At 55.2% G+C, this 58782-nt stretch overlaps 1 protein-coding gene across 1 annotated transcript; it reads right to left on the reverse strand.

The window, feature by feature from the left end:
• Positions 1-1783: 1783 nt before the first annotated feature.
• Positions 1784-29880, reverse strand: SBK1 (SH3 domain binding kinase 1). The gene is made up of 4 exons (XM_021086434.2): positions 29028-29880; positions 7689-7921; positions 5529-5731; positions 1784-4804 (listed from the first exon to the last, which is right to left on the reverse strand). The coding sequence occupies exons 2-4, from the start codon at positions 7912-7914 to the stop codon at positions 3983-3985; spliced, it is 1251 nt and encodes a 416-aa protein (XP_020942093.1). The 5' UTR covers positions 7915-7921; positions 29028-29880; the 3' UTR covers positions 1784-3982.
• Positions 29881-58782: the final 28902 nt, after the last annotated feature.

A 58782-nucleotide genomic window follows, 5' to 3' on the forward strand; every position in this document is an offset into this window, starting at 1 on the left:
CCATGTGCTGAGGGTGCGCCGTTCAAAATCTATTTATTTATTTATTACTTTTTAGGGCAGCACTCAAGGCATATGGAGGTTCCCAGGCTAGGGGTCAAATCAGAGCTACAGCTGCGGGAGCTGCCGGCCTACACCACAGCTCCTGGCAACGCTGGATCCTCAACCCACCAAGTGAGGCCAGGAATTGAACTCACAACCTCATGGTTCCTAGTTGGATTCGTTTCCCACTGTGCCACAACGGGAACTGCCAAAATTTAAAAAAAGAAATATTTGCTCAATGAATGCTGAATCTTTTTTTTTTTTTTTTTTTTTGTCTTTGTTGTTGTTATTGTTGCTATTTCTTGGGCCGCTCCCACGGCATAAGGAGGTTCCCAGGCTAGGGGTTGAATTAGAGCTGTAGCCACCGGCCTAGGCCAGAGCCACAGCAATGCGGGAGCCGCGTCTGCGACCTATACCACAGCTCACATACCACAGCTCACAGCTGCGGCCTATACCACAGCTCACATACCACAGCTCACAGCAACGCCGGATCGTTAACCCACTGAGCAAGGGCAGGGACCGAACCCGCAACCTCATGGTTCCTAGTCGGATTCGTTAACCACTGCGCCACGACGGGAACTCCATGAATGCTGAATCTTGAAACACCCTACAGCTGGCCCCAACTCCCTTGCTGTAGGACGTCCGTTAGCCTGTTGCCCAGGTCTGCAGCCACAGCCGATCCGCTGCTTCCCGCCCCCTGTGCCAGACGCCCAGACAACTCCAAACGTTCTGGTCTCCATCTTCGGGGAGCTCCTGATGCCTCTAAACTTGATCAGCTTCCCAGTTACGTAATTTCCCAGCACCCAGCCTTCCATGTGGATAATGCCTGCTCCAGCCTTAGGCTGCTGGCTGCTGGCTGCTGGAGGACCGGGGCCCCATCTGGCCCGTTTCCGGGCACATCCCCAGTCCCGAGGAGGAAGCCAGGTGCACAGAAGGTGCTCGGTAAACATTTGCCGAGCGGCAGCAGTGGCTGGATGACTTGCCTACTCTGTTCCTCTGAGGTTTTCGCCTCTTATTTCCTGCCCTGTCTGAAGGGCTCCACACGGGAGCTGGTCCCCAGCCCCAGGAACAACTCCCTGCCTCTTTCCCCTGGGTTTTTGTTCTCTTGATGCTCAGGTCTTGGCCTGAGCCTTGAGGGGTCGCAGGAGGCCTGGAGTAGCTGCGCTTGGACTCTGCAGACCCCACCTTAAGCCGTCTGTCAAATCCTCCATTTCCAGAGCGATTCTTCCTACCCAGTATCTGAGACAAGACACCCACCCAGTGGTAATTTTTCTAAACTTTTGTTTATTTTATAGCAATTGTCATGATTAGAGAAGTAAACACATTTAAAAACCTTCTCAGGGCCAAAGGGTGCCAGAGTATTTACAAACACGTGGTGGGGGACGGTGGAAATACATGAGGGTCCGGGCTCTGGGGCTGGAATTCCACCCAGGCCCCGAACCAGGCTGGGATGCTGACGCCAGGACTGTCCCGCCAGCCACGGTGTGGGTCAGGGAGCCCTGGCAGCCTGAGGGCTCTGCCCTGGGGGGCCTGGTGGGAGACCCTCTGGATAACCTGTGGCCCTGCCTCCCCCTCTCAGCGGCTCCCCACACCCCACAGGCCAGCTCAGAGGGGCCTCTGGGAAGCACCAAAGGACAGGGGGCACAGGGGTGGGACACAGACACGCGCGTACATACACACCTTCACAGAGGAACTGCAAGGGTTTTTTTGTTTTTTTTTTTGTCTAAGTCTTCATGTCTACAGGTTTTTTTTTTTTTTTCTGCTATTTATTTTCTCTTTTTGACAGTGACATAAACTGAGGTAAACATCTGTGACCAACACCTTCCCTATGGGGCAAAGGGTCCCAACCCGACCAGCAGAGGCAGTGGCGGCAGGAGCAGCAAGGCCCCCTGACGGCGACGACGAGAGTGCAGACTTGGTTCCAGCCTGTCTCTCCATCGGGCTGTCGCTGCCCCCTCTTTGCACCTCTGAAAACAGGGACTGGGCTACATAACTACGATCCCTTCCCAACTCTAACATCCTAGATACTACGACGAGGGAGAGACTCCCCAAACAGGATCTTCACAGAGAAAGAGAGAGAGAGAAAGAGAGAGAGAGAGGGCGCACACGAGGGGCGTCTAATTGGAACCTCGCTTCCTTGTTATTGCAGGAGAGACAGGATGTCGAGAGGCCTAAGGCAAAAGGAGAGGTGGCGGCTGGGAGAGGTGCCCGGATGGGCTCCAGGTGGGCCGGGGGCAGTGATGGGGGGGGGGCCTTCTCTGAGACTTGGCCCTTGGTGGGGGGGGGGTTGCTACTTACCTGGCATGTGGAGGGCCCCAGTGCCCGCTGGGAGGTGGGTCATCAGAGGGGCGGGCACACCGAGGAGGAGGAGGGGAGTGGCCAGGCCCTGGGGCAACTGCACACTGTTTGTAAACTGGACCCGGGCAGGGCAGGGGGACCTATAGCCCTTTTGCGCGGTGGGAACAAGGGTGAACGGAGAGGTGGGGGCTCCAGGCCAAAGGGGCTCCTCTGGTCAGCCTGGCCCATCAGGGAGTCCCCTCAAATGGCCTAGAACCCCCGGAGGGACCCTGGATCATGTGGCCCGGGACAGTGGGTGGGGCACTGCAGAGGGAGCAGCCTCGCCCATGCTGAGGTTATTGCAGGGGTCCCAGGCCTCCAAGGAGGGCAGGGGTCGTGAGGGGAGCGCTGGGTGAGGTTGGGTTCCTCCGGGTCTGTTTTGCTGCTGCCTAGGGCTTGAACCAACCTGCAGGTGCCTCCTTGCCAGGTTCCCTGAGGGGTGTGCTGAAGCGCAGGCCTGGACGCCCTGTGGCAGCTGCTGGGTGAGAATCCTGGGGCGGAGTTACCGAGGTGTCGGGATGCAGCCACTGAATACACAAGGTGCACCCGCAAGTGCACACCTGCTCATGCACACATTTATCCCCCTCCCACTGCCCCCTGTTCTCACACCCACACTCCAGTACCAGAAACTTGGGAGACGGTGGGGATGAGGTCAGCCCCAGGCTGACCACTGGAGCCTAGCAGAAACCTGGGAGAAATTTCTGGCCCACATCACCGCGCCAGCTGCCAAAAGCCCAGGCCGCTGAGTCTGAGCTGGGGCCGTGAGGACTGAGGATCTGAGAGGTGCCCGCGGCCTGGGAACGTGTGGCCGGCAGGCGGTGCTGGGCCCAGCCCTGGCCTCTGCGAGTTCACTTCCCTGGCTTAGGGCTGCAGGGGCAGCCGAGGCCCCTGTCCTGGGAGCCCTTCAGTTGTCCTGATGTCCCTGTTGGGGAGCGGAGGGCTGCCAGAGCTCCGCCTCTCTGGCTGTGTGCTCTCAGCAGGCTGCCCTCCAGGCTGTGTCAGGGTCCTCATCAGGGGACTGGGTGGTGGCGGAGTCACTGGATTCTAGGGACTGTGTCTGCACACACACGCAGACATTTGCTACATTTTGCAGGGGGCGCGGTCCCTCCCCTCCTTCTCCCAGGAAGGGGGCAGGTCGCAGCCGAGCAACCCCCAGCCCTCAGCTCGTGGCCCTCCTCCCAGCCAGTGCCCAGGGGCCCTAAGCCCCTTCTCTGCCCCAACACTTCAGTCTCCTTTTGTGCCCAGGGTGGGGGGTTGGGGAGGGGAGGGGAGGGCAGGACCTGGGGTGGGACTGTGGGACGTCTGCCAGGGGGTGCAAAGGGCCAGGAGCAACTAGTCAGGGGTCCAGGGTTCAGGGAGGTGTGGGGGAGTCGGCCCGCAAGCTCCCTTGCTTCTGGTGGCAGGGGGCCTCTGAATCCTCGGGTCTGTGGGGCTTGGCTCCTTTGGGTGGCGATCTCACCAGCCCGCGGCTGGCCGGGCGCCTGCCTCGTCTACTGCTACCCACTCCTGCCCGCCGCGGGGGGCTGGCCGGTTTGGCCCGGGGCGGCTCCCCGCGCCCCGGTCTGGCTGCTGCTCGGCGCCCGGGCCCGAGGGCGGCGGGGGCGGCTCAGACGCAGATCTCGATGGCCGTGGCCAGCACCACCTGCCCTTTGCTCTTGTCCGGGCGGCCGTCGGTCCTGCCGGGGGGCCCCGGGGGGGCCAGGCCGGGCTCGGGCACCGGCACGGGCACCGGCACGGGCACGGGCCCGACGGCGGGGGGCGCGGGCCGGGAGCCGCTGCCGCTCTCGGTCAGCACCGTCCGCTTGAGCGGCCCGGGCGCCTCGAGGCGCAGCGGCCCGGCGGCCGGCGGCCGGTCCCCGGCGGGCTTGCGCGCGCGGTGCGAGGGCCGGCGCCGCAGCTCGGACGTGAGCTCATGCTTGAGGAAGCGGAAGACCTCCTTGGCCGGCCCGCGGCGCTCGGGCTCGAGGGCCAGGAGCCGCTGGAACATGCGCAGCGCCGGCTCGGTGAAGCGGCGCCACTGCGACGGCAGCCCCGGCAGGCGGCCCCGCTGCCAGCGCACGAACTCCTCGAAGAAGGCGTCGGCGCCCGAGGCCGCCTCCCACGGGAAGTTGCCGGTGAGCACGCAGAAGATGAGCACGCCGAAGGCCCACACGTCCACGCCCGTGTCCACCGCGAAGCCGTCGGCGCGGCCCGCCTGGCACACCTCGGGCGCCGTGTACGGGATGGTGCCGCTGACCCGCTTCACGCGGCAGCCCACGCGGCGCGTCATGCCGAAGTCGGCCAGCTTCACGCGGCGGCACTCGCGGTCGAAGAGCAGCACGTTCTCGGGCTTGATGTCGCGGTGCACCAGCTGCCGCCCGTGCATGAAGTCCAGCGCCAGGCCCAGCTGCTGCACGCAGCGCTTCACCGTGTCCTCCGGGAGCCCCACCTGCGGCCGGCGGGCCGGGGAGAGCCGCTCAGGCGCGCCGGCCCCAACCCCAGTCCCCTCCTCCACAACTCCCTCCCGGCTCCCTTGTCTGGCTCGCCCACCCCACCGGGGCCAGCCGCCCTCCCGCATCCCGCCTGCGCATCCCCAGCTCCCTCCCTGGCCCCTGGCGCATCCTTTCCCCCAGTAACTGAGAGCCAGGGGCTGTGCCAAGCTCCCTGTCCCCGCACTGTCTCCTCACTCCTCAGCGGCCGCTATATGCCCATTTCCCTTACACTGAGGCCCTGCGAGGCCTTGTCACTATGCAGTGAGCCGCAGAGCAGATGTAAACCCTGCAAAGCCAGAGGCCTGGGATCCCGGGGGCACCCTCCCCACTCCGGGGCACCTCCTCTGGGAAGCCTCTGGTGGCCCTACCATCTCCCCTCCTGGGCCCCCACCCTCTCCTATGCAGCCTCGGAGGAGGGGGCTTTTGGATGTTGTCCCATCACCCTGGCTGCTCCTCATCTCGGGGTGTCACAGGAGCATTGGTCAAGTGTCTATTTCCCCCACCAGGGCCAGGGCAGGACTTCCTGTCTTGTTCGCTGTGTATTCCCAGCCCTCCCAGCAGTGACTGACATACAGTAGGTGCTCAATAAATGATGACAGGAGTGGTCTTGACACCTCCCTGACTCTCCCACTCTGGGGACCCAGAAGACCGTCTCCCCTCCCCTAGTCACCACCCAGGTACCTGAGGAGGGATGATGTCAAACAGGTCCCCCGCAGGTGCGTACTCCTGGGCAAAGACGTAGCAGTCCTCAGTCTCAAACACCACGTCGAAGACCTTGATAATGAAGGGGCTGGAGGAGAGGCTGTTGGTGATGCTCACCTCCCGCAGGAAGTTCTTCAGCTTGGTTTTGCTCTTGTTCACAAATTTCAGCGCCATCTTCGTGCCTGGTGGGGTGCCAGTTGACAGGGGTGAAGACAGTGACAGGGCACTCCCCCTGCGTCCCTGCACCTCACACACCCGGGCCTGTCTGCACAGCCTGTCCCAGCCACAGGGCACGACGGGGCCCTTGCAGGCATGGCTGTCCTTATCTCATGACTGGAAACCGAGGCCCAGAGAGGGGAAGGAACTCATCAAAGCCATGCAACAAGTCAGGGTCAGCCTGGGTCTTCCTGGCCTGGCCTGCAGCCCACGATAAGGAGCGCTGAGGGCTGGGCGGGGAGGGCCTGCAGCGTCCCCACCCTCTCATTTTCCTTTTTTTTTTTTTTTTTGGCCAAGCCCGTGACATGCAGAAATCCCCTGGCCAGGGATCCAACCCAGGGCCTCGGTAGTAACAATGCCTCGGCAGCTACAGCTGCCGGCCTACACCACAGTCACGGCAATGCCAGACCCAAGCCGCGTCTGTGACCTACGCCGCAGCTTGTGGCAACACTGGATCCTTAACCCACTGAGTGGGGGCAGGGATCAAACTTGCATTCTTATGGATACTAGTCGGCTTCATTACGTCTGAGCCACAATGGGAACTCCAGAAGCCAGGTTCTTGACCTGCTGAGCCTCAACGGGAACTCCCACCCTCTCATTTTCTTCCAGACAGACTGTGTGCTTATTTATCTTGTCTGTCTCCCTCAACTAGAAGGCAGCTCCCTTTATCTTGTCGGCTGCTGATCTCCAGCGCCCATGGCAGAGTCTGGTGCACAGTAGGTGCTTGACAAATGTTTGTTAAATTGATGAATAAATAAGAAGGTACTGGACCCAGAGATGTGAGGGCCTGCACACATCTGTATCCACCTGGGTGCAGAGCTGTGGGATATGTGTGTGTGTCCACAGGGCACTTCCATGTCACAGGCCCTGCTTCCTGCACTTTATGTTCATAACTCACTCCTCATAACGACCTTATGAGCTGGGCACTAACGCTACCCTAATTTACAAAGGACACCTAGGCACAGAGAGGTTGACTCATTTGCCCAAGGTCACTCAGCAAGCAAGTGACAAAGCTCAGGTGACCCTAAGTCCAGTGCTTCTCCTACTGCCCCCTGCCCCAGGTTAGGTTAGACCCCTAACCCTAATCCTAACCCTCAGTTCCTGCCCCGCCCCCCCGCCGACTGGCTGAGTGGGCTCTGCAGTGAGCCTACACTGTGGGGGAGGCGTCAAGTTCAGAGGTTAGGGGAGGTCCTGGAGCTGACTGCAGTGGTCTCATCCTAGCTCACACCCTCTGGAGCTGCATGACCTTGGCTGAGTGACTGAATCTCTCTGGGTCTCAGTGTCCTCAGTGCCCCAAGAAATGGAGATGGCCACACTGACCTCACAGGGGCATCTCCACCCCATTTTTTTTTCTTTTTTGGCCACCCCGAGGCATACAGAGTTCTGGGGCCAGGGATCCGATCTGAGCCATAGTTGCCACCTAAGCCACAGCTGTGGCAATGCTGGATCCTTAACCCACTGTGTGGGGCTGGGGATCGAACCTGTGTCCCAGTGCTCCCAAGATGCTGCTGATCCCATTGAGCCAGAGCGGGAACTCCTCCCACCCCATTTTAAGCACAGTGCCCTGTTCCGGGAGGACCCCCCTCTCAACTTGGCCCACCTCCCCCACAGCTCTCACCCATCTCCTGGTGATTCCCCAGACACCACTGCCAGCCCTGACCTCTCCCCTGACTCCAGAAGTCCTTGGGCACATCCCTTTGCCTGTCCCAAAGGTACCTCACAGCTGGCCCCAAAGCAGCCTACCCTCTAGACTGGGCACTCAGCCCAGAGATCCCTCCCTTGTCCCATCTGCCTGGTCCCCTCCTCCTAGGGCCCCTTCAGGCCATATTCTGTCCCCCTGGGCCACTGACTCCGCCTCCCTGCTGGTCTCCTGGCCCCTAGAGAGCCTCCTGTCTTGGATCTGGCCACCCTGCACACACTCACCTGTGCCCTTGTAGGCTACCAGGTCGACCTTCCCATAGGTGCCCTTGCCCAGCTCCCGGACGAGTTCGTAGTGCTTGGTGACGTCACTTGCGGCCAGTGTGCGGAGGGTCAGGGCCTGCATGTCTTCAGTGAGGAGGGGCACGCCTGCACCCAGCCCAGGGGCGGTCCCCGGCCCACAGCAGGGCAGGGAGTGGGGCGGCTCGGGCTCCGGGACGCCCACGCTCATCTTCTCCCTGGTGTGTGGTGGGGTGGCATGGAGTGCGACATCAGGCCAGACCCCGTCCCCCCCACCCCTCTGCCCGCCCACCCCCTCCAGGACTCCCTGATTCCCAGGGCTGGGGCCAAGGCCAGGCCTCAGATGACCACGAGGGGGCGACAAGCTTCCTTGCTGCATCACCTTTCCCCCAGAGCTTCGGGGCGGCCTGAGGCAGCACTCCCCAGAGACACAGTCCCTGCCCCCCAGCGCCCCACTTGGGTCCTGCTGGCTTGTCTCATGCTGTCATTCAGACACAGTGTCAGGGAAGGCCCACGTGCCTATGTTGCACAAAGACACGCCGTATTATACAGAGTTCACAGGCGCGCTCCCATTCACACCTATGGATCAGCACCTTCAGAGCCCTGGGACACAGCCCGGGAGGCGGGACAGACTCCCACCCTCACAGGACTTCTAGCGGGGACATGGACAATACACCGTGCACACATGAATGATGTATTATGATAAAAGGTGATATGGGCTGTACAGAAAATACGGCGGGGGAGGGGAAGGTGCGGTCTCGGGGCTCAACTATCAACCTCAGGCAGGAATGTGAGAAAACTCCGGCTGGGCGGGCGCTGCAGGTGTGGCCACACCCCCGCCACAGGCTTGTAACCCCTCCGCCAACCACAGAGGGCCGCGCAACCCGGCTCAGGCACCCATGGGCTGTAGTCCCAGCCCATCCCCCTCCACAAGGCAGAACCCGTTCCGGGAAGACCCAGCCCTCCCCGCCCCCACCCTCCACATTCCCGGCCTGATCCCGTCAGGGTCCACTCGCCTTGGGGTGGGCTTCCTGGATCTGGCCCCGCCCCGGAGAACTAAGTTTGTCCCCAGATGGTGTTGGAGGGGCAGAGAGCTGCGACGGGGAATTCAGGGCTGGGTGACAGCGACCGCCCATCAGGGCCTGCACTTCTTGTCTGTCTAAAGGGGGGAGGCTCAGACCGGGGAGCTGAGCCTCCAGGAGCAGGTGACCCTGTCGGTGTGCGCCAGCAGGAGAGGCCAGCGCTGAGACCCTCTAGGCTGACCCTCGGGAACCTGCCTCCTGGAGTGGCTCCTCTGCCCTCACTTCCTTCTCCCTCCAGGCCCACGAGGACCACCCAGCGCTCTCAGCAGCCACAGCCTGCCCCTCAACTCCACCCCTGCAGGAGAACCCATGGCCCTGAGGCCAGGCATAGACTTGGAGCCAGACCCCAGCTCGGTGACTCACTAGCTGGATGTCCTCGGCTAAGTTCCTTCATCTTTGTACCTCGGTTTCCCCATCTTACAAAGAGGATATAAGGGGACGTTTCCGTGGTGGCACAGCAGAAACGAATCTGACTGGCATCCATGGGGATGCCGGTTTGATCCCCGGCCTTGCTCAGTGGGTCGGAGATCCAGCATTTGCAGCTGGATCCGGTGTGGCTGTGGCTCTGGCGTAGGCCAGCAGCTGTAGCTCTGATTCGACCCCTAGCCTGGCAAAGTCCATAAGCCGCGGGTGCAGCCCTCCAAAAAAAGCCTATAACGGTATCTTTTCTCTAAGATTCACAGGCTCCAAGTGCTTGGTGCCTGCGCACAGGACCTGCATTCTCCCGGGCTGAGCCCTCCCCGTGAGCGGACTGGCGTCTTGACCCCGGCCCGGTCGCTCCCCTTCCAGGCCCAAACCCCCTGCTCCTCCTCGCCTTCCCCTTCCCTCTCGGCACGACCCAGCCTCCCACTTCACGCGGCGAGGAGGAACATCAGGAGGGAACTTCCTGGCCTCCCACCCAGCCCCAAACGGAGCTCCATCTGCACGTCCTCCCGGCTGGCTGGGGGGCTGGGGGGCAGGGAGCCGTCCTCCTCGCCTCCGATTTGGCTCCCGCCCCCCCTGCTTCCTCAGGATCCTGCTCCCCCATTCGCCCCCCCCCTCCATTCATGAACAAGCGGAAATCCCACACGCCGCTGATGCCTCTGGCGCATTTCAACACCCGGCTTCCTCTGCCACCCTCCGTGTGTTGAATCCAACCCCACCAGGTCGATGCAGTCCCCGCTCCGGGCTGGAGAGCACCGGGCCCTTCCTGGGCTACAGTGGGCTGACCTTCTCCACCACAGGCTTCTCTTGTGGTTTCAGGGCTGGGAAGGCTCTGCTCTCTCAACCCCTGTCAAGTATCCACCCACTGCTTGGGTGGCAAGGCTCCTGAGCCATCGGCTCTGATGCAGCCAGGAGAGGTCAGGCCGGGCCGGGGAGGGTGTGGGGGCTACCTTGAGCCTTTGCCTTGAACTCTCCATCCTGCTCACCAGGAAGAGCCCGCTGGGCTGCTCTGCTGACCTACTTTTCCTGCTGTGTGTGGACTCCCCAAGGGTGGCTGAGGCGGGCGGGCCACGTGTATGTGGGCACATGTGCGCGCACGTGTGGCTGCGCTCCTGCTTTGGGCTTTGGGCCCCGTCAGGTCACGTCAGGCTGTTCTCTGCATCCCCGGGAGCTTGACTAGCAGCTGCAAGTTGCTAGAAGCCCTTCTTCCCTCCTCCCTCCCACAGGGACTGCTGGGTGCCTGGCCCGTCTCTGCAGTTTTGGCCTCAGAGTTGCCCTGGGCAGACCTGGGGCTGGGGCGGGGGGCACCTCTGCTCCCTCAGCCCGAGGCTGGGCCCATGCTCTGACCGCTGCCTGGCACTGCCTCTCTACCGCTGCGACGCCCCCTCTCCAGTGCCCTCCCCCATCCCTGCTGCCCGCCTTCGCCGCCCCTTCTCCTGTATCTCATTAGCCTCAGGTCCCACTCCTCCAGGAAGCCTTCCCTGCTGCCCCAGGTGCCAAATCCTATCTCCGAGGGGCATCAGGATTGAGACAGGGGCCTGTGTCTCTTTCAGCGCCCCCATGGAACATTGTGGATGGTCTCAGCTGTGTCCGTACCCGTCCCCATCAAGGGGCCAAGAGGACCCGGAGGGCTGGCGCTTCATCAAAATCAACTCTTCCTCCTCCCTTCCTTTGGTTGCAAGGGTCCAGTTTGGGGGTCCTCCACATTGGCCCCCATTCCTTCAACCTCCCTCTCCCCGTTCTCTGCAAGGTGGCCGCAGGAGACCAAGAATTAACCCGCACACTGCCCCTGCTGCTGCGTCATCCCCCCAGGTACACACCGCCTCTGACCCAGTTACGATGCACGATGCACGTGACTTAAAGGCGCAGTGGAGAGCGAAGGAAACAGCACGGGCCTTGGGGCTCAGCGGGCTTGGCCTTGATCCTAACGTGCACCACTTTTTAGCTGGGTGACCTTGAGCAAGTCGCATCACCTCTCTGGGCCTCAGCTTCCACATCCATGAGATGAAGAAAATAATACTGGGAGTTCCCATTGTGGCGCAGCGGAAAGGAATCCCTCTAGCATCCGCGAGGATGTGGGTTGAATCCCTGGCCTCGCCCAGTGGGTCAGGGATCTGGCGATGCCGTGAGTGGTGGTGTGGGTCACAGACACGGCTCAGATCCCGCATGGCTGTGGCTGTCGTGTAGGCCGGCAGCGGTTGCTCCGATTCGACCCCTAGCCTGGGAACTTTCATACGCCATGGGTGTGGCCCTAAAAAAGCAAAAGCAAAAAAAAAAAAGAAAGAAAGAAAATAATACAAATAACAATAACAGCAATAATAACGGCGGCAGGGGTTAACACTGAATATTACTCACTACATCTCAGGCCCTGTTCTGAGGATGAACTTACCTCACGGTCACAATTCCGTAGGGTAAGTGTCATTACTGTCCCCATTGTAGGGGTGAAGAGAATAAGGCACAGAGACTAAATAACTCGCCCCAGGTCATCTAGCTAGGGCTGGCCTTGGCTCCTAAGTGGGCGCTTTTAACCACTATTTTCCCCCCAAGCCAGAGGTGGAAACACAGTATCCAGATCCCTCAGGGTCCGAGTGGGGAAACTGAGGCCTAGGAGAGGGCAGAGCCTCAGCCAGGGAGGCGTGTGTACGCTCAGGGCGCCTGCGCGGAGCCAGGTGCGTCATGTGTATTAACTCGCTTAGTCCCGTAACAACAGCGCCGGCTCCTTTTTTCAGGGGGGGACTTGAGCCCAGGGAGTGAAATGAGACGTGGCGGCCTCACTGGGGGTTGTAGGCATTAAAGATTTTGTTGTTTGGTTTGGTTTTCTTTTCTTTTTAGGGCCACACCCGCAGCACATGGGGGTTCCCAGGTTAGGGGTTGAATTGGATCTGCAGCTGCCAGACGTCAACCGCAGTCACAGCAAGGCAGGATCGGAGCCGCATCTGAGATCTACACCACAGCTCATGGCACCGCCAGACCCTTAACCCACTGAGCGAGGCCAGGGATTGAACCCGTGTCCTCAAGGATACCAGTCGGGTTTGTTTCCACTGCACCACAACGGGAAGTCCCTAAAGTATTTCACCTTCCTCATCATCCCTGCCCCCACCTGGAGGTGCAGACATGGACTTGAGGCCGTGAACGTCCCAGCCCAGGCAGTGCAGCGGAGGCCTCTGGCTGACCTCTGTTCCCCCAGGGAGTGGGTTCTGCATCTGTGCACATCCGAGCTGACTGCGCTGTCCCAGGGGACCCCACGTGACCTGCACCTCAAGTACATGTTCTCACTGGCCCCGAGGGAGGCCCCCGATTCCCCATCTGTAGTGCCAAAGGCAGGAGGGTGTAACCCCAGCTTCAGGACAATGGTTGGGGCTCTGACCACACAGGCTCTGGCTCTGCGGGCTGGGTCTGCCGCTGCCGGGGGAGGGGGGCCACGGAGGTGGGGGGGCGGGGTTTCCTGAGCGAGAAGCAAGACTGAACCACCTACCACTTCCTGCTGGCGGGCAGCTCGAGCCAGGTGCCACTTTCATGAAAACAACGCCCAAAGTGTAACCTAACTCAGGCCTTTGGGTGGGACCCCCTTCTCTGCTACACACACACACACACACACACGTGCCAGCCAGGAAATTTTTCACTCACTGGGTCCTCCTAAGCACCCTGAGAAGGGGGCAAGATGACTTCCATTTTTAAAAATCAGCTTAATTGGAAGTCCCATTGTGGCTCGGCAGAAATGAATCTGACCAGCATCCGTGAGGACTTGGGTTCAATCCCTGGCCTCGCTCAGTAGGTTAAGGATCTGGTGTTGCCGTGACCTGTGCTGTAGGTCCAGACCTGGCTCCGATCCCATGTTGCTGTGGCTGTGGTGTAGGCCGGCAGCTACAGCTCTGATTTGATCCTTAGCCTGGGAACCTCAATATGCTGTGGGTGCGTCCCTACAAAGAAAAAAAAAAAAAAAAAAAAAAAAAGCCCCAGCCTAGAAGTAACACCTCATTTCTGTACACAGGCCGCTGGGGAAAACCAGTCTCGGGTGGCCACACCAGGTGACCACACCTGGATGCAAGGGAGCTTCCAGCCACCTTCCTAAACAGCTCTGTTTTATAGAAGAGAGAACAGAGAATTTATGAGCCAATGGCTATCTCTACCATAAACAGAGGAGGTTGTCAACCTCTCAGGCCTCTGCTCTTCATCCACAAAGTTGATAGCACCATTTGACTGTGGCCACAGTTGCACAGCTCTATACATTCACTAAATCATTGACCCGTACACTTGTTATGGGGGAGTTTGGTGATATGCAAGTTTTACCTCAATGGAGCTGATTTTGTGTGTGTGTGGGTGTGGGTACGCTTTTTAGGGCCGCACCCACGGCATATGGAGGTTCCCAGGCTATGGGTGGAATCGGAGCTGTAGCCACTAGGCTACACCACAGCCAGAGCAACATGGGATCCAAGGTGGGTCTGCAACCTACACCACAGCTCACAGCAACGCGGGATCCTTGACCCACTGAGCAAGGTAGGGATCAAACCTGCCTCCTCATGGATGCTAGTCAGATTCATTTCTGCTGAGCCATGACGGGAACCCCTAGGCTGGGGCTTTTAAGAGTGGTTAAAGTTTCTCTCTCTTCTTCTGTAAGCTAGCTTGATGCAGAGGACTCCAAGCCTCTGAAAGACGGTGGTGGAGTGATAAGACAGGGGAAGCCTGGGTCGTCTGGAGGTGGGAGGCCTCCTGCTGATGAGGGCTACCTGCTCTGTGCTCTGTGAGCCAGACGTCATCTTCTGTCTTCTTGGGTGGCTGAGACACAGGAGGCTTATTTGTCACAGCAGCTAATGCTGCCCCAATTCCAGGGTTATGGAGCGAGTAAGCAAAAGAGCTAAGACTTGAACCTCAATGTGTCTACTGGCCTGGAAGGTGGCCAGAGAAAGTAACCTTGATGGTGAGAACACTGGCAAACAAGTGATGAGAATCTAGGTACAGCAGTGGGTAGAGGGCGACCAGTCTGTAAAGAGAACGGAGCCTGCTCTTAACCTGTCTTGCAGGAGACATGTTTACTGGGCGTCTATCGTATGCCGGTGGTGGGCTAACCCTGGGTTAAGTAACTTAACAATCACAAGCCTGGGAGGTGGGGGCTACTATTATTATCCCATTTCACAGAAAGGGATCCTGAGGCACAGATGGGCCAAGTAACTTGCCCCAGAACTAAGAATTAGCAGAGCAGGTTCTGAACTCAGTCCATCAGGCTTTAGATCCCACGCTCTTACGCCTTGTGTCCTGCGAGGCCCCCAAAGGCAGATTCAGGCAGACGGCAGCTCGAAAATGAGGCAGTTCTCACTGTCTGACAGCCTCACAGCCGCGAGGAAGTGCGTTCTCTGACGCTGGGAGCAGAGAAGCAGATACTAGAAGCCCATCTGTTGGGGGGAATCAGAGGGGGCTGAGGCTGGACCGAGCCAGCCAGGCCTTTCTTACTCTCATTTGGGGATTCTAAGAGTCTCTGTCTCCAGGCCCAGGTCCCCTCCTTCAGGTCACTGCACCCAGGCTATGCCCTTAGCATGGGCAAACCCCAAGGGTAGTCTTAAGAAAGCCCTAGCCTGGAAGGATGACATTAAACAGTGACCATGCCTGGGTGGGTCACCTCTCTGGGTCTACGCTATTGTTAGAAGTCCCTGTGAGAGAGCAGCTGTGGGGTGGGACCGCGGGTGCTGAGTGGGGACAGGGAGCCCCTCTGGCCTCTCTCACCTGCTTCACTTTGCTTCTGTGTCAAGAGAGGGGCTGGAGATTCAGTCCCGGAGCCTGTGCGGCTGAGCCAGCTCTCCATACCCCACATGCTCCTTGCCTGCCTCCAGGTTTCTCCCGTCTAGTCCTCCCCCTCAGTGTGGCCTGAGAAACTGTCCCAAGACCAGAGTTGACCCGATCCTTGCCTTGCTCCTGTGTTTTCTGCGGCTTCTGGCATCAGCCTGTGGGGTTTTCTCCTGCCCAGCATCACTTTCGCTGTCTTTGGGGAATGGTCCCTCTCTCTGTCCAGTGGTTCAGTAGGGCTGACTCCACCCTGGCCAAACACGGGCCTGACCCAGGGCCGGCCAGCCAGGGATCCATCCCATCCACCAGGTCACCGCCACTGGTTCGGAGATGAATGATGAATGTGTGACCAAGGGTGAGCTACTGAGACCTCACCTTAGGACTCGCGCTGAAAAAGATAACTTCTGACCCCTGGGCTGCAAAGCTGGAGGACACAGGCCTGGCGCTGCTGGGGGCCAGCGAGGCTACCTTGAGGGGAGGGTTTGGCTGAGAGGGAAGCAGCAAAGAGTCAGGCAGAGCTGAAAGATGGAGAGATTTCTCCAGACCCCAGGCACCTGGTTCCAGACATGCCTAAAGCCAATCATACTCTTGAATGTTTGTTTCATGAATCAAAACATTTCCTTTTCTTTCTTTTTTCTTTTCTTTTAGGGCCGCATGTGCAGCCTATGGAAGTTCCCAGGCTAGGAGTCGAATCGGAGCTGCAGGTGCGGGTCTATGCCACAGCCAGAGCAATGCAGGATTGAAGCCGAGTCTGCGACCTACACCCCAGCTTGCAGCCACACCAGAGTGAGGGTTAACCCACTGAGTGAGGCCAAGCATCGAACCCACATCCTCATGGATACCAGTTGGGTTCTAACCTGCCGAGCCATGATGGGAACTCCAATACATTTCCTTTTCGGCTTAAACCAGTTAGAGTTGAATTTATGTAACTCAGAGCCTACAGATTCCAGACAGGCATATCTACTTGAGCCCAGGCACTGCGCTGGGCGCTGGCACAGGGGGGAGTAGGTCAGACAGAGGGTAGGAGCCTACAAATCAAGGAGGCAAATAAAATAAGGCCTCAGATAAGCACGAAGCCAGAAAGGCTATGATCAGCGCTCCAACATTTCCAAGAAGAACGCTGGCGGTGGGAATCCGGATGCCTTCCTGGAGGCGGTGACACATGAATGGGCCTTGAAGAGGATTAACAATCTAGCAAGAAACCTGCGCGATCCTTGAAAGCAAGCCCCATGCTTTCATCTTCCTAGCCTTTAGCCAGGGGTGACAAATGCCGGGTGAATAATTCATTTAGGTGTCTGGGAAGCTGTAACTCTGTATCTTAGCTTTCCAGGATATGACCCGGCAGGCACATAGCTATTTCCCCAGGGACCTGTGTGCGATATCACGGGCCCTGTTTTACAGGTGCAGAGACTGAGGGCCAGGAGAGAACGGTGATGAAAACCAAATCAAAATTTTGCTCAAAATCACAGAGAAAGTCAGGGGCAGAGCTGGGCTCGAAGCCAGGCTGTCTGTAAGGCAAAGTACTGCCTTCCTCCTACAGCCCCAGCCCCAACACAGCAGAGATGGGAGTGGCTGTGAGGGACACGGGTCACGTGAACAGAGAGGCTGGCGCGCGATGTGGAGAGGGCTGATGACGACGGAGAGGAAAGCTATAGCACAGTTAACAGCCGTCATGTGCCAAGTCCCTCATGTAAATTAACTCGTCTCATCCTCACAGCATCCGATGAACCGGGGACTGCTAGTCACTCCAATTTACAGACAGGGAAACTGACACAGGGAGCGGTCATGTCACTTGATCAAGATCATCCATCGGGAAGTGGGGGAGCCAGGATTCAAATCCAGGCTGGATCTCAGCAGTGCCCGAAGTGTAACCACTATGCTTATGGGCTCTAAAACAATCATTTCAATGATCATTGATTTTCTCAACTGCCAATGCTGTACCTTACAATGACCATTCAATCTCGACAGCAACCCGATTGTACTCATAAGGATATCGAGCTCACAGGGGTTAAGCAATTTGCCCAAGGTCACTCAGCTGGCAAGACGCAGAGCCAGGCACTGAACCTTGAATGTCTCCTGCTGTATCTTTTCCCTACTCTTGGTATCTGGTTTGCAGTCCAGGCATCCCTCCAGCACCACCGTTCAGCACCAGAGGTGTGGACAGCACCCGGGCCAGCTGAGCACTAAGTGCAAAGCTGGGTGGGGGCGGAGGAAGCTGGGGCAGCAGGTTGGAGGGGCTGCTGACAAGCCACACCCAGGTCCCCAGAGCTGAAAAGGTGTGTATAGGTATATGCACTGCCTTGATTTAACCAGATCCTCATGGAGAGATATTGGGTGTGTTCAACATGTTGCTGCTACAATGAGTAGCCCTGAACCTAAGTCAAGTTGCTGTGTGCAGCTGTGGCCATATGATCCGTTCTAGAAACGGGTGGCCAGGTTAAAGGCTGAGTGCATCTGAAATTTCTGTAGCACGCTCGATGTCCCCCAGAGGGCTGTGTCCCTGGCCTCTTCCTGTTTTTGCTGCTTCTTTTTTGACCTCCCCATGGCAATATGGAGTTCCCGGGCCAGGGATCAGATCTGAGTGGCAGCTGCGGCAACACCAGATCTTTAACCTCCTGTGCCGGGCTGGGGATTGAGCCTGCATCCCAGAGCTCCCAAGACTTTGTTTAGTGTGTTACTTTAAAGTGGAGGAAGACCAGAACAGGTCCCTCATTGGCTTGTATTTGCATAAAGTAGCTGTGGAATCAACCAGACCTGGAGTAGATGCTGGAGCTCCCTCCTCAGCTCTCACCGCACTGGTCTCCCTCACGGGCCCTCAGCTACGGCAGTAACTTCCTAACTGCCCCCCACACCCCTCAATCTCCTCTTGACACAGCAGCCAGGGAGCCCATCAAATCCCAGTCAGGAAAGTTCCCCTGTGGCACCGTGAGTTAAGGATCTGGTATTGCCACAGCTGTGGCGCAGGCTGCAACTGTGGCGTGGGTTCCATCCTGGCCTGGGGAACTTCCTTGTGGCACAAGTGCGGGGGGAAAAAAAAAACCCCAATCAGATCACATGACACCTCACATCCCAGCTCAACATTCTCCACTGACTCCCATCTCGTTCCAAAGCCCTTACAGCAGCCCTCACTTCACCCCTCTGACCCGTCTCCTCCTCCCTCTGCTCCAGACCTGCTGGTCTTCCCGCTGTTCCGCGAACACGCCAGCTCCCTGCCTGGTGGCTGTTCCCTCTGCCCCCAGAGATCCACATGGCTCATTTCCTCCAAGTTCTGCTCAAACGGCAGCTTCTCAGCTAGGGCCCTCCGACTGTGCTCCCTTTTCTCTGCTTTAGTTTGTCCCCAGTCGAGCGGATCACGGTCCAGCATAACGTCAACCGTCTCTGTTCCCCGCTAGAACTTAGGCATCGGGAGGGCAGCGACTTTGTTCATGGCTGTTGTCCCAGCAGCTGGCACAGTGCCTGGCACACAGTAGGCACTTAATAAATAGCTGGTTAACAAATCAGTGAACAAATGACTGTCTGAAGAACTAAGTTCTCCAAGCAAAGCGGGAACTAAGCGAATGGGGGGCAGGGTGAGAATTGAACGTTGCACTTGGTACCATCCTGTAGGCTCTGGGGAGTCCAAGGAGCCCAGCATGGCTGGCAGTCTAGACAATGCCAGGGGAGAGTGCAAGGGAAGGTCGTGCCCACTCCCTCAGGGTGGGCATCCCCCAAGAGGGGCCTGGGGAGAAGGAGTGGCCCAGCTTAGTGGCCTTGAATTCCCACGTGGAGCTGGCCTGTGCCCAGGAAGGTGGGGGCAGCTGGGAGCCTCCCTGACACCCGCCCCCCGAGGGAAGCCCTCCTGCTGCGCCCCCAAGGCCAGTGCCCCAGTCTGGTTCTCTGCCACTAAATACCTTCTCTGAAGGGTGTCCCTGACCCCTGTCCCTGATCCTGAAGCCACTGAGCGAGGCCAGGGATCATGTTTTTCACCCCAGGACAGCAGTCTGTTCACAGGTGGCCTCTCCTATTTGCTGCCAGGGCATGGGGAGGGGAGGCAGGGGGTGGGTAGGTGTCCAGAGCTGGGCCCTCTGGCCCCAGAAAGAAGCCTGTGTGAGATGCCTGGGAAAGCTCTGGCCTCGGCTGCTGGTCCCCCCAGGAGCCCCATCCTGCCCCCACTTCTCTAGTTTTCCAAACTACAAAATGAGCTATTTCATATCCCTTCACGGGTCACCAAGTCTCAGTACTGTGTCCTCTGAAAAATGTCACACGCGCACTTCCATGCACATTAAGGGTCAGGGCCATGGGGAGCTCACAAGAGACTCCAGGTAAGTCCTCACCCTCCCCCTTGGTCCTTTGACACAAATGCAGACCCCACCAAACATTCTATTCTGGCTCAAAAGGAGGAGAATATTCTCAAATCTTTTCGTGGTCCCTTCTTGGTGCAAATTCTGGCTACCTCCCTTCTTCCTGTGCGGTCATGGGGAGGTTGTATCACCTGCCTTAGCCTCAGTTTGCCCATCAGCAAAATGGGGTGAGAATGCCCATTGAACATGGTGGGTTTCTGTCAGAATTAAAGGGGTACTTCCTCAAGCCACAGAGCTGGTGCTCAGTAAGAACCTGCTGGACAGAAGGGCCTGAAACCTCGATTCCATCCTGGACTCTTTAATTTTTCCTTTTCAGGGCTGCACGTGTGGCATGTGGAGGTTCCCAGGCTGGGGGTGGAATCAGAGCTGCAGCTGCTGGCCTACACCACAGTTACATCAGATCCAAGCCACACTGACAACCTACACTGCAGCTCACAGCAACGCCAAATCCTTAACCCACTGAGAGAGGCTGGGGATCAAATGGCATCCTCATGGATGCTAGTCGGGTTCATTAGCCCTGAGCCACAATGGGAACTCCCTCCATCCTAAACTCTGGATGAGTCTGCACCATTGTGAGGCCATACCCTCACTGAACCTTGGTTTTCTATGCTGGAAATGGGGGCCATTTTGACTCTCCTAAGCCCCCTGAATCTGCTTGAGACAGGAAGGACTTCAGCAACCATGCGGCCCAGGTCCCACGTTTCCCAGGTGAGGAGACTGAGGGTGAGAGCTGAGACTTTCCCAAGATCAAGCAACTGAGGCTGGACACAGCTTTCCTCCTACTTCCCTCCCTGCCAGGGGCCGCCCGGGGTCCCCAGCGCTGTGAGACTCCACTCCTGGCTCCAGCCTTGGCCTCAGCCTCCCCTCCCAGCTGGCGAGGGCACATCTCTGGTGGCTCTCAATAGCCTGAGATGCCTCCCGCTTGCAGCTGGTACCCGGAGCGGGAAGAGGCCCTCCAGCCTCCTCCGCCCTCCCCAGCCAGACCCCGCCCAGCCCCTGTGGGTGGGGGACGGGGCCTGAGGCTTGCTGCCTGGGTGAGGTGGGCAGCCCCGAACTCAGGGGCCTTGGCCCGGTGTCCCACCAGTGGACAAGGAGCAGCCCCCGGAGATCAGGCTGGGGGAGCAGAAGCTTTTGGAAGAGATAAACCCTTCTCCGGCTACAGCCCTCACCTGCTCCCCTTCCCTGAGCCCCTGACCCAGGAATGAAGCGGGGATGCAGCCTAGCATCGGAGCTTGGAGCCCAGATTCAGCCACCCTTGAATCAGGTCACCACCACTTCTGGCCATAAAGTTTTGGCTTTGCGCCTTTCTCATCAGAAAAAATAGGGTTCACGATGGTACAGGTTAAAGTGTTATTAATAACAGCTGACATTTAGGAGCCACTTAAAGTGTAAGTACGTTATGCATATTGACTCACTCCAATCTCACGCCCATCTTAGGAGAAGCTGCTCTTCCCATTATGTCCCTCTCAGCCCAGGATGCTGAGACGCAGAGAAGGGACGATTAAGTGATGTGTCCAGGGAGTCCCTGCTGTGGTGCAGTGGGTTAAGAATCCCACTAGAGCAGCTCGGGTCTCTGCAGAGGCTCAGGTTTGACCCCAGGCCCGGTGCAGTGGGTGAAAGGATCCAGTGTTCTCCATATGCCGCAGGGGCAGTGATTGAAAAAAAAAAAAAAGTGATGTGTCCAGTGGCAGCTAGGGTGTGGCTTAGCGAGACCTGCCTGGCTCCAGAACAGTCCGTCAGTGTTGGCTGAGCACCTACTCTGTGCTTGAATCTGGAAGGCATTCCTGAACCAAAAATCAGCCCTGTCCTCAAGGAGCTTATATTCTAGTTTGGTGACGGACAAGGACAAATGGACCTAAGAGCTGTATGTCGGACAGTGAGGAGTCCTAAAGGGGAAAACACAGCAGGGAGAGGCAAGGACATGCTGTGGGTGGGGAATGAAGTTGCAGATGGAAGTCAGGAAAGGCCCCACTGAGAAGGCCGCAAGCACGTGGAGAGTGTGGGGTTTGTGTTGGAAGAGCCCTCCTGGCAGAGGCATGGGGGGCCTGGACTGGGAGTGCTCAGGGGACAGTGAGGAGGCCAGAATGGCTGCAGAGTGGGGGGTAAGGGGCAAGGCGCCAGAGAGGAGGGGAGGGACAAGGCATAGGGAGCAGTGGGCAGGACCTCAGAGGAGAGGCCCTCCAGGCTCTGAACCCGAGCAAACCCTTCCTGAAGCCAGCCTGTGTGCAAGCCCGAGAGGTGAAGCGATGGCAGGAACCTGACCCCATTGCACTCAGAGTCACCCACTCCCACCAAGTCCAGCTCCCCACAGCATCCTACACTGCCTTTTTTTTTTTTTTTTTTTTTGCCTTTTCTGGGGCCACTCCCACAGCATATGGAGGTTCCCAGGCTAGGGATCGAATCAGAACTGTAGCCACCAGCCTACACCAGAGCCACAGCCACGCAGGATCCAAGCCGTGTCTGCGACCTACACCACAGCTCATGGCAACGCCAGATCCTTAACCCACTGAGCAAGGCCAGGGATCAAACCCACAACCTCATGGTTCCTAATTGGATTCGTTAACCACTGTGCCACGACGGGAACCCCTACCACTGTCTTTGTAGAGGCTGAGGGAGGAAGGAGTAGGGGAGCTTTACAGGCATCCTTCGAAGATTCCTCCTGCTGCAGCTCTCACCTGTTGTGGCCCCAGGTGAGAAGAGGTGTGTGGGCAGAGAAGCCAAGCAGTATGTCCAGGAACGTGGCCAGAGCCCAGTTTGGGTCCTGCCAGGTCCTTCTGACTGGCCGTGCCCTGTGTGTATGTGAATGACGGGAGAGCGGGTGGAATCTACTCCGAGTCCCAGATACAGCAGCTTGAATAAACATCTTCATCACGAGCCGCCACTGTTTTTACCTGTAAAGGCGGGAGGACATCCCCTTTCTGCTCAGGGCATCAGAGGACTGAGGCTAAGCGTGAACTGAACCATCGAGAGTCCTCCGTGCCATTCACGGCACGGTACAAACTTCATCACTTAATCCTCACCAAGACCCTTCAAGGCAAAGGCAGGTTCTAGTAAGTACCATCCTTTTTCTTTTTCTTTTTCTCTAGGGCCGCACCCGCCGCATATGGAGGTTCCCAGGCTGGGGGTCGAATCGGAGCTGCAGCTCCTGACCTAGGCCACAGCCACGGCAACGCCAGATCCCAGGCTTATCTGCAACCTACACCACAGCTCACGGCAATACCGGATCCTTTACCCACTCAGCGAGGCCAGGGATCCAACCTGCATCCTCACCGATACCAGGTGGGTTCGTTACTGCTGAGCCACAACGGGAACTCCCTCATCCCCTTTTTTTGTAGCTGAAGGATGAGGCACAGAGAGGCCAAGCACCTTACCCAAGATCACCCAGAGGATCTAGAAGTTGTGCTTTTGGCCACAAAACCATGTTACCTGCCAGCCCCACTGCCCCTCCTGAAGACACCTGGGACCAGGGCTGAAAGGTACCCAAGCTCATGGTCCCGGGATGATCGCCTCGCAGGACTGTGGGCCCCGGTTCGAGGGAGTAGGAAGCCTTCCTGCTATGGCGGGGGGCCCAACAGATGGGGAGCTACCCTGCAGCGGGGGTGTCTGTAGCCTCTACAGGACCCGATCAGGAAGAAGAGGGGGCCCTGTCCTGCCCAGTCCCCACCCCTGCCCCTCGGGGCCATCCCAACACCCAGAGGCGGTTGGAACACTCTCTGCCTCTCCCAGGACTGGCTAAAGCCACAGGGAAGGAGTGTACCGTGGGGAGCCGGGGGTGGGGATGGAGTTGGACCCGGTCATTTGCAAACCCCGGCAGGGTGTGGCGGAGGTAAGAAGCCAACACTTAAGGAGCAGGCACAGCTAAAAGTGCTTTATCATTTGATCCTTCCATAACGCTAGGCAGAAGGAGCTATTATTATTCCCATTCCACATCAGAAGAAATGGAGGCACCCGGAGGACACTGCCTCCTCCAAGGTCGCGCAGCTAGCGAGCGGTAGAGGCAGTCTGATGCCAGTTTCACACAAACCTTTGGGGGTTCATGGAGCAGGGCTCAAATCCCCACTCTGGGTGGTGGTGTCCTCAGCGCTAAATGAGAAAGGATGTCCAGTGGCCAGCGTGGGGCACTGGACACTGAAAAATGCTTCCCGAGAAGGGCAGGGAGTGGGATGGACGAGGAATTGGGGGTTAGCTGATGCCAACTACTCCATTTAGGATGGAGAAGCAATGAGGTCCTGCTGTACAGCACAGGGAACTAGATCCAGTCTCTTGGGAGAGAACATGATGGGAGAAATATGAGAAAAAGAATGTAAATACAGGAGTTCCTATTGTGACTTAGTGGTAAGGAAACCGACTAGAATCCATGAGGACAAGGGTTTGAGCCCTGGCCTTGATCAGTAGGCTAAGGATCAATGTTGCCATGAGCTGTGGTGTAGATCAGACAAGGCTTGGATGCTGCATTGCTGTGGCTGTGCTGTAGGCCAGCAGCTGTAGCTCAGATTCGACCCCTAGCCTGGGAACTTCCATATGCAGTGGGTGTGGCCCTAAAAATAAAAAAATAAGAATGTGGGTATCTGTATGACTGGGTCACCTTGCTGCAGAGCAGAAGTGGACACAACAGCATAAATCAACTATACTTAATTAAAAAAGGGGTAGGGGGGTGGGGAAGGGCTTCCCTCCTACCCTGATATTGCACAGCTCCAGGGATCAGGAGTGGGGACTAAGCTGGGAGTCTGGACCTGTCCCCTCTCCAGACTGTGTCCAAGCTCTCTGATGGGGAGAGTGGGGAAGGGGAGGGTGGGGACAGGGGGGACAGGACAGGACAGGGGGATCTAAGGGGCCCCACCAGGCCTAAGTGCCACAGCATCCTGAGACATGGAAGGGGGACCAAGGGAGTTGGGGGGGGAGTGATCTGGAGAAGACTGAGTTTGTTGGAGATGCTGGTCCTGGCTCTGGCCTGAGGCCCATCTGCCTCGGGGCAAGAAGCCTGGGGACAGAGGCAGGCACCTCACCAAGAAAGCAGCTCTGGGCAGGAAGAAGGCCTCAGCTACAGCTGCCAAGGATCCTACCCCTCCAGCGAAGCCTCTGGACTAGGTTCTAGAATGGCTCTCAGGCTTGAACCTCAGCACGGGCAGGCTCTCTCTGTCTCTCTCTTTTTTTTTTTTTTTTTTTTGCTTTTTAGGGCCACACTTGTGGCATTTGGAAGTTCCCAGGTTAGGGGTGAAATCAGAACTGCAGCTCCTGGCTCACTCCACAGCCACAGCCACACCAGATCCAAGCCACATCTGCAACCTATGCCACAGCTTGCAGCAACGCAGAATCCTTAACCTACTGATCAAGGCCAGGGATCCCACCTGCATTCTCATGGATACTCATTGGGTTTGTAACCAGCTGAGCCACAAAAGGAACTCTGGGGCAGGCTCTTAAGTACCTCAAAATACCGCCTCTCAAACACCCACAGGGTTAGCACCAAAAGCCCTATGGCTTCCCCAGACCGGCTACAGGAAAACCAAGGCATTACCACCAAGGGTGACTCAATTCACCCACTTGCCAGGGCCTCAGTAACCAATAGTTACTGGGCACGTTTCCCATGCCAGACCCTGTCCTAGGCCCTTTACATGCTTGAGCTCACTTAATCCCCCTGTTGACGCTGAGGTAGGTATTATCCTTATTTTCCACATAAGTAAACTGAAGCTCAGAGAGGTTAAGGGACTTGCCCAAGGTCACACAGTGTATTATCCTTATTTTCCACATAAGTAAATTGAAGCTCAGAGAGGTTAAGGGACTTGCCCAAGGTCACACAGTGTATTATCCTTATTTTCCACATAAGTAAATTGAAGCTCAGAGAGGTTAAGGGATTTGCCCAAGGTCACAGCGTATTATCCTTATTTTCCACATAAGTAAATTGAAGCTCAGAGAGGTTAAGGGACTCACCCAAGGTCACACAGCAGCTCAATGGGATTCAAACCTAGGTGGAGTCCAGAGCCTGTGCTCTCAGCCAGGCCCAGTGCTGACTCCTGATCCTTGGCTCAGCTACTTTGTATCACTCATTGGGTTCTATCATGTTGAGGGTATATCAATACACATATGTATTTTTTCCCCCTTTTTATGTAAGTTCCCAGGCTGGGGGTTACATTGGAGCTGCAGCTGCCAGCCACAGCCACAGCCACACCGGATCCAAGCCTCGTCTGCCACCAACACGACAGCTCACGGCAATGCCGGTTCCTTAACCCACTGAGCAAGGCCAGGGATCGAACCCGCCTCCTCATGGATACTAGTCGGATTCTTAACCCACTGAGCCGCAACGGGAACTCCGGGTATGTCAATGTTGTTGAGTGACGTCTGCATCTAGGACCCTCCCTCTCCTGCCTGACCCAAACTTAGAGCAGTTTGGACTGAGTCCTAGAAAGTCAGAACAAGGAGGAAGCTTATAGCTAAGAGACGCTCTGGTCCAATCCCTCCCTGACACATGCACAACTGAGGCCCAGAGGGCCGTCCTCCCCCAAGACCTGAGCCTAGAACCTTGCACTTTTGCTCCCAGGCAAAGGGGACAGTTAAAACAGGTTTTGGCTGGCTGAATCCTTTTTTTTTTTGCTTTTTTGTCTTTTTAGGGCCGCTTCTGCGGAATATGAAGGTTCCCAGGCTAGGGGTCCAACTGGAGCTGTAGCCGCTGGCCTACACCAGAGCCACAACAACGTAGGATCCGAGCCATGTCTGCAACATACACCACAGCTCACGGCAATGCCGGATCCTTAACCCATTGAGCAAGGCCAGGGATCGAACCCGCAACCTCATGGTTCCTAGTCAGATTCACTAACCACTGAGCCATGATGGGAACTCCCACTGAATCCTTCTAATATCAGGGAGGGGGCATAAGAGAGGGCCCAGAGTGGAAAGTGGGACCAGGATGTTGATGCTTCCAGCTGGAGGGATTCAGGCTCACTTCCCCACTGTGCCCTCAAGACCCGGGAGGAGCTCTGCGCTGTGCATGTTCTAACCTGGCCATGGGGGAGGCAGGGGGTGCCCATGGCGGCGAAACACACCGAGACGAAGGTCACCCTCTGAGCAAACATTTTCCGGCCTCTACCTTAGGCCTGCAAAGCCACATGCCTCCAAAAGGGCCAGCAGGTCATGTACACGAGTGAACAGGCCAGGCGGGGCCTGGGACAAGCTGGAGGGGAAGAGCCAGTCTAAAGGAGGTCATCATTCTTTGGCTCCAGTCTGGGCTTGTCACAGCATCTGATTTTTCAAGAGGATGCCCAAATCAGTATCTGTATGGGACACGGTATGGTTGTTCAGCGTTGGCAACACATGCGAACATGAGAAAGACACTGGATCAACAAAATGTGTCTAGGAGTTGTGTTTTCCAACCTGTGCTGTCCAATACGCTGGCTGAGACAAAGGGGATGCAGCGGGGTGGGGACAGACCTGGCCCCGTGTCCTGGAGCACTGTCCTCACACCCACCACCTCCAAGCCATCAACCCATCGACCAGTCCGACTCTGCCGCCACTCTGTGCCAGCCCAGGTCAGCTCAAAGGGGGAGGTGGGAGCAGAGGCCACTCTTGAGCCATCCTATAACCAGAGCGGGCCTTTTCAGGTCAGGGGAGGAGCACGGGGCAGAGGGAGGAAGCTGGGGCACATGGAGGAGGTGAGCTGGTGGTAGAGGGTGGTAGAAGATGGAGAGGGAGGCGCGGGAGCTGACCCCTGGCAGGTGGCCTTGGGCACACTGCCAAGGGCTTGGACTGCGCTTTGTTCCAGACTCAGTGGGGAAACCTCTGCAGGTTAGGGAGGAGGGGAGGTCTTACTCCCTGTCCCCCTCTGGTCTCTGACAGTGTTGCCTCATCACAATGACTCAAACCTCCGCTCTTTAGTCTCTCGCTCCACTCTGCTGGTGGGTCCTCCGCAGAAGCCCTAGGCTCCTGGGAACCCACTGGGGGACAGGAACTCTGTTAGGGACGGAAAGGACACACCTGGATGCTTCTGCAGCCCAAGTGCGAGCCACATCCACCCCGCCGGCTGCAGAGTGAGTGGCTCACTCTGTCATTATCTCTGGGAGATGCCACATGCTTGCCCAAGGTCATCCAGACTTCAGGGCAGGTGGCTCCCCCACCGCCTGTGTTGAGGGGGACTAACTCAACTGTCCTTGAAACTGCAGGCAGGGCTGCCAGGGGTCTGTCCGGGAGCACCCCAACCTCTTCTGCAGGGCACATCCTACCTTGGGTCAAGGCCAGCAGCAGGTGGGGGTGGGGGCGCTTGGTATTGGGAAGCTGGGAGAAGAGGAACCCGCCACCCAGGCTCCAAGCCCCCAAGTCTGCAGCAGGATGGGGGTCGAGTGCTTCAGATGTGGCATCAGCACTGGTCAGCTGGGCCTGACCAGACCCACCTCAACTGGTCTAACCAAGCATGGTCTGGACAAATTGAGAACAGTCCCGGGATCTGAGGAACAGGCAAGATCAGGAAAGGAGATTGGTACAAAGTGGGAGAAAGGACCTTGACTCCAGTGCCTGGCACATCTCTCTCTCTCTCTCTCTCTCACACACACACACACACACACACACACACGAGCTAAAGTGTTGTTGAATGACTAAGTGAACAAAGGAACTCCTGGTGAGGCTACCTGTACCCAGAGTCCTACCTGCCTCAGCCATCACTGCTTGCCTTCAGAGGGCTCAGAGAGAAAAAGAAGCTGGTGGAAACCCTAGCAGCCCAGGGTGGCTCCCTCAGCTCGGTCCAGCTCCTTCTCAGGACCTCGGATCCAGAATTTCAGGATAAACCATGCCCTGGGTCTCTCATTTTCCCAAGAGCTGCAGGGCTGGGGTTCAGGACCTCACCGAGGGCCAGGCTAGGGCAGTGCTTTGTATACCGCCTAGAAAGCTAAAGCAACAACCTAGAATGGTCCCTTGGTAGTCCGGGACACACTGACGGCGCCTGAGGTTTGGCCTGGGGTGTTCTAGAGGTCAGGAGGAGAAGGGAGGGCCTTGGGTATGCTGTCCCTGGGGCACATGGGGACAGAAAGGTGCCCTGACCTGAAATGGCTTCTTCATCCAGACTTCCCTCCCCAGAAACCAGCGCCTCACTTTGAAAAGGATCTGTCCCTTCCTTGTCCTGCAGGGAGCACAAAGTATGGACCGGAGAGGAAGACCCCACCCCCGCACCCCGCCAACTAGCCTGGGTGGGGGGGCAGTGGAATCACAGAGAAAATAAGGGAATCCCACCCATTCTCTCAAACACACCCCTTCTCTGCCTCTCACAGACAAAGACACGCACCCACACCCCCCAGCCATCACCCTGGGGTCACGCTCGGCAGGCTCCCTCACCTGTGGACACCCCAGATCTTCTCTTCCCAAGACGGACTTCACTTGAGAACTCCGCCTAGCCTCGGGGGGAGGGGTATATATACTTCACGGACCGAGGATCCACGCTCACATTTTGGGGGGTGGCCTCCCCACCCTCTTCTCCCCGGCGCTAGGGGCTCTGCCACCACTGCCCCGCGGGGCCAGGAAGCTGCGCCCAAGCCCCAGGGCCAGGGTGTGGGGTGGGGGAAGGGAGAGGAGGAGGGGGCGGCTCCTCCGAGCGAGACACAAAGAGACGTCCTTCAGCCTCAGCTCCATGGCGACGCTGGGGAGGGGGCAGTGCGCACCCAATACTTCCCTCCCCACCTGCGGGGCTAGGGACGTCGGCAGCCACTCACCTGGGCCCGGCTTACCTGGGCTGGGGCCGCGGGGACGCCGCGGCAGGGGGCCTGGGCGCCGTCTCGGTTTTCGTCGTCAGCCCGGCCCGGGGGGCTCAGGGCGCCACAACCAAGGGCTGGGATGAGAAGGGCGCCGCGAGGGGCTCAGTCGCCCCGGTTCTGGAGCCTTGAGGTGGGGGTGGGGGTGGGTCCCCGAGGCCTCTTGCTGGTGAGGAAGAGCGCTTGCTGTCCTCGGGTCCCTAGATTTGGGGGTTCTGTGCGCCGGAATCGGGGGGGGTGTCTAAGACCCCTGATCTAGGGGCGTTCTGAGCTGGGTCTTCGTGTCTTGAGGTGTGGAGTTGTGACGGCCAGGATCTTGAGAAGGGATCCCCACAATCCCAGACGGGGGGGTCACTGCGTTCTAGGTCTTGTGGGGGCCCAGACTGAAGAGGGGGAGTCTTCGCGGTACTGCAGGGAGGTCGCTCTCTTCTGAAGACGGAGGTAGTCTCCGCTTTTCCCAGCTGAGGAGTCACTCTGTTGGATCTGGAGGGGCTACCCGCTTTCCTAGGGGGGTCTCTCGGTCCTGGATGTGGTCGGGGGATCCCCGCGCTCCCCGGCTGCGGGGGCTTGCTGAGTCCCGGCCACCGGCAGGAGCTGGGAGGAAGCCCCTCAGCCGCTGGGGGGCTCCGTCGCCGCCGCTACGAGCAGCCCGGCCCGGCGGTCCCGGACCCCGGCCTGGTCCGGGTTCTGGCTGCGGCTCCGGCTCGCGCCCCGCCTGGTGCTCGGGCCCCGGTCCCGGCGCCCGCCCGGGCTGAGCTCCATCGCGGCATCGCGGCTCCGCCCTCCGGCCTGCGCGCACCTGCCCGCCTGGCCCGCGGCTCCGCCCTCCGGCTCGCGCGCCGCCGCCCGCCCCTTTGTCCGCCCCGCTTGGCGCGCGCCCACGCGCACGCGCACAAGCCCCGCCGCGCCCTCCCGCCGCGCGCCGCGGGGCGCAGATTCTCCCCGCGCGGAGGGAGCGGCGCGCGGCGCCCCCACCCCGCCTTCCGGCCGCGCTGGGTCCTAGCGCCCGTGGGCTGCTCCTCCCTCCTCCCACCCCCCATCTTTTCTAGGTCAGAGCCCACAAGGGGGCGAGAACGAGGTTAGCGAGGACACGGGGGAGTCTGAGAGGGTCACCTGGTCCAGCTTCCCGGCCCCTGCGGGACCAGACTGCCCCAGACTGTCCCAGTCTGTTCTTTTGGGGACGGAGCCTGTGTTTTTTTCAAGGAGGGAAATATCCAAGCTGTGCAATTGGATATGCATTCATCCGTCCGTCCGTCCGTCCATTCATCCATCCATCCAACCGAGCAGGACCTCAGAGAACTAACTGTCTACGCAGGGAAGAGGTCGTAAACTGAAGCCTCGAGGGTCATGTCCAGCCCACGTTACGTTTTTGAGCCCTGTCATTAAAAGGCAGTGGCTAATCATGAGTGGCAGCTGGGCTGCAGAGTGCTCGCCACATAGAAGGGAGGAAAGGGGATTTCAGGCAGAGGGAGCAGCATGTGCAAAGGTACTCACTCCCCAGGAATGAAGGACCATTATCTGTTTGGTAACTGGAATTTGGTGGCCTGGAATGAAGTGTGGGGGATGAGGATGGAGATGAGATAGGGACAGCTCATCTTCCCAGGACCTCTTTCTCAGCCTCACCTAGGCAGTTTCCCTAAAAAGAAAGCCCCTCACACCCCTTGCGCCTTCTATTAGTCAACCCAGCACACTCTTCCCAACACCCCCCCACACACACACACAGCCCCCATTTCTAGAACTTTTAGAACCAAGGATGGCAAACTCAAATGCTTATAGGTCGCATAAAGGAGTGACTGCAGTCAGGTGTAAGGTAGGGGAACAGTGGAGATGAAGCAACCTAGAGCATTGTGGGCCCGTGTGGACAGATGATTTTTTTTAAGGAGGAAATCTACATTCTAACATAAACATTTTCCAGATTTTAAATGTTTGAAACGAATTCTCTAAATTCCAAAATACTGAATAGGCCAAATAAAACATTCTTGGGGGCCAAATCTAGTCCATGGGCTATCCGTCTGCAACCCCTGCTAGGGAAAATATTGCTTTACTTCCTACCTTGTCTCCCTCCAACCTCTACCTAAACTTTTAAGAAAAAAATCTAAGTCTCAGGAGTTCCTGCTGCGGCTCAGCAGGTTAAGAACCCGACTAGTATCCATGAGGATGTGGGTTCCATCCCTGGAGCAGCTCAGTGGGTTAAGGATCCGGCATGGCTGTGAGCTGTGGTGTAGGTCGCAGATGTGGCTTGGATCTGGCATTGCTGTGGCTGTACTGGCTGGCAGCTACATTCAAATTTAGACAGCAAGTCCTCTTTTTACAGATGGGGAAACTGAGGCCTAGGGAGGGGCAGAGGTAGACTCAGGCCTTGAGATGCTCCCAGCCTGAGATGTGTTCAAGGCCACCTCCTGCAGAAGCCGCCCCTGATTCCTCAACTGTGGATTTGATTCCCACAGCTGTGATTAGCGGAGGTTTGCCAGATGCATTGTGGGTAATCAAATCTCCCCACCTTGAGCTCTGCAGGGTGGGAAGCCCTGGTCCCCAAAGTGGGGGGTGGGGGACACTCTTACCAAGGAACAAGGGACACAGCAAAGGTTCCATTAAAATTTAAGCTATGGCTGCTGCCAGGGCACTCTGGACTCCATGTGTTCTGGACCAGCAGGCAAGAAGAGGAGTTGCTGTCCTGGATGTAGTAATTAACCCTGATTAGTTACTAGAAGCTACTAGAAGTATCCTGATCAGTTATGAGAAGAAGGCAGAGCTGCTTTCACAAAGTGGGAGCAGGCAGAAATACATGTGGAATCCAGTGATCCTTGGGTTATGATAACCAAGAGTTTAGACCCCTAGGACTGAAGGGTTGGGGTCACACCACCAGGTGACCCATCAAGACCTGCCAAGGTGACAGTTGATGGTGTGGATAATTGAGAATGGATAGTGGTGGGGGGAACGGGTGAGTACCAGGTACGTTCCTGAGATCAAGTATAGCAGTGGGGAGGGGGGCTATAGTTGGCTCCAATAACCTCCCTCTTCAGAGCTTGTTGGCAGAGTTCAGTGGTTAACGAAACCCAACTAGTATCCACGAGGACTTGGGTTGGATCCTTGGCCTCTCTCAGTGGGTTAAGGGTCTGGTTTTGCCATGAAGCTGTGGTGTAGGTCGCAGACGTGGCTTGGATCCCTCACTGCTGTAGCTGTGGCGTAGGCTGGCAGCTACAGCTCTGATTGGACCCCTACCCTGGGAATCTCCATATGTCAAGAATGCAAAAAAAAAAAAAAAGCTCATTGGCATCCACGTAGCACAACAGGTGGGATGCAGCAGCCAGGAAAATGCACCACCCAGATCTCTGAGTGCAGGGATGGTGACTGCTGAGGGCGGCAGCTGTGGAGTCTATAGAGTTCCTATAAGCAGAGGAAGCTCCTCTGCTTCCCTTTAGCCCATCTCAGCTGATAACTGAGCAGAGACTCTAAAGCCCAGTTCCTGGGAGATGCAAGGCTTCTCTGATGGGCAACCTGGGATCCAGGACTCTTTGCTGGCTTTGTTGAAACTTTTCTTTTTCTTTTCCCCAAGGCCTGTGGCGTTCCTGGGCCAGGGATCAGATCTGAGCTGCAATTGCAACCTACACCATAGCTGTGGCAACTCCTTTAACCCACTGTGCTGGACCATGGATCCAATCTGTGACCTGATGCTGCAGAGACACCACACATGAGCAGGAACTCTGAAACTCCTGCCCGCCTTTTTTTTTTTTTTTTTTTTTTCTTGGTCTTTTTTAAGGGCCACACCTGCAGCATATGAAAGTTCCCAGGCTATGAAGTTGAATCAGAGCTACAGCTGCCGGCCTATGCCACAGCCACGGCCACGCCAGATCTGAGCCACGTCTGCAACCTACAACACAGCTCATGGCAACGCCAGATCCTTAACCCACTGAGCAAGGCCACGGATCGAACCTGCAACCTATGGATCCTAGTTGGGTTATTAACCGTTGAGCCACGAAGGGAATTCCCTGGCTGCATTTTATATTCATTGATATGTCAGAAGTTTCTGTTACTGTTGGGGTGGCGGGCAGGGAAGGAATCACAGTAGTTCCTGTCCTCTAGAATCTATATAACATTTCTTTTCTTTTTTTGTCTTTTTAGGGCAGCACCTGCAGCATAGGGAAGTTCCCAGGCTAGGGGTCGAATCAGAGCTGCAGCTGCCGGCCTACACCACAGGCACAGCAACACCAGATCCTTAACCCACTGAGCGAGGCCAGGGATGGAAGCCAAGTCCTCATGGATCCTAGTCGGGCTCATTACCACTGAGCCACAACGGGAACTCCTATACTATGTTTCAAATTGTTTAAGTTTGTGGTGACCTGTGGTGAGGTCGCAGACGTGGCTCGGATCTGGTGTTGCTGTGGTTAGGGCATAGGCCGGCAGCTGTAGCTCTGATTAGACCCCCAGCCTGGGAACTTCCATATGCCGCAGGCACGGCCCTTAAAAAAAAAAGAGAGAGAGAGAGCAAATTTTTAAGTTTGGGTGACTCTATCAGCTGTACCGAGAATCTCCATTAAGATATTGCCTTGGTTGGAAGATATACAGATGGCCAACAGGCAAATGAAAAAATGCTCAACATCGATGATGATTAAAGAAATGCAAATCAAAACTACCATGAGATACCACCTCACATCAGTCAAAATGGCCATCATTAATAAGTCCACAAATAACAAGTGCTGGAGGGGGTGTGGAGAAAAGGGAACCCTCCTGCACTGTTGATGGGAATGTAAGCTGGTACAACCACTATGGAGAACAGTATGGAGGTACCTTAGAAAACTATACATAGAACTACCATATGACCCAGCAACGCCACCCTTGGGCATATATCTGGACAAAACTTTCCTTGAAAATGACACATGCACCTGCATGTTCATTGCAGCACTATTCACAACAGCCAAGACGTGGAAACAACCCAAGTATCCATCAACAGATGACTGGATTAAGAAGATGTGGTATATATACACAATGGAATACTACTCAGCCATAAAAAAGAACAAAACAATGCCATTTGCAGCAGCCTGAGTGGAACGAGAGACTCTCATCCTGAGTGAAGTAAGTCCGAAAGAGAAAGACAAATACCATATGATATCACTTATATCTGGAATCTAATATACGGCACAAACGAACCCTTCCACAGAAAAGAAAATCATGGACATGGAGAAGAGACTTGTGGTTGCCAAGGGGGAGGGGGAGGGAATGGGATGGCTGGGGAGCTTGGGGTTAACAGATGCAGACTATTGCCTTTGGAATGGATGAGCAATGAGATCCTGCTGTGTAGCACTGGGAACTATGTCTAGTCACTTATGATGGAGCCTGATAATGGGAGAAAAAGGAATGTATATATGCATGTGTACCTGGGTCACCTTGCTGTATAGTAGGAAAAAAATTGTATTGGGGAAATAAAAATAAATAAAGGTATTGCCTTGGGCATATTGATCATCTCCATTTATAGAACAATGATGGCATTTGGGGATGTCCCTGGGGTATTCTCTGTTCTATGATGCTCCTTATTGTGTCTGTACCCAGTCACCATAGGGAGAAGACATTACCAGCTTGTTGGTCTGCATGACAATGGTCTTTTTTTTTTTTTTTTAGGGCCACACCCGCAGCATATGGAGGTCCCCAGGCTAGGGGTCTAATCGGAGCTATGGCTGCCAGCCTATGCCCCAGCCACAGTAATGCCAGATCCGAGCCATGCTGGTGACCTACACAGCTCACGGCAACGCCAGATCCTTAACCCACTGAACAAGGCCAGGGATCGAACCTGCAACCTTGCAGTTCCTGGTGGGATTCGTTTCCACTGCGCCACAAAGGGAAATCCACAGTGGTCTTTAAAAAAATTTTTTTTTTCCCTACACCCATGACATTTATAAGTTCTTGGGCCAGGGATTGAACATGCACCACAGCAGTGACCCCAGCCACTGCAGTGACAGTGCCAATCCTTAACCCACTGAGCCGACAGGGAACTCCTCGATGGTCTTGTTGTACAGGAAGAACATCATCCCCTAATGGCCACTATCATGTCCAGGACCTTGCTGCTGGTGACCTGCTTATACAGCATGACCAGGGACCCTGGTGGCGCTGGTGACTGACAGAGAGCTGATCAGGCTTAGGATGCTGAAGACAATGAGATTCTGGGCAAAAGTACAGAAGGTGCCCACAGCCAGGAGAGGGAGCTTTCAAGGCCATTGGGAGACACATGTCAAGTTGTAGCTGCTAAGGAAAACCAAGAATCCAGCTGAGAGTTCCTGTCATGGCTCAGTGGTTAACAAACCCAACCAGTATCCACGAGGCCGTGGGTTCCATCCCAGGCCTTGCTCAGTGTGTTAACGATCCAGCATTGACGTGAGCTGTGGTGTAGGTGGCAGACTGGCTCGGATCTGGCGTTGCTGTGTCTGTGGTGTAGGCTGGCAGCTACAGCTCTGATTCAGCCCCTAGCCTGGGAAACTCCATGTGCCGTGGGTATGGCCCTAAAAAGACAAAAAAGACAAAAAAAAAAAAAAAATCCTCCTGAACCCACAATGGATCAGAAAGGAGACAGTGGTGCAGCCCAGGGTGCATGGCAGCTGGAGGTGATGGATCTTTGAATCTCCTCATACCTTTTTGGAGGAGATGTTTTGAAGTGTGAAACACTGTTCCAGCAAGAGTCCTGATGGGATCCCCACCTCCTGTGACCGAATACAACTCTGTGACCACAGCCAGCAGGATGCCACTGATGATGGGAAGTTCAGAGTGACACCAGCGCAGAGAGGGAAGAGCCTGCTTCTTTATGACATGGCAGAGCTGCTCAGCTGTACGAAGAGCTGCTTTGAAGGGAATTCTGTCCCTTGCAGCTGAAAGTATGCCAACGAATTTGAGAGGACAATCTGTGGTTGCCCCTGGGGACGGGATCCAGGAAGTGGGATGGGGGGCAGATCTTGGGAATTGATCTCTATCCGTCATGGCTTATTCCTATTTTATTGGGAATATCTGACATAAATATGAGAAAATGTTAACGTGGATTCTAGTTGCGGCTATGAGCAGGGTTATGCTTTTCTCTATTTTCTTTCACTTTTTTTTCAAAATAATGAAAAATTACTCAGTGGAAGGGTTTTTAAATGGGGTCTTGAAAAGGGAGAGAGACAGAGAAGACATTTCCACCATGATATCTGTTTCCTAAAGCCAGATCAGGAATTCCCGCTGTGGCTCAGTGGGTTAAGAACCCGAGTGGTATCCATGAGGAGGCAGGTTCCATCCCTGGCCTTGCTCAGTGGGTTAAGGATTAGGCATTGCCCTGAGCTGTGGTGTAGGTCACAGATGCAGCTCAGATCTGGCTTGGCTGGGGCTGTGGCTGTGGTGCCGGCCGGCAGCTGCAGCTCTAATTTGAACCTCTAACCTGGGAGCTTCCATATGCTGCAGATGTGGCCCTAAGAAGACGAAAAATAAAATAAAGTAAAAGAAAAGAAAAGAAAAGAAAGCCAGGTCTAAGGACTAGCTAAGATGATCTTTCCATTGGTTCTATAAGAAATATCGGGATGGGAGGACCTTTGGTCCCTGGCCCCCTGCCGCCAGGACTTCAGGCTCACAGCCGATCTGAATGCTTATGGTCCTTAGGGCTGGATGTGGCTGTTTCTCTGGGACACTGGGGAGTAAGGATCCGATAGGTCTTTGCCCTCATCCCGCCAGGCTTACGGCAGGGGACCAGGGAGCATCCTCGGAAATCCTCAGAAGAGAAGCAACCTAACCCAGAGCCCTTTCAGTCCCTGCTCCTTCCGCAGCGATGGGTCACCAAAGCCAGCCCCCGGAACGTAGACCTTAGGAAGGAAGCAAGTGCTGTCTCGTGGGCATCCCTGGGGGATTGGCTCTAATGATGTCCTAGTTTAGGTTTCCCAAGAAACAGACCCTGAGACAGGGACGTGAGATCAGGTGGTTTGGCAGGGGAGCGGGGGAGGTGATCTCAGATTGGGGAGTAAAGAAACAGGAGGCCAGTGACAGGGGGTGTGTTATCAAGCAACTCAGCACTGCAGGCACCTGGAGCCACAGCCACTGTTGAGTTCTCAGAGACAGTACAAACATGCACCAGCATCCACTGAACTTGTTTGATATCCCAGGTCCTGCCAGTCATTGGTGAGCGGGGGGCGGGAGGGACAGGCAGTGCTATGGCTGTGAACAGAAGAGGCTGGAGCAGAGCAGGTACTCAGGAAAAGGGGCGGGGGTGCTGACAGGTAGTCGAAAAGGGGCCCAGGGATATGCAAGGAGCGGATCGTGTCTGCCACAAATACCACAGGGCCCTCGGGCTGGCTTGCTGCCCGCCTATCCCTCCCACTTTGTGGAAGTTCCTGGGCCAGGGATCGAACCCACCCAGCAGTGAGAATGCTGGATCCTTACCCCACTGAGCCACCAGGGAATTCCGGATGCTCAGCGATGCCAAGTGGGTAAGAACCCAGCATCACCTGTCCTCCTGCTTTTAGCAACAGAACCCCAATTTTCTTTGGGGGACCCACATTCCTTAACATACCCTTCTCTGCTCATTGGGGGTTCTGAAGGTGGGGTTTGCCTGTTTGGCTCTAGGGGTCTCAGCTCCCACTAATGGCGTATAGCAGCCCCCTGGCCATAGCCACTGTTTCTGAGGCGGGTCTGTGTTCCACTCCGGCCAATAGGGGAGAGAGAACTCTCTCTCCATCGCACTGAAAAAGGATGGGATATAAGTCTGGAGATGCTCCCACCAGGGAGAACCTCCCAGAGGAAGAAGCCAACATAGCAAAGAGCAGAACCAAGAGATGGATAGTGTAGGAATCCCTGTGCCATCATTTGAGCCCCTGGATCTAGCCACACCTGAAGACGCTAGACTTTCCAGCAGTCTAGTTCCAGTAAAGTCCCTTTTGTGTTTAACTCAGCTGGACTTGGGTCTCTGTCACTTACACCCCCAAGCTCTACACTGTGTGTAAGTGTGGGTTTTTTTCCTTTATATGGCTGCACCTGCGGCATATGGAATTTCCCAGGCTAGGGGTCAAATCGGAGCTGCATCTGTTGGCCTACACCACAGCCACAGCAATGTGGGATCCGAGCTGCATCAGCAACCTACACCGTAGCTTGTGGCAACACCAGATCCTTAACTCACTGAGTGAGGCCAGGGGTCAAACCCACATCCGCATGGATGCTAGTCAGGTTCTTAACCCACTGAGCCACAGCGGGAACTCCACCACCCCCTTATTTAACAGATTTGTGCCTGTCCAAGTTTTAAGCGTTTTACACATATTAGCTTGTTTAGATCTCACAAGAATTTTCTGCTTTGGGTACTCTCCTTATGTATCTGAGATGCAGGGAGGCAAGGAGATGCTGAGATTCACATGCTAGCTGGGGCTTGAACCCAGGCAGGCTCCATTGTCCAGGTCCTTAACCACTGGGCTGTCCAGCCCGTCGGGCACAGCCATCCTCTCCTCTCACCCGGTTCCATTCATCTCACTTCCATTCCTCTCCCCATTCACCTCTCTCTCCCAATTTCTGCTCCTTTGCCTGTGGGCTGCTGCCCGGAGGGGCTCTGTGCTGGCCTGAGACTGGAGGGAGGGACACAGGGAGGAGGCCTTGTGCTGGGTGGTGGCGGGGGTGGGGGGCAGCCCCTCCCTCCTCCGTTCCCAGCCTGATGATGGAGGCTTGGCCGGGAGGAGGTGGGCAGGGTTGGAGCAGGAGGGGGCTGGGTGGAGCCAGGCCTGCAAGCCCTAATTAAGTCAGCTAATTAGGTGGGGAGGAGAAGCCTGTGGGAGTTAATGAGCTTGGCTAATTAAGTGGATCCTGGAGAATGGCTCAAAACCTAGTGGCTCAGGAGACCTGGGGGCTTAGCCAGGATGGAGGGAGGGGGGATGAAGTGCCTGGCGCCTCCTTATTGTCACCAAAATCTGCAGCCACTGCTGAGCTTTGAGGCCACTGCTAAGACCTACAGTGACCATCAGGGTGGGCAGCTGCCCACAGGGTCTGGCTTGAAGTTACAGTTGGGGTGTGGCGCCCTCACCAGGGCCATGCCTGCTATTGACGCTTGGGTTGAAGTCACCCTGGAGGCCTGGTCCTCTGTCACCTATCCCTCAGGGGTTAAAGCTGGATTAGCCTTTGAACATTTGGGGCGATGGAGGCAGAGAATGAGCCTGGACCCAGGGACGCTTTGGGGCAGCCACAACAACCCCTGGGACAGGTCGGGAACCATGGCTGCCGCCCACATGTACTCCACGTTTAAATTTGCAAAGCGCACACACACAAAAAAAAGAAAGAAAAAAAAAGGAGTTCCCGTTAGAGCACAGCGGAAATGAAACCGACTAGACACCATGAGGTTGTGGGTTCGATCCCTGGCCTCACTCAGTGGGTTAAGGATCCGGCATTGCCGTGAGCTGTGGTGTAGGTTGCAGACGTGGCTCGGATCCTGTGTGCCTGTGGCTGTGGTGTAGGCCAACAGCTGCAGCTCCAATTGGACCCCTGACGGAAGGGGTGCATCCTGGCTCATCCTCAGCCACTGCTTAAGGCACAGGCGCGAGGCAGGTGGCGGGGAGGGCAGGGGAATGTTCTCTTCCTGGCCTGGGCCAGTCGCCTGGGAGGCCAGCAGCTGGCCCAGGACCCTAGAGGCTTTCTCCTGCTTGGCCCTGTTTCCCTCTAATCATGGAGTCCTGAGTAATAACAGCGCCCGTAGCTAGAGCACTTACCATCTGTGTGCTGTGTGTCCTTGACACCAAGGCCAGCTACACACTGCAGGGCTTCTTGTTCAGAAAGCAGAAGAAAAGCTTTCTTCCCGACCAAACCTCCTCTCTCAGCCCTCTGTAGTGTTTATTTATTTTTTTAATATATTTTTTTAGGGCGAGCACCTGCAGCATAGGGAAATTCTAGGCTAGGGGTCAAATTGGAGCTACAGCTGCCAGCCTGTGCCACAGCCACAGCAATGCTGGATCCGAGCCCCCGAGTCTGTGACTGACACCACAGCTCATGGCAACGCCAGATCCTTAACCCACTGAGCAAGGCCAGGAATCGAACCTACATCCTCATGGATCCTAGTCATGTTCATTACTGCTGAGCCACAACGGGAACTCCCTCCATCATGAAAACGACTTCACATGCACTTTGAAGATGAAATGATTAAGAATTGCAAGGTACGGAGTTCCCGTCGTGGCGCAGTGGTTAACGAATCCGACTAGGAACTATGAGGTTGTGGGTTCGGTCCCTGCCCTTGCTCAGTGGATTAAGGATCCGGCGTTGCCGTGAGCTGTGGTGTAGGCCGGTGGCTACAGCTCCGATTGGAACCCTAGCCTGGGAACCTCCATATGCCGCGGGAGCGGCCCAAGAAATAGCAACAACAACAACAAAAAAAAAGAATTGCAAGGTGCCACCCACGGAGCTCTAAAGCCCAAGTTTGGGGCCCTGTGTGAGGACACCGGTCACACCCTGGGTGACACATATAATATGACTGGATCCTTAAGGCCACTCTGCTTCCTTAGTTCTGTTACTGCCCTCACTTCACTTCTTGCTCATTCATCCACTCAATTACCGAATATTATCGAGTATCTCTTAGGTGCTACCTATTGTCTGCAATGAACAAAATGGAAAAATCCCACCCTTATCCATTGCAGTCAGGGGAGAAGAGGCCAAACAGGCACATGAGTAGGGGCTGACGCTTCAAGGGATCCGAGGGAGGAAAGAGATAAAGCAGGGAGGGGACGGGGTGTACAGGGAAGGCCTCAGAGAGAAGGTTATATTTGAGCAGAAACTTGACTGTGGTGTAGGTTGCAGACAGGGCTCCGATGGGACCCCCAGCCTGGGAGCTCCCTTATGCTGCAGGTGCGGCCCTTAAAAGCAAAAAACAAACAAAAAAAAAAACTTGAAGGAGGTGAGGGAGGAAGGGAGGCATGCAGATATGAAGAGGGGAGGGATTTACGGGGGGGCCAGGCAGAGGGAACAGCCAATGCAAAGGCCCTGAGGTCAGAGTGTGTGCTTAGGATGCTGCGGAACAACGAGGGCTTTGATGGCTCACAGGAGGAGACAAGAGGTGATGGCGATGGTCCATTCAAGGTCAGTGTAAGCCTTTGGCATTGACTTTGACTGGAGGGGGCATCCTCCGAGGGCTTTGAGCAGAGGAGGGATGCAGCGTGTTGTAGGTTTAATAGGCTCCCTCGGCTGCTGTGGGGAAGACAGAGGAGACAAGGCTGGAGAAAAGGAGGCTCCTGTACCCGGTCAGGGGAGAGAAGATGGCAGCAGACCAGGCGGTAGGAATATAGGTGATGAGAAGTGGCAGGATCTGCTGACGGAGCGGACACGGGGAGGCGTGCACTCGCATGCTCAGTCTGCCTTCAGCCCCTGGACCATGAAATTCCATCAGAAGCGGAGGACACTAGCAGCTCTCTGGTCCCCAAGGATTCCTGGCCCCTGAGGGTCTGCTCTCATTTCTAGGGCTTCCCACCCGCCTACCTCTGCATTCCTGCCTGCCTTGGGCCAGCAGCTGCAATCCTGGACATGTTTACATGAAGCCTTTTAGGAACAGGTCTCTTTTCACAGGGTCACACACTGAGATGCCCACAGGAACCAAGGCGGGACTGTGAATGGGGGAACATGGCTTGGGTGGGGACAGGGTTATTTGGAGAGCCCTGGCTCATCTGAATGGTGGTCCCTATCCCCAGTGGCCCACTGCTGTCATTGTGGGAATGTGAACTCAGCTTTTCAGAGCTTCCAATTTTTCAGGAGAAGCTGGAAATCTGGATCCTAAGCTATAATGCCCTGATTTTTAAAATATTGGCATTTTTTTTTTCTTTTTAGGGCTGCACCTGCAGCATATGGAAGTGCCCAGGCCAGAGGTCAAGTCGGAGCTGCAACTGCCAGCTTATGCCATAGCCACAGCAACGCCAGATCCGAGCTGCGTCTGTGACCTACACCACAGCTCATGGCAACCCTGGATCCTTAACCCACTGAGTAAAGCCAAGGATCAGACCAGCTTCCTCATAGATACTAGTCAGGTTCTTAACCCACTGAGCCACAACGGGAACTCCTTGGCAGAATATTTTTGAAATCATTTTTCAAAAGTCAGGCAGGCTCTGTCCTTGAGGGGGGGACCAAGGATAGGATAGAAGGGCTGCTTCTGTGAGCCTTCTGCCCACTGCAACATCCACACCGGGGGTCTTGGCAAACCTGGGAATGCAGACACCACCTGGGGTGTAGCCTCAGAGGTCAGCTCTTGGCTGGTCTGGGCAGAAGCTGGGCAGGAGCAGGGGCAGTTAGGAGAATGGCTGGGAAGAGGTACCCCCCTCTGAGCCTCTCAGGGACAGGCAGTGACATCCATCAGGGGATGATGTGGTTGCCAGGCAAGGGCAGCTGCTAATCTCTTGGGTATCTGCAGGTGCAGAAGGAGGCTTGGAGGCAGAAGGATGAGACCACGGCCAGGAATGAGCCACAGGGAGAGGTTTGCTCCAGAAACGAGAGAACCAGCAAGACTGAACAGGAAAAGGGGGAGCTCAGCCAGGGCTGTGCCTGCCAGAGGCCACCCCCACCCCAGCCTCTGCTCTTCCCCCAGTCCAGAAGTCACCTTCCATTTCTCACCCTGGATCTGGGCTGGGTAGGGCAGGATTGCAGGGGCTGCAAAAGCAGAGAAAGACAGAGGCGGAGGCAAGACCTCCTCCACTGTCAGGTCGGATTAGCCATTCCTCGGTGTGGCAGCAGCGCTTCACAGGCGTGACCTCATTCATCCTGCGAATCATCTCAGGTCAGGGCCATCGCCGTGCCCGCTGAACCGCGGACGAAAGTGGGTCACAGAGCGGTCGGGTAACTGGCTAAAGTCACACAGCCTAGAAGTAGTGGGACCTGGCGTTAACCCTAGGGCTATGCGGCTGCAGAACCTGAACTTTGAAGATAGATACGGTCAGCAAAAGAGGTGGAAGCATAAATGGAACCTGCTGGGCCAGCCCTGCATGTGCGGGCGCGGCGCTCCCTCTAGTGGCCAGTCTGCCGCAGTGCAGGACAGACGATGAGCGAGCCAGGCGCTGGTCTGTCTCTGTCTCACTTAGAAGCGCTGACACCCCGACCCGCCCAACGCACACACAGCGTACACCCACGCGTTTACTCTCTAGTTCTCCAGGCGAAGATCACAACATCTCCACCTTCTCACCTACAACCCAGGACACGCGATGCCTACCCAGCTGCTCCTCTAAAGCCCCTTTCCCTGGTCAGGCTCCACCAGCCATGCCAGCCTCAGGCAACCTTCCTGTTGCCCCCCTGTCTCTTTCTCTGTCAGACCCTGTGTCTCCTTGTCTACACCCATGGTTCTCAAACTCTGCTGCACATCGTAATCTACTGGGGAGTTTTTAAAAATCCCGATGCCCAGACCACACCCAGAACAAATGAATCAGTCTCTTCTTTCACCATCTTTTTTTCTTTTTAGGACCACACCCCCAGCATATGGAGGTTCCCAGGCTAGGGGTCAAATCAGAGCTATAACTGCAGGCCTATGCCACAGCCACAGCAACGCCAGATCTGAGCAGCAGCTTACGGCAATGCTGGATCCTTAACCCACTGAGTGAGGCCAGGCATTGGACCAGCATCCTCATGGGTACTCATCAGGTCCTTAACCTGCTGAGCCCCAATGGGAACTCCATTCTTTCACCATCTTTAGGTCTTCTGGGTACAAACCTTAGAGGCGAGGGTGGAGGAGATCTCAGCACACCCTTGGTTCTCTGGCCTTTCCTGTCACCTTAACCCTCTCCCCTCTGTCTCTGAGGCTCAACCCTACAGCTTGCAATTGCATCCCTACCCCCTCTGAGATCTCTATTTGGACTCCCTTCCTCTGTGTTTCTCCCTTCCATCCCCTTCATCCATTGCTCTGGTACCCACAAGCAGCAGCTCTTTGATCTATCAAGGCCAACAGTCCCCTGCCAGCATCACTTTCTCACCGCCCATCAGCCCCTTCTGCCGTGATGGTCCATAATGCTCTGCCTGGGTTCCGAACACCCTTGCCATGGCTGCTCCCTGGAAATGCCCCCACTCCTCTGCCCAGCTTTCCTGATGGAGGACCTGCCTGGAAAAAGGCCAGCCATCGCCTGCCCTCTGCCTGCACAGCATGAACCAGTGCTGCTCTGAGGGTCGCACACCAGGCTGGCAAGTTCCCTTCTAATTATTACTATTATTTTTTTTTGGTCTTTTTGCCTTTTCTAGGGCCACTTCCCGTGGCATATGGAGGTTCCCAGGCTAGGGGTCTAATCAGAGCTGTAGACGCCAGCCTACGCCAGAGCCACAGCGATGCGGGATCTGAGCCCCGTCTGCAACCTACACCACAGCTCACGGCAACGCCGGATCCTTAACCCACTGAGCAAGGCCAGGGGTCAAACCCGCAGTCTCATGGTTCCTAGTCGGATTCATTAACCACTGTGCCATGACGGGAACTCCCCCTTCCAATTTTTGGTCTCGAAGGGGCACTCGCTGCCGCCCCACAGCCCCAGTGTGCCTGCCAGGTGCCTTTTTCCACTCCCTCTGAGCAGTGATTCTCAATTTTTTTCTTTTTTTTTCTTTTTAGGGCCGCACCTGTGACATATGGAAGTTCCCAGGCTGGGGGTCACATTGGAGCTACAGCTGCTGGCCTGCACCACAATGTGGAATCCAAGCCAGGTCTTTGACTTACACCATAGCTCACGGCAACACTGGATCCTTAACCCACTGAGCGAGGTCAAGGATCGAACCTGCATCCTCATGGATTCTAGTCAGATTCTTATCCTACTGAGCTGCAACGGGAACGCCTCGAACGTGAACTTGCCTGTGCATCTCCTAGGATCTTGGCGAGGCCTGAGATTCAGCATATCTAACCAGTTCCCACCCTCCCACCCCCAGTGGTACCGATGCTGCTGGTCCCCGCACCCCCCCGAGTGGCAGCATCTGGGACGACCCTTCCCCCTTTCTCCTCTCTCCTCAAACCATGGCTCCCACTTGCCTGGAAAAACAGATGGATCCAATGCAGGTCCACTGGCTCGCGACGTGGAAGCACAAAGCCACCTGGCTCCTGACTCCTCACTTATTTCAGCAGCTCCATTGTGGGGAAGCCTGTCTCCCAAGGCCAACCCCTCCCTTGGGCCCTGGCTTCTTGGGGACTCCCCTCCCTCCCCTCTCCTCTCCCATCCTCCTCTCTCCAGGATCGTCCCCCCAGCTCAGGCTCTGGCTTGTCCTTCTTCACTACACATCTGCACCCGAATTCTTAGATGCCCCCTCACACAGTAAAGCTTCCTGATGGGGCTGGTTTCTCGTCTCGGCTCCACCAACTCCCACTTTCTCTTTGGTTCTTACTGCTGTAGCTGCTTTCCTTTTGTCAATATAGTTTTGTTTTGTCTTTTTTTAGGGCTGCACCCGTGGCATATGGAGGTTCCCAGGCCAGGGGTCTAATTGGAGCTGCAGCTGTCAGCCTCTACCCCAGCCACAGCCACATGGGATCTGAGCCGCATTTGGAAACTACACCACAGCTCACGGCAACGCGGGATCCTTAACCCACTGACCAGGACCAGGGATCGAACCCACATCCTTGTGGATGCTAGTTGGGTTCGTTAACTTCGGAGCCAAGATGGGAACTCCTGTAAATACAGTCTTAATTTTAAGTTAAACACACCCACAGTTCAGAATCAAGAAACAGGAGCAGCCCCTACTTTCATTTCCACTTCATTTTTTTTGGCCACACCCACAGCATGTGAAAGTTCCCAGGCCAGGGGTCAAACCTGTGCCACAGCACAACCCGAGCCACAGCAGTGACAACGTGGGATCCTTAACCCACTTAGCCAAAAGGAAACTCCTCTTGTTCGCTTTTCAATGTTTTCCATTTCTGCTGTGATAGTTTTGACTTCTCAGGACTCTTTTGTTCAGAGTTTTGTTTTGTTTTTGTTTTTTTTTTTCCAAATAGCATCAAATTTTTATTTCATAGTTGCAATATATTTTCCTAAATCTCTAAAGAGAGTCATAATAGTTTTATTTTGAGTTTTCTTTTGCTTGTATATTCTATTTCCTCTAAATTCTGTTTTTCTGTTTGTTTTTGTCCTGCCTCTCCTATTTGAGGTTTTTCTCTGATGTTGGTGATCCCTGGTTATCTGCTCATATTTAAGAGACTTAAAAAGCTGATAGAATAGTGGTTGCCTCCGTTCGTCTGTGTTGGGTATTGACTGGGAAGTGATGAAACCATGAATATATTACCTCACATGGCAATATCTTTTTTTTTTTTTTTGTCTTAAGACCACACCCACGGCATGTGGAAGTTCCCAGGCTAGGAGTCGAATTGGAGCTTCAGCTGCCGGCCTACACCACAGCCACAGCAACTAGGGATCCGAGCCGCATCTGGGACCTACACCACAGCTCATGGCAGCGCCAGATCCTTAACCCACCGAGCGAGGCCAGGGATCGACTCTGTGTCCTCATGAATACTAGTCAGGTTCGTTACTGCTGAGCCACAAGGGGGACTAAGGTAATATTTTTTTTTTCTTTTTTTTTTTGTATTTTTGTGTTTTCTAGGCTGCACCTGTGGCATATGGAGGTTCCCAGGCTAGGGGTCTAATCTGAGCTGCAGCTGCCAGCCTCCACCCCAGCCACAGAAACGCAGGACCCGAGCTGCGTCTGCAACCTACACCACAGCTCACGGCAACACCAGATCCTTCACCCACTGAGCGAGGCCAAGGATCAAACTCAAAACCTCATGGTTCCTAGTTGGCTTCGTTAACCACTGAGCCACGACAGGAACTCCGAGATAATACCTTGATTGAGGTGTGGTTACACAGGTGTATGCATTTGTCCAAATTCATTAAACTGACTGCTTAAGACTTTTGCATTTCACAATAATTATGTCATTTTTGTGGTTGTTGTTGGCCATGTCCATGGCATGTGGAAGTTCCCGGGCCTGGGACTGAATTCAAGCCACAGCAGTGACAATGTCAGGTCCTTAACCCACTGAGCTCTCAGGGAACTCCATGATCTTTATGTCTCGATTAAAGAATATAAAAATACAATTTATACAAGCTAGTTGCTGAGGAGCCCTACGGCTGCATGGACGGGTTTTGGCCGACTCAGGGGTTCAATACAGAGAGTTTGCATTGGGCAGTTTCATTGAGAAATTCCTAAGGCTGACCTATTTAGGTAGCCCTTTTTGGAGAGTCAGATGCTAAGATAAAAGAGAGAATGAATATGAACAGAAAAAAATTGTATTGGAGGAAATTGGGGGAAAAAATTAGAGGAAAAAAAAATCGGAGTTCCCTGGTGGTCTAGTGGTTAGTATTCAGAGCTTTCACCACTGTGGCCCGGGTTCAGTCCCTGGTCTGGTAACTGAGATCCCACATTAAGATGCTGCATGCCATGATCAAGAACTACTGGCTTTGAAAATTGCTGCATTTCTCACAAGGTTTGTGTGTGTGTGTCTTTTTAGGGCTGCACCCAAGGCATATGGAGGTTCCCGGGCTAGGGGTCGAATTGGAGCTGTTGCTGCCGGCCTACACCACACAACCACAGCAATGCAGGTTCCGAGCCACGTCTTCAACCTACACCAGAGCTCACGGCAATGCCGGATCCTTAACCCACTGAGCGAGGCCAGGCATCGAACCCATGTCCTTATGGATACTAGTTGGTTGGTTAACCCCTGAGCCACAACAGGAACTCCACTCACAAATTTTAAAGGAAACAAATGAGATGATAATTAAGAGTCTTCACAGAAAGATCTTTCAGATGGCATCCTAATATATCTTTTTAAAATTTATTTATTTATTTATTTTGCCTTTTAGGTCCACACCCATGGCATGTGGAAGTTCCCAGACTAGGGATCAAATCAGAGCTACAGCAGCTGGCCTATGCCACAGTCACAGCAACTTCGGATCCAAGCCATGTCTGCAACCTACACCACTGCTCATGGCAACACTGGATCCTTAACCCACTGACCGAGGCCAGGGATCAAACCCGTATCCTCATGGATACTAGTCAGATTCATTTCCACGGAGCCACGACGGGAACTCCATGCTAATATATCTGGAGTGTCCTAAAATATCCACCAAACAACCCTCTGTCTTCTCATGCCTGTACTCCCAAATGCCTAAGACAGTAATTTGCATATAATAAATGTTCAAGAAATAATTACCGAACCAGACTTAAAAAAAAAATGGAGGAAACAGAAAAATGCAGGGAATAAAGAAAACCAAAACAGGAAATGAAAGAACAGCAAGAAGAAAATACCCATCGTGGAATTCTCCTGTGGCACAGCAGGTAGAGGATCTGGCATCGTCATTGCAGTGGCTCGGGTTCAATCCCTGGCCCAGGTACTTCCACATGCTGCAGGGGCGGCCAAAGAAAAGAAAGAAAGAAAAAGAAAAAAGAGAATACGATTTGCGATTACAGGGAGAGTTGGAAGGGAATAAACTCTGCAGTGTCCTGCCTGAAGAATTTAAATCTACCTCCCTGTTCTGGGAGCCGAGAGGCTACCCCAGGTAATGGGGTCAGGTTAGGACTCCCCACATTCAGGATGCAATTTTCAAATAATCTCTCCGGTTGGTAGAGAACCTCCCTCCCCTCCCTCCTCCATCCTCAGTGTGCCCTGTCCTTGGTTCAGAGACCCTGGGTTTTGTTTTGGGTTGTTTGTTTGTTTGTTTTGTTTTTCTAGGGCCACACCCAAAGCATACGGAGGTTCCCAGTCTGGGGGTCCGATTGGAGCTACAGCTGTCGGCTTACACCACAGCCACCACAACACCAGATCTGAGCCACGTCTGTGACCTACACCACAGCTCACAGCAACGCCAGATCCTTAACCCACTGAGTTAAGGATCCTTTGGGTTAAGGGATTGAACCTGCATCCTCACGGATCCTAGCTGTGTTCATTAACCGCTGAGCCACGAAGGGAACTCCTGTTTTTTGTTTTTAAAGCTTTTTATAGTAGATTTACAGTGTTCTGTCAATTTCTGCTGTATAGTAAAGTGACCCAGTCACAAACCACACACACACACAAATATATATACACACTTTTTTTTTTTTTTTCTTTGTCTTTTTGCCATTTCTTGGGCCGCTCCTGCGGCATATGGAGTTTCCCAGGCTAGGGGTCCAGTCGGAGCTATAGCCATCGGCCTACACCACAGCCACATCAACACGGGATCCGAGCCGCGTCTGCAACCTACACCACCACTCACAGCAATGCTTAACCCCCTGAGCAAGGCCAGGGATCGAACCCGCAACCCCATGGTTCCTAGTCAGATTCGTTAACCACGACGGGAACTCCTATATACACATTCTTTTTCTCACAAGATCCTCCATCATGTTCTCAGAGACCCTGGGTTTTATTCTCTCTGGAGAATAAGCCTTCATTCTTTGTCAGGGCGGGGGAGGGCCTGAGCAGAGAAAGAAACCTCAGAGAATTAACGCGCATCTTAGACCAACCCTCCTGTTTGGGGTCCCAGCTTTACTCCCATTTCCAGGGGGTACTTCGTCCCAGTAACACCAGGGCCCTTCCAGGGTTTTGTGCGGGAAACTGTGGTTGGTGTCCCTCGGTTTATCTTAGGCCCAAGTTCGAGTTCACCTGGGCTGCATCGCTTACCACACACTCCTCGGCTTTCCAGCTTCCAAAATCGTGCTGCCGTTGTCTCCTTCATTCTGTGTATTAGTTCTTGCTGATTCACACCAAGGGAGGCAGAATAATGGCCTTTCTCATCCTGCAAAATGTCTGCGTCCTAAACCCCGGAACCTGGGGGAACGTGTTCCCTTCCGTGGAGGAAAAGGACTTTGCAGGTGTGGTTAAGGTGAAGGACCCTGAGATGGTGAGAGGATCCTGGCTTGTTCAGGTGAACCTGATCTAATGGCACACGGCGTTAAAAGCAGCTTGCCTTTCCCAGCTGTGGCCCAAGAAAGGCGTGATGAGAAAAGCAGGGCTTAGAGAGATGCTACTTTGCTGGAGGGAGGGGCCCTCTGGAAAAAAGGGCACCTTGGAAAAAAGATGCGCGAATGGATTCTCCTCGAGAGCTTCCAGAAAGAGCTTCCTAGATCAGTCCTGTCAACATCTTGATTTGAGCCCAGGGAGATCTGTGTTGGACTTTTTGTCAGTAAGATGATCAGTTTGTTCTTGTTTTTGTTTTTTATGGCTGCCCCCTCTGGAGAGGGAATTTCCTGGGCCAGGGATTGACTCCAGGCCATGCCAGATCTTTTAAACAATTGTGCCAGGCTGGGGATTGAACCCATACCTCTCCAGTGACCTGCAGGCTGCAGTTGGGCTCTCAACCCACTGCACCACAGGAGAAACGCCTCCATTTCTTTCTTTCTTTCTTTTTTTTTTTTTTTTTTTTTTTTTTAAGGCTGCACCTGCAGCATATGGAAGTTCCTGGGCCAAGGGTTGAATCGGAGCTGCAGGTGCTGGCCTACACCACAAACATGGCGATGCCAGATCTGAGTCACCTCTGTGACCTGTGCTGCAGCTTGCAGCAACACTGGATCCTTAACCCACTGAGCAAGGCCAGGGATTGAACCCGTATGCTCGTGGGTACTAGTCGGGTTCTTAACCCGCTGAGCCACAACAGAAATGCCTCAATTTGATTTTAAACAACTAAATTTGTGGTGGTTTGTCATGGCAGCAGCAAAATACTAATGTGTATACCTCTTTTTTGGGAGGGCTACCTCTTGCAACTTCGTCGTGTCTTCTAATGTAGTTTATACATAGGAGTACATATTCTTTTTTTTTTTTTTCTTTTTTTTTTGGTCTTTTTGCCTTTTTAGGGCTATATCTGCGGCATATGGAGGTTCCCAGGTTAGGGGTCTAATTGGAGCTGTAGCCGCCGGCCTACGCCACAGCCACAGCAACACCAGATCCTTAACCCACTGAGCGAGGCCAGGGATCAAACCCACAACCTCATGGTTCCTTGTCGGATTCATTAACCACTGAGCCACGACGGGAACTCCTCTGTTCTCATCATTTACTGCCCCCTTATTTCTCCTTTTATCACAGTAATGACATTGAATTGTTGTTGCTATCATGTATGCAAATTACATTATACACCAATTCTAATTCCAGATAGTAAAAGACAAACTGCAAAATATTTCCTATACAGAGTGAAGCTTTCTTGCTGTGTGTGGTGCAAGGGGATTAGCAGCATCTCTGGAGCCCTGGGACGAAGGTTCAGTCCCTGCCTGGCACAGTGCGTTAAGGATCTGGTATTGCCACAGCTGCAGCATAAGTCAAAACTGCAGCTTGGATCTGATCCCTGGCCCAGGGAACTCCATATATTTCAAGATGGCCAAAAAAGGAAAAAAAAAATAGTACTGGGTCTCTTGGATTTAAGAACCATTGAAATAGGAGGAATTCCCCTTGTGGGGCTCAGCAATTAATGAATCTCACTAGCATCCATGAGGACACAGGTTCGATTCCTGGCCTTGCTCAGCAGGTTAAGGATCCGGTGTTGCTGTGAGCTGTGGTGTAGGCCTGCAGCTGCAGCTCCGATTAAACCCCTAGCCTGGGAACCTCCATATGCTGCGGGTGCCACCCTAAAAAGCAAAAAAAAAAAAAAAAAAAAAAAAAAAAATCCAAATCCAAAACCAAAAAAACCCCATTGATATAGAGGATCCAATAATTTCTCAGGTCGCTTATGAATCCCACTCACTTCTTTTTAATGAGGTTTCAGGACACAGAGAGTTAAATATGTGTATTCAATCCATTATTGCTCATACCTGCTTCTGTCTCTGCCCCCTCACAAAATATTCTCTCTTTTTTTTTTTTTTGGCCGCAACCCACAGCATGTGGAAGTTCCCGGGCCAGGGATGGAACGCAAGCCACAGCAGTAACCTGAGCCACAGCAGTGACCTGAGCCACAGCAGTGACCATGCCGGATCCTGAACCCAGGGAGACACCAGGGAACTCCCATAAAAGGTTCTTATCCAAGTCACTTTCGTCTTCCGTGCTGCCGAATCTGTTTTCCTTTCTGTCGGCTGTGCAGCATCTTTATATTGAAGCCAGCTGTCCACCTCTCTCCTCCTTGATACACTCATCTCTTGGTTTCCTCGGCTGCCCACGCACGCCCCTGGTTTTCCTCCTCCTTTAAGTCTCCTCCGCCCTCGTTAGCGTCTCCCCCACGTGATCTGAACATTGCAGTTTCTCGGGGCTCCACGCTGGGGCTTCTCCTTGTCCCCCCTCTCTCCAGCGTGACCTCCCGGCCTTCAGTGCCGTCTTTATGCTGCCGCTTCGGAGAGCCCCTCGCCGTCGCCAGCCAAGGTCAGACCAGCATTGAGCTCCAGACTCTTTGCATCAAATCCTCCCTTGAGGAGTGCCCGTTGTGGCTCAGTGGGTTAAGAACCTGACCAGTATCCATGCGATGCAGGTTCGATCCCTGGCCTTGCTTGGGGGGTTAAGGATCCTACATTGCTGTGGCTGTGGTGTGGGCTGGCAGCTATAGCTCCCATTGGACCCCTATCCTGGGAATGTCCATATGCCACAGGCGTGGCCCTTAAAAGAAAAAATGCACATGTCTATGGAGTTCCTGCCATGGTGCAACGGGATCGGTAAGATCTTTGCAGAGCTGGGACGCAGCTTCCATCCCAGGTCTGGGACGGTGGGTTAAGAATCTAGCTTTGGGAGTTCCCGTCGTGGCGCAGTGGTTAACGAATCCGACTAGGAACCATGAGGTTGCGGGTTCGGTCCCTGCCCTTGCTCAGTGGGTTAACGATCCGGCGTTGCCGCGAGCTGTGGTGTAGGTTGCAGACGCGGCTCGGATCCCGCGTTGCTGTGGCTCTGGCGTAGGCCGGCGGCTACAGCTCCGATTGGACCCCTAGCCTGGGAACCTCCATATGCCGCGGAAGCGGCCCAAGAAATAGCAACAACAAAAGACAAAAAGACAAAAAAAAAAAAAAAAAAAAAAAAAAAAAAAAAGAATCTAGCTTTGCCACAGCAGTGGCATGAATCGCAGCTATGGCTCAGACCTGATCCCTGGTCTGGGGGCTCCATATGCCTTGAGGGGGCCAAAAAAGAAAAAAAAATGACATCCTTTCTCCCACTGAAAAGCCTCCAAAGATTCTTCGGTCCTATCCAGAATAAAATCCACCCTCTTCACCATAGCCCCCAAGGCCCATGTGATCTAACCCATTCCTGTCTCTCCCCACCACCCATGTCACTCGCCCCATCACTCCCTGGTTCAGAGCCACCCTGACCTGCTATTTTCTTGCACTTCCCTACTTCTAGTGCTGTGTACCTGGAATGCGTCTCCCCCAGCCCCGCCCACAGCTCCTCCTTATTCCTGAGGTCTCAGAAGAATTGTCCCTACCTCCCATCCTCCTTAAAAGTGGGGTGTCTCTCCCCATCCCTCTAGTTCTTTCCTTAACAGTGGGTTTTTTGGTTTTTTTTAGGGCTGCACCTGCGGCATATGGAGACTCCCAGGCCAGGGGTTGATTTGGAGCTACCACTGCTGGCCTATACCACAGCCACAGCAATGCAGGATGTGAGCCCCATCTGCGACCTACACGGCAGCTCACAGCAATGCCGGATCCTTAACCCACTGAGCAAGGCCAGAGATTGAACCTGTGTCCTCAAGGATGCTAGTTGGATTCATTTCCGCTGTGCCACAGTGGGAATTCCAGCAGTGGGTTTTAAACAAGGATGATTTTATTTGGGTTTTTTGTTTGTTTGTGTGTTTGTTTTAGGGCTGCACTTGTGGCATATGGAGGTTCCCAGGCTAGGAGTCCAATCGGAGCTACAGCTGCCGGCCTACACCACAGCCACAGCAATGCCAGATCTGCATCTGTGATCTTCACCCCAGCCCACGGCAACACTGGATCCTTAACCTACCGAGCAAGGCCCAGGATTGAACCCAAAACCTCATGATTCCTAGTCTGATTCATTTCTGCTGCATCACGATGGGGACTCCTCATTTTGTTGTTGTTTTTTTTTTTTTTTTTTTTCATTTTCTTTTTTCTTTCACAGCTGCACCTGCAGCATATAGAAGTTCCCAGGCTAGGGACTGAATTGGAGCTGCAGCTGCCAGCCTACACCACAGCCACAGCAATGCCAGATCCAAGCCACATCTGTGACCTATGCCACAGGTTGCGGCAACGCTGGATCTAACCCAGTGAGAGAGGCCAGGGATCGAAACTGCATCCTCATGAACGCAGTATCAGGTTCCTAACCTGCTGAGCCGCCATAAGAATTCAAAGTTGCTTTGTTTACTTGGGTTTTTTTGGCCACACGCCTGACATACAAAAGTTCTGGAGCCACAGCAGGGACAACAACTCAGGTCCTTAACCCACTGAGCCACCGGGGAACTCCTGTTTACTTGTGTTTTGTCAGACACATTCCATAAAAGCCCAGTGAGAGCAGGATGGGTATTTTCACTGTCCAGGGTCTAGTTCTCGTCCACTGAGGGTGCTCGGTGACATCCGTAGAATGCTCGGATGCATTCCTCACAAACACGCTGGGCACCAACTCCGTGCCAGGTGCTCTCACGGATACCAATTGTACCATTTTCACAACAGGACTACGTTTCCCAGTTTCTCTTGCAATTAGCGACTCTGGCCAAGGAGTGGGGGTAGAAGAGAAGAAAACCCTCTCATGTGATCAACACCCTCTTTCTGCTTCATCTGCCAGTGGAAGCAGAGAGAGGATCCAGCCATGGATTCCTGGGAGGCCCCACGTGAGGACAGTATCACAGGGTGGGAGGAGCGTGGATCCCCCAAAGACTGAGTAGAGAAGTCTCCCCCAGTCTCCAGCCCCCTCTGGGCTTTGCAGGAGCAGCACAGGTGGCTCTGCCCTGTGAGGCCACGCGGGTCCAGGCTTGTTTGTTAAGGCAGCGAGCCTCGCCTTAGTTCCACATCAAGCAGCAAATGGGAAGATGCTTTTGCGGACAAGCTGTCATCAAATGCAGATGTGCTCCCCGAGGGGCGGTGTCTTGCATCATCTCGCGATGATGAGGGCGCAGTGTTCACACCTCAATCGCAGCTCGTTGCACTGCCTGCTGCCACTGTCCCAGGGGGTCCTGGCTGGGCTCCTCCAGGGACGTGCCCATGTCATGTTCATCTTGGTGGCCTCAGCATCCAATCCCTGGGAGGCCTCGGGCAAAATTTGTGGAATCCACGAATGAGCGAAGGGTCGCCTGCATCCCTCTTACTTCTCTGTTCCTATAAGCATCCTGGCAAGTCCAATTCTTAAATTTTACAGAGGCCCAAAGAGAAGGAATGACTTCCCCAGAGTTGCCAAGAAACAGGATGCAGCAGAATTAGCACGCCCTGGGGCTGCTAAATGCCACGGCAGCTATCATCGGGAGTGAATTCTGGCACCTTCCAGGGGCTGGGGAATGGCTGAGAGGAGTGGGGGCGGGGGACAGCTCCTCTAAACCCCCAAGGTGACCCCACCAAACCGCACTGGCCACGGCCCCTCCTCCAGAAGGAAAGAAACACTCCAGAGCCTTCCGTCCCACCCTCCCCGCCAGCGCGGGCTGGCTCCTGCAGCCTGGGCGTCCACATCACTCAGTATTTTTAGCTTCACCACCTGGCACCTGTGGTCACTGCCTCTGCCGGGCCTGGCGGTGTCCCCTCTCCAGGCCTTAAAGGGCCAGCGCCCACCAGCTGAGAAGGAGACTGGATTCGGCAAACACAAGCCACCAGGTCACCAGGGCAGGAAGCGGGGGGTGGGGGGGTTGGGGTGTGCCCTAAGAGAGGTGTCCCCAGAGTTGGAGGGGGAGGATGGGGGGAGTGAGGGAAGAGGGCAGGATCTCATGGTTCTCTGACCCTAAGGTCCATCTCTATCTCCTGGAATTTACCAACTGCAGGTATGAGTTGCTCACCTGGGCAGGGGTGGAGGGCGACTGATTAAAATTACACATCCATCCCGGCTAAGATCCGAGGCCGCAAAGTCTCCAGGGCAGAGCCTAGGAGTACATATTTTTTGTAATAATCAACTCAGTGACTTTCATGTCCTATCTCCCCACATCATTTTTTTCTTTTTTTTCTTTTTTTTGGTCTTTTTAGGGCCACACCCACAGCACATGGAGGCTTCCAGGCTAGGGACTGAATCAGAGCTGTAACCACCGGCCTACACCACAGCCACAGCAATGCCAGATCCGAGCTGCATCTGCGCCTACATCACAGCTCACGGCAACCCCAGATCCTTAACCCACTGAGTGAGGCCAGGGATCAAATCCACATCCTCGTGGATACTAGTCGGGTTCATTAACCACTGAGCCGCAACGGGAACTCCCCACATCATATTCATCCATTCATTCAACAAGCATTCTGAGCTCCTACTATGAACATATGAACATAGTGATACTCTCAGGGGTCCATTGCATTGGACTTCCAGAAGCACTACCACACCTGTGATCCCACTGAGTCACCTAACTTGGCCCGGTTTTGCTTTGAGCCCTCCCCACTTCTCACTCCATCACCTATAGGTCAACTCCTTGGCTCAGCAGTCAAGGCCCCTGGTGATGTGGCCCCCACAGACCCTGCCAGCAGCACCTCCACCACGTCCACACAATTTCTTTTTCTTTTTTCTTTTTAGGGCTGCACCCATGGCATATGGAAGTTCCCAGGCTAGGGATCACATCGGAGCACAGCTGCCAGCCTACACCACAGCCACAGCCATGCCAGGTCCGAGCTGCGTCTGTGACCTACACCGAAGCTCGCGGCAACGCCGGATCCTGAGCCCACTGAGCGAGGCCAGGGATCGAAACTGCGTCTTTATGGATACCGGTCAGGTTCTTAACCCACTGAGCCACAACGGGAACTCCCCGCACCATTTCTTTTTCATACCATCAAACCTTTGCTCTTGCCGTCCCCCGGGGCCTGGAATGAACCTCACTCATCACCCAGAAGAGGACTGGAACTTTACAACAGGGGCTCCCAGGGCTCCTGCGGGCAGAGACCGTCGTCGCTCCCCCTTCCTCCCCCAGCACAGTGCACCCAGGCCCATCAGGGCACCCACCACTCCTGCCAAATGGATCTGTTCCCTTGCAGGTTTCTTCTAGCAGGCTGGACCCCGTGAGGGCTGGGGGCGCCCTGGCACTGGGAGGGCTCAGAGAGGAGGAGATAGAGGCTCATGACTGAAGAGGAAAAATGACTGACTCAGGTCCAACAGTGAGATTCAGGGAGGAACCTGTCCCAGGCTGCAGGACCCCTCCCGCCACCCTCCTACAAGGAGCCTGGAGGGCACACCTGCGCTGGTCCTGAGCCTGCCCTTCTCCCTGCCCAGGGCAATGCTGACTCAGGCGGTGATGAAGGCGTGGGCAGGCTGGGCTGGAGCAGAGGTGACCCCTGTCTCCCCTGCAAATGTTCCATCTATTCCCGGAGCCTGTGGTCACAGCTTGGGAAATGCACTTGGCTGGAGCCTGGGTTTCCCTGAAGGTGGGGGCGGGGAGAGCTGGCAAGAGACGAGATTCCTAGGGCATGAACCCCCACCCAGTTCAGTGCACGACCCCTCACCCCTACAGGTATATAGACATCATACCCACTGCCATAAGCATGTACACACACACTCACCCCCAAATACCCAATTGCGTAGCCACACAAGCTCCATTCCCCTCCCCTCCCTTTCTTTCATACGCACGCATTCTTACACACGGCATATACGGATGCAGACATTTCCACTTAGTTTCACAAAAGCCGAACACTCTTAGGTGTGAGTGCAATGAGGGGAGGGAAGGGAGGTCACTCTCAGCTTGGGATGGGGCAGGGGCTTCTTGGAGGGCTTCTTGGAGGGCTTCCTGGAGGAGGAAGTATTGCAGCTGGGCCTGGATGGAGAGGCACCAGGGAAGGGAAGTCTGGGCAGAGTTTCGCTAGGGGATGAATACAGGAGAGCAGAGCCAGATGAGGTGGGTGGGGCTGGCCTGATCTCACAGGCTTTGAATGCCCAGCAGAGTGTTGACTTCATTGTGGGGGAGCGGGGAGCCATGGAGGGCTCTGAGTGGGTGGTTGGGGGGTGAAGGGGGCAGGACCACCAGGGGGAAAGGACAGGAGGGTCACTGTAGGGGCAGGATGGGAGAGCGATGGAGGAGGCTGTGGGGACACCCAGGTGGGAGATCTGAGAGTCTGACGCAGGTTGGTGGCTGTGGGTGGCGAGCAGTGGACAGACAGAGGGCCTCCAAAGCAGGACAACCAGGCTCCATGGGGCCCCCGATCGGAGCCCTGAGCCCTCACCCGGCCCACCCACTGCCCATCTCGGGCACTGACCTCTGCAGTGGGACCTCTTCCAGCAGCTCCTCCTCCTCCTCCCTGTGGAAACAGACGAAGCAGAAGGCTGGCACATCCTCCACTCCACAGCCCAGGGGCCAGGCCGGAGGCAGCTCCAGGACGGGGCAAGGGTGGCTGGTGGTGGCCTCGGCAGCATCGTCCCTCGCCTGGGCAGGGGTCCCCGAGCCAGTGTGCTCCAGGGTCAGTAGCCTGTTGGCTTCAGGACCCCGCACCTGCCCACCTGCCACCTGTGCCTTTTCACTCAGGTTCCCCGTCGCCTCGGTGGGTGGAAGAGCCTGTGGCTCTGGCTGGTGGGAACTGCTGTCTTGAGCCACCGGCCTTCCAGCCACAGTGCTGGGTGGGCCTGGGGAAGCAGCGTCCAGCCGCCTGGACTCAGAGGTGGCTGGCAGGTGAACAAAGGTTCAGCAGGGGCCCTCGCTGTCCCTGGTGCCCCTGGAGGGCCCTCGGCTGCCCACTCTGCTGCAGCCCGTCAGAGGCAGGACTGGGAGGAGAGCCTCGCAGATGCCCTGTCCATCTGTTCATCTGTCTGTCCAGCTGTCTGTTGGTTCTGTCTGGCCAGCAAGGCAGC

Source organism: Sus scrofa, chromosome 3, assembly GCF_054392235.1.
Source record: "Sus scrofa isolate SSC_HxYL_T2T_F1_AM1 chromosome 3, Sscrofa_HxYL_maternal_Yorkshire_Landrace_v2.0, whole genome shotgun sequence".
In the NCBI taxonomy this organism is placed as follows: domain Eukaryota; kingdom Metazoa; phylum Chordata; class Mammalia; order Artiodactyla; family Suidae; genus Sus; species Sus scrofa.

Excerpts from the sequence above, each read along its gene's own strand:
- SBK1 (XM_021086434.2), bottom strand. The coding sequence starts at position 7,914 with ATGAGCGTGGGCGTCCCGGAGCCCGAGCCGCCCCACTCCCTGCCCTGC. Across the intron at positions 5,732-7,688 it reads GGTAGCCTACAAGGGCACAG|GCACGAAGATGGCGCTGAAA; the intron begins GTGAGTGTGTGC and ends GCACCCCACCAG. Across the intron at positions 4,805-5,528 it reads TTGACATCATCCCTCCTCAG|GTGGGGCTCCCGGAGGACAC; the intron begins GTACCTGGGTGG and ends CGCCGGCCGCAG.